The sequence below is a fragment of the Rutidosis leptorrhynchoides genome, chromosome 2 (assembly GCF_046630445.1).
Source record: "Rutidosis leptorrhynchoides isolate AG116_Rl617_1_P2 chromosome 2, CSIRO_AGI_Rlap_v1, whole genome shotgun sequence".
Lineage (NCBI taxonomy): Eukaryota > Viridiplantae > Streptophyta > Magnoliopsida > Asterales > Asteraceae > Rutidosis > Rutidosis leptorrhynchoides.
This window is the reverse complement of record NC_092334.1, coordinates 62,217,302-62,289,390: the sequence shown is the minus strand read 5'-3', so window position 1 is coordinate 62,289,390 and position 72,089 is coordinate 62,217,302. Positions and strand designations below refer to the sequence as shown.

Sequence of the window (72,089 nt, the reverse complement as noted above, 5' to 3'; positions counted from 1 at the left end):
TTCTCTGATTACTGATACTATTTCACTCAGTAGTGTGTCATTATTACGTTTAGTGATCAAAGAGTGTAGCATTAGACCATGGTTTAGTTCACAGGCAGTCTTCATTTCCTAAAAAAAATAAAAATTCAGAATGGGGGGAGAAGACTAGTTCTTTAGGGTCTGCTAGGGAAAGACCATTCGGGTTCCATTTTCAAGAACTACACGAAAACAGACAATCTAACTCTAACAGAAATACATATTATCCTTTAAAGACTTGATTCTCCCCACACTTAGTTAGCTGTGGTGTCGAAATTGTGATTAACTTCGTTGTCGACTTCCATCGGACTATCTATGTAGTGTTTAACTCTGTGACCATTAACTTTAAATTCAATTCCATTTGAATTTATTAATTCTATCGTTCCGTATGGGAAAAATCTTTTGACTATGAATGGTCCAGACCATCTTGATTTCAATTTTCCAGGAAATAGCTTGAATCGTGAATTGAAAAGAAGAACTCTGTCTCCTTCTTTAAATTCTTTTGAACTTCTGATTCTTTTATCATGCCATTTCTTCGTTCTTTCTTTATAGATTAACGAATTTTCGTATGCTTCATGTCTTAATTCTTCTAATTCGTTTAATTGACTTAATCGTAGACGTCCAGCTTCATGTAAATCAAGATTACATGTCTTCAAAGCCCAAAATGCTTTGTGTTCAATTTCTACTGGAAGATGACATGCTTTTCCATAAACAAGTCTAAAAGGTGTGGTTCAAATTGGAGTTTTGTAGGCTGTTCTAAAAGCCCAGAGTGCATCCTCCAATTTAATGGACCATTCCTTCGGATTTGATCCTACGGTTTTCTCTAGAATACGTTTTAAAGCTCGGTTGGTATTTTCAACTTGTCCACTTGTTTGTGGATGATATGCGGTGGAGATTTTATGAGTTACTCCATATCTTTTAAGAACTTTCTCAAGTTGATTATTACAAAAATGAGTACCCCGATCACTTATTAAAGCTTTCGGTGTTCCAAACCTTGCAAAAAGACGTTTTAAAAAGTTGACTACAACTCGTGCATCGTTAGTTGGGAGAGCTTGTGCTTCCGCCCATTTAGATACATAATTAATGGCTACGAGTATATATAGATTATTATGAGATTTTGGAAATGGACCCATAAAGTCAATACCCCAAATGTCAAATACTTCACATACTTGGATGACATTTTGTGGCATTTCATCACGTTGACTTATCTTTTAGGCCCTTTGACAAGCATCACAGGATTTGCAAAGAAGGTGTGCGTCTTTGTAAATTGTAGGCTAATAGAATCCAGCATCATAAACTTTTCTTGATGTTAGTTGAGGCCCATAATGCCCTCCTGTTGGTCCTGTGTGACAATGGTTTAATATTTTACTAGCTTCATCTCCAAATACACATCGGCGTATTATTCCATCGGGACAACTTTTAAACAGATGTGGATCTTCCCAAAAATAGTGTTTTATATCACTGAAGAATTTCTTTCGTCTTTGGTACGATAATCCTTTTTCAAGGAATCCACAAACTAAGTAGTTTGCATAATCTGCAAACCATGGAATTTCTTTATAATCTATCTTCAATAGATATTCATCAGGAAAGTTGTCTTGTATGGCCGATTCATTTAGAACTTCTAATTCGGGATTTTCAAGACGAGAAAGATGATCAGCGGCGAGATTTTCTGCTCCTCTTTTATCTCGGATTTCAATATCAAACTCTTGTAAGAGTAAGATCCAACGGATTAATCTTGGTTTAGCATCTTGTTTTGAAAATAGGTATCTAAGAGCAGAATGGTCGGTATAGACCACCGTTTTTGCTAAAACGAGATATGATCGAAATTTGTCAAAAGCAAAGACAATAGCAAGGAGTTCTTTTTCAGTAGTTGTATAGTTCGTTTGTGCTCCTTGTAACGTCTTACTAGCATAATATATAGGTTGAAATCGTTTTTCAATCCTTTATCCTAAAACGGCTCCCATTGCAAAATCACTTGCATCGCACATTAGTTCAAATGGTAGATTCCAATTTGGTGTTATCATGATCGGCGCATTAGTGAGTTTCTCTTTAAGAATATTAAAAGATTTGATACACTCATCTGAAAAGATGAATGGAGCATCCTTTTCTAGGAGTTTATTCATAGGAGTGGCAATTTTAGAAAAATCTGTTATGAAACGTCGGTAAAAACCGGCATGCCCTAGAAAACTCCTAACTCCTCTAACATTGGTGGGATGTGGAAGTTTAGCAATTACATCTACTTTAGCTCTATCCACTTCAATTCCTTCTTTTAAAATTTTATGACCAAGAACGATGCCTTCTTTAACCATGAAATGGCATTTCTCCCAATTAAGTACTAGATTTGATTGTTCGCATCTAATGAGCATTCGTTCAAGATTAGCTAGACATGTTTCAAATGTATCACCGAAGACTGAAAAGTCATCCGTGAAAACTTCCATGCATTCTTCTATCATGTCATGAAAAATCGCCATCATACACCTTTGAAAGGTTGCAGGGGCGTTGCAAAGTCCAAATGGCATGCGTTTGTAAGCAAAAGTACCATAAGGGCACGTGAATGTGGTTTTCTCTTGATCTTCGGGTGCTATTGGAATTTGAAAATATCCGGAAAATCCATCTAGAAAACAATAGTAACTATTTCCGGCTAATCTTTCCAACATTTGATCTATGAAAGGTAAGGGAAAGTGATCTTTTCTGGTGGCGTCATTTAATTTTCTAAAATCAATACATACACTCCATCCTGTTACAGTCCTAGTAGGAATAAGCTCATTTTTCTCATTTGTAATGACAGTCATGCCACCCTTCTTAGGCACGCATTGAACTGGGCTTACCCATGGACTATCAGAAATTGGATAAATTAGACCTGCGTCTAGCAGTTTAATAATTTCTTTTTTAACTACATCTTGCATATTAGGATTTAGTCTTCGTTGGCGTTGCACATACGTTTTATGACCTTCTTCCATAAGGATTTTATGTGTGCAATACGAAGGACTTATTCCTTTAATATCATGAATCTTCCATGCAATGGCTGGTTTATGAGCTTTCAACACAGAAATGAGTTGTGATTTCTCATTTTTAGTAAGAGAAGACGATATTATTACAGGTAATTCAGATTCACCATGTAAATAAGCGTATTCCAAATGGTTTGGAAGTGGCTTTAACTCTAATTTCGGAGGTTCTTCTATCGATGATTTGTATCGATATCTGTCTTCTTCTTTTAGCATTTGAATTTCTTCTGTTGTTGGTTCATATCCATTAGCTATAAGTGTAGCTAACATTTCAGCTTCATCAATTGGTTCATTACCTTCTCCTAAAGAACATTCTCCTGTTCCTTGTAATTCTGGAAATTCTTCTAATAATTCTGCATGTGCATCTATAGTTTGAATATAACAACATGTATCATCTGCAGATTGTGGTTGTTGCATTGCTCTATCAACTGAAAAGGTAACACTCTCGTCCTCTATACTTAGGGTCAATTTCTTACCGAACACGTCTATCATTGCTTTAGCCGTGTTTAAGAATGGTCTTCCTAATATGAGAGGAACTTGAGAATCTTCTTCCATGTCCAGAACAACAAAATCTACTGGAAATACTAAAGTACCAACTTTAACTAGCATGTTCTCCATTATCCCTCTAGGATATTTTATTGATCTATCGGCTAGTTGTATGCTTATTCTGGTTGGTTTCAATTCTCCAAGGTCTAGTTTAGCGTATAGTAAATACGGCATTAGATTTATACTAGCACCTAAATCTGCTAATGCTTCTATTGAACTAAGACTACCCAGAAAACATGGAATTGTGAAACTTCCTGGATCAGATAGTTTTTCTGGTATCTTATTCAATAGTACTGCGGAACAATTAGCATTCATGGTAACAGCCGAGAGTTCTTCCATTTTCTTTCTATTTGAGATCAGATCTTTCAAGAATTTAGCATATCTAGGCATTCCTGAATTCACATCAATGAAAGGAAGATTTACATTTATCTGTTTAAACATATCCAAGAATTTGGATTGCTCGGCTTCAAGTTTCTCTTTCTTCATTTTACTCGGGTAAGGAAGTGGTGGTTGGTATGGTTTAACATACGGTTTATCCTTAGCTGTGTTATCTTCATTAACCTTTTCAACTACCGGTTCTTTTTCCTTATCTTGATCAGGTTGTGGTTCTTGTGGAGTAGGAATAGCTTCATCAGAAGTTACAGGTATTTCAGGTGGTTTAAGTGTTGTACCACTTCTTGTGGTAATGGCTTTAGCTGTTTCATTCCGGGGGTTAGCATTTGTATCACTAGGTAGACTTCCCGGTTTTCTTTCACCTATTAACCTTGCTAGGTTACTTACTTCTTGTTCCAGATTTTGAATAGAAGCTTGTTGATTTCTAAATGCTTGAGCATTTTGTTCATTGGTTTGTTTTTGAGATGTGAAAAACTGCGTTTGAGTTTCAACTAGCTTCGTCATCATATCTTCTAAATTCGGCTTTTTATCATCGGTTTGTTGTGGTGGTTTGTTTTGAAAATTAGGTCTTTTACTGATTGTAAGTATTATTGGATACTTGTTGATTGCTAGGACCTTGTTGGTTGTTGTATGGAATATTTCTGTTATAATTCTGGTTTTGATTGTAAATCGGTCTTGGCGGTTGATAATTATTCTGATAATTATTTCCAGGCCTTTGGTTTATGTATGAAATATTCTCTCTTTGTTTCATTGTTAATTCAATACTGAGACAATCTTTTGTCAAATGTGGTCCTCCACACTGCTCACAACTAATTCGAATTGAGTGAATATCTTTAGTCATCTTTTCCATTCGTCTCTCGACAGCATCTATCTTTGCGGAAATGGAATCTAAGTCATGGCTAGAATCGGCTCTAGCTGCTTTAGATGATCTAACGATATCTTTTTCTTAGTGCCACTCATGTGAGTGGGAAGCAGTGTTATCAATAATTTTGTAAGCATCAGTTTCGGTTTTCTTCATAATAGAACCACCAGCTGCTATTTCTATGTCTGTCCTTGTAGTGATGTCGCATCCTTGGTAGAATATTTGTACTATTTGACAGGTGTCTAAACCATGTTGCGGACATCCTCTTAACAACTTTCCAAATCTAGTCCACACCTCATATAGAGTTTCATTTGGCTTCTGTGTGAACGTAACAATTTCTGCTTGAAGTCTTACGGCTTTAGATGCCGGAAAGAATTGTTTAAGAAATTTTTCAACTAAAACGTCCCATGTATCAATCGCCCCTTCAGGTAACGATTCCAACCAATCTTTGGCTTCTCCCTTTAAAGTCCAGGGAAATAACATGAGATATATCTGTTCATCCTCCACTTCTCGGATTTTAAATAGTGTGCAGATCCTATTAAAGGTACGTAGATGTTCATTTGGATCTTCCTTCGGCGCACCACTAAATTGGCATTGATTAGTCACCATGTGTAGAATTTGTCCTTTGATTTCATAATCTGGCGCATTAATGTCTGGATGAGTAATTGCGTGACCTTGGCCAGTGCGTTTAGCTCTCATTCGGTCTTCCATACTTAAAGGTTCCAGATTCTCCATAATTGAATTTGTTGAATCGGAATCACTAGAGGATTCTGATTTAATGGTTCGTTCCTCAACAATCTCTGTTTGAATGATTAGTGGTTCCGGAGGAAAGTTTAGTGGTTCAGGATCTATGAATCGTCCCTGAATATTCTCCGGATTCTCAATTGTGAGGTCGGGTTCAAAAAATGGATTATCGGAAATTTGAACTGGAGTACTTGGTCGACTGGATGACGATTCTAAAGAAAAATCAACGGCAGTAATATTTGCTAAATGTCTTGATCTAGTTACAGGTGGTGAACGTACAAAAGGTGGTGAACGTCTTGCTCGGTGCATTCACTGAATATCCTATTAGTTTTTAAAAGGAAAGAAAAATTATAATGAGTTATCCAATCAATAGACTTTTCTGATTTTGCCCACGTTTCGAATAGCCAAAAGATGCAGCAGAGGGGCAGGATTCGTTTGGTCTCAATATAATTGAGGACTGTTTGGCTCCAATAACCCGGTCCACGTACAAATCCAACTATTACTACGAACCAGAAAATTTTGATGTCTATCAATTTAACCACTTAAAATAAATTTTCGTAATTTTAAGAAATTTAGATAAGAAGTAGAATAAAAATCTATGTCCTAAAAACTAGAATAGCGAGAAATAAGAAAGAAAAAGAGTTCGTCAAAAAAGGTCGAAAAAGAAAAATGGTTGAAAAATAAAAGGTGACGAAAAAATAAAAGAAACTTATAAAACTTAAAAACACTTGACTAACCTAACCTTATTACTACAACTAACTTAAAATTATAATCGCAAATTGAGATTACTAATTGGAATGATAATTGATACATTGGTAAAAGTCGTCTAAAAATATTAAAGCTTACAGGAAAAACTAAATCCCAAATGGAAATAACTTAAAAAAAAACTAAAACTTAAAAAGTCGTCGCAAAATTCTAAAGCACTTAAATATTAGTCTAAAGAAAAAGCACTTAAGGGATTTTACGGCAAAGCCTAAAAATCTAGAAGTAAAAATAACTATGGCAAAAACTAACTTTAAAACTAAATATGAGCTAAAAATACAAATATTACGTTAAAACGATTGAAAAGGGACAAAATATAAAAATATACAAAAAGTTGTAAAAAGTACATTTTTTATAAAAATATTATTTTTATATTATTTATTTATTAAAACTATTAATTTTACAATTTAATTAAACTAATTTAACTAAAATATAAATTAAATTAAAAGTCAAACTAATTATAATAATAATAATTGATTAGGGTTAATAATAATAATAATTAATAATTACCCGTAATTAATGCTGAATTAGGGTTCTGTCGGTGTCAGAGTGTCTCCGCGAGTTGCGGTGCCCGAAGCAGAAAACTCCGCGAGTCGCGGGGTTCCAGAATTCAACTCAGGTACAGTTTTTAATTCGACGTTTTTTTATTTTATTTTATTTTCTGTTTTATATTTTTTTGTTTTAAAATCTAAAATATTTATATAATAAAAACTTATATTTAAAAACTAAAATAAAAATAGAACTACTTTATAATTTAATAAATATCTTAAAAATAGATTTATATATATATATATTTTTTTTATATGTTTTAAATAAAAACAAAATACTTAAATAAAACTTATATAAAAATAAAGAAACTTTATAAAACTTAAATATTTAAAAAAATCTTAAAAATACTTATATTTTTGTTTTTCTTTTTATATTTTCAAATATTTAAAACGTATTTTTATAAAAACAAATTTTAATAAAAGTAAACTAAAAATCCTTTTTTTTTTAATTAGCGTTGCGCTTCCGGCGTTTAAGAGTTCCCCGGCAGCGGCGCCAAAAATACTTGGTGTTAAGCGAGGTGTATATAAAATAGCTTTAAATTTTAGCAGAAAATACTATTAAATACGATACAATTTTACACGAGATATTTATTTATTTAGAGAATGGATATACTTAAACCTTGCTACAACACTTATAGGCAGTGTACCTAATCGTACAGTAGTGTAGTTTTTTAGTAAGTCCGGTTCGTTCCACAGGGAAAATCTTTAAACAAAGCTTAACGCTATATTAGTTTACTTTTGTAAAAATACAAATATATATAAGTAATATTATTATTATAAAGGGGGGTTTTTACCGTTTAATGACCGGTTTGTCGATTTTAAAACTTTAGTCGCAGTTAAAACCAAATGTAAAATAATAAATACAAGACTTAATTTAAAGCGTAAAGTAAATAACGATAATGAAATTGCGATTAATAAAAATTCGATAAAATAAACTTGCGATAATTAAAAAGTACGATAATTAAAAGTGCAATTAAATACAATATCAATAAAAATGCGATAATTAGAAGTGCAATTAAATATAAAATAAAGGAAATTAAATATGAAATAAAAGAATTATGCTTATTTAAACTTCCGTAATCATGATGTTTGACGTGTTGATTTTAGTTTTATGCCCATGGGTTAATTGTCCTTTGTCCTGGATTATTTAATATGTCCGTCTTGTTTTTGTCCATAACAGTCCATCAGTCATAAATATAAAGTGCGAGTGTCCTCGTCAAATTATCCTTATACCCGAAGTTAAATATTCCAACTAATTGGGGACTTAAACTGTAACAAGATTTTAATACTTTGTTTAATAATTACACCAGGATGTCGACTGAGTGTAACCCAAGGTTTTAATATTTTGTTATCAATTATACCAAGTGTCCTTGTACATAATTTCACCCCTGTTTTAATTATTCTAGTGGCTATTAATCCATTCCCGTGTCCGGTTAAATGAACGATTATTCGTACATATAAATTCCCCGCCCATCGTGTCCGATCGAGTGTATATGGTAATTTATAGGGACGCCCAATTGTAAATCTTTATATTAACATTAACAAACTATCATTTAGTTAAACAAATATAAAGCCCATTAATAGCCCATAGTCTAATTTCCACAAGTGTCGTTCTTTTGTCCAAACCCCAATTATGGTACAAAGCCCAATTACCCAATTTTAGTAATTAGCCCAACATCACGATTACTTCGGATTAAATAAGCATAATAATAACTTAGCTACGAGACATTAAATTAAAAAGGTTGAACATAACTTACAATGATTAAAAATAGCGTAGCGTTACACGGACAGAATTTCGACTTACACCCTTACAACATTTGCTAACATACCCTTATTATTAGGATTTAAAATTAAAATATAAATTATATATATATATATTTACGTATATATTGAGAGAGAGATAGATTATATATGTTGGTTTTTGCGATCAAAATTCGTTTGCTTTTATAGGGAGTTTCAGAATTTGGGGCTCCGCGACTCGCGGCCCTTTTTACCTTCAAACTCCGCGAGTCGCGGAGTTTGTAAATACAGCTCACCCAAGTTTGGAGCCTTTCTTGCCGACGGTTTATAATATATTATATAATATATAAATAATTATAAGAATTATTTAAATATTATATTATATTTATGTGCATAGTTGATTTGTAATTTTTAGTCCGTTGCGTCGAGCGTTGAGAGTTGACTCTGGTCCCGGTTCCGGATTTTCGAACGTCCTTGCGTACAATTTAATATCTTGTACTTTGTGTTTTGAATCTTGTACTCTTGTAATTTCGAGACGTTTCTTATCAATAATTGGAACCTCTTTGATTGTATTTTGTACTTTTGAGCTTTTTGGTCGTTTGCGTCTTCAATTCATCGAATCTGTCTTTTGTCTTCACCTTTTATTATTTAAACGAATATCACTTTTAAATAGAACAATTGCAACTAAAAGCTTGTCTTTCTTGAGGAATAATGCTATGAAATATATGTTCGTTTTTAGCATTATCAATACTCGAGCACTAGTCAGGGATACACTATTAATATATAAAAGTTAAATTATGAGTACTTACGTATCAATATTTAGATTCAATATTGCAGGAAAGTACGTAGACGCAACGAAGATGATAAACACTAGATTGACCTCGCGAGCATAACCATGAACCATACCTATCACCTCCATAGCTATAACCCATAATTTCCTTACCCTTATCCTACTCATAAAACCATGTTGTAATAGCTCGCGCGTACCCCTTGTCGTAATATTTTATGTATATTACTAATACTAATATTAATGATACTACTTAATAATAATACTAATATTAATATTAAGAGTAATAATAATAAAAAAAATTAGTACTACGTTGTAATATGTGTTTTGAAGTTGATCTCCCCATTTAACTCGGACTATATCTATATATATAAAAAATCGATTACATTTGCGAAGAAACAAAATTTTAAGACCATCTTGTTTTTAGCTCCACTTGAAAGTAAGTGGTGTCATGTTTGTTGGTTTTTAGCCTCACGTGAAATTTGACTAATTGCATCCTTTTTGCAAAATATGATAATATAATGATATAAAATAAATATAATAATATAATAATAATATATTTAAAAAAACGTGTAAGTAATAAGATGCAATTTCCATTTTACGTGAAAGTTAGATGGAATAGTGTGCCGACACCATTTTATTATTATTATATATTTATTATATTTAATTTATATAATTACTTATATATTATATTATATTTACGTTCATGGTAAAAATGTAATTTTTACTCAAATGACATGGACGTTGTCACTTGACTCATGTACTACTTTCGGTTTTTCGAGCGCACTCTCGTATGATTAGAAAACTAGCTTTTTACGTTACGTGACATGTACCCTTATTAATAATTTGACTTACTCGTCAATAAATTACCTTATAAAAAATGTAACTTATAAAATTGAGCGTTGTGGTCATTTGCTTCTATAAATCAGTGACTCGTTGTTTATCAAAATATATTATTTTAAATCAGGACGTTTTATGACAAAGTTAATATATATATATATATATATATATATATATATATATATATATATATATATATATATATATATATATATATATTATTTTGAATTGTAAATTTGTACATAATAAATATATTTGAAATATTTTTCTAATGATAGAATATTTCATTTTTTTTTTCAAAACCAATTACATTTCAAAGTTCGTTTTATATATTTTAACTCGTCTTAAATAATAGTAGTTATTTTACCAAATAATGTTTTTAATATGAAAACTAAATAGTCGGTTTATCGAGGGACACGAGTTAATCAAAGTAAGTACACTTTTGAAATTTAAACGGAAATGATTACTAGCTTTTAACTAACTCTCGTTAATGACACTTTTGTAAATCACTTTTACCAATATTCCAGATGCCGTAAAAAAAGTAAAGGTTTTCTAAATCAAAGTGGACCTCTCAATAGAGACGCGCAAATCCTATCATAATGAATCTTGATAATCCACCCATTTGATGTTATCTTAATATCTCGTCGATACTATATTAAACTTATATCGAAAGAGTATTATTCATTCACTATTTTATTATTGTTTTCAAGTCGTAAATAGATCTCATAACTAAACCATTAAATATTTTATTAATATATCTCAATTTAATAATCATACATGTGTGTATATATATATATATATATATATATATATATATATATATATGCATATATACCCATTTACACATAATTGTTCGTGAATCGTCAAAAGCAGTCGAAGGGTAATTTGATTATATGAACACAGTTCAAAGTTTTTGAGGTTTCAATATTACAGACTTTGCTTATCGTGTCGGAATGATATAAAGATAAAGTTTAAATTTGTTCGGAAATTTCCGGGTCGTCACAGAAGGCTTGGACGGCGTCCAGAAGATCTGGACGGCGTCCAAATGAACTGCCAGATTCTAACTTAGATGTCCAACTTACTCGAGCGGAAAACCCGCTTCCCGACACTTTTAAACGAAACCCTTTTCACAACATGTTAACATAATTAAAACTAAGAATTTTCCACCATAAAACCAAGTTTTACAACATCGGGCCCACATCGGCCATTTTAGGTGTTTCGTACAAACATACAAGTTCGACTATAAGAGTTTAAATTCCAAAAGACACTAGAGCATGGTGTTTGGGGTTAAATTCCAAATCTTGGCTGAACTTCCAAAAGCTAAAATCCCCGAGAGCCACTACTATTCCAAATGAATACCTTTGCCCTTGTCCACGCCGGAGCCTAAAAAGGTAAACAACGAGAGGGTAAGCTAAAGCTTAGTGAATGCAATAATTATACACATACATATATAACATACCAACTTGCATACACTTACACACACCGTAATATCGCTAGTATATAACAATTAGCATACAAACTCTGAGTATAAGCTAATAACCTCCAAATACTACAACTAGCATAATCAATAGCATATTCACCGAAATAATATATTATGCTACACAACAACACATACACAACTATATGGTTAACCATAAACGCGTCATGGTGCTACCGACTCTGTGGTTCACACCATACGCAATGCTATGACGCTACCGGCTCCGTGGTTCACGTCACTACGCATTTGAGTCATACCTTTTTATAGTGCTACCTGCTCTGTGGTTCACACTTCGGTGCTACCGGCTCCGTGGTTCACACCTCATTTTATAGTGCTACCGGCTCCATGGTTCACACTTTGATGCTACCGGCTCCGTGACTCTTTTATAGTGTTACCGGCTCCGTGGTTCACACTTTAACGACTCGTGCTATAGTGCTACCGGCTCCGTGGTTCACACTACAACACACGTACCATGATGCTACCGGCTCTGTAGTTCACATCATAGCACACTCGCACATACTATGGCACTACCGGCTCCGTGGTTCGTACCATAGCACACAAATAAATACACTATATACATACATGCATAATTATTCCACTCACCTTAACGCCTTCGATGAATGTTTTATACCTCCGCAAGCTTCAAGGCAAAGTACCTAATACAATAAGTACCCAATCAACACACAAACTAGTTGGACTTATCACCAACAATTCTCTCATGTGCATTTAATGACTTAAATGCATTAATGCCCCATTTTCACCAAAACCGTTCATTTAAAGTCAAGACCATCTCATATCACTAAAAGCTAGTGACTAAGGTCCAACAACAATAACTAATACACCATTAGGGTATTTCATACCCATCTTTCCCAACTAGGTCAATTATTACCCATTTAACCATTTTAAAGTCACACACCCATTTCGGGTCATCCACTAACCCAATTAACACCCATTTGATTAATAACTAGGTGTGCTAGTAATTAACTAACCAATTATGACTCATAAGTCCCTTTAACATTTCCAAAACCCTAGGTTAGTCATCCTTGGTTCCTCATGACCCAATCTTACCCAAGAACACCCAAAATCACCAAATATGGGTTTTGTGTTCATCACTAACCCAAACCCTATCCCTTAAATAAATTAAAATAAGGAAATCAAGGTTAGAGCATACCACCACAATCACAACGAAGCTAGTGATTAGATGAACAACTTTAACACACACGCTTTGGCCCGAAATCAACTTCTTCTTCCTCGATTTGAGTTTTCTTACACAAGAATCACTCACTCTCTCTCTCTCTCTCTCTAGAATTGAAGTGGAAGGAGGAGGTAGTTGAAAGTTGAGTGAATGAGGCTCCTGGAACTGATCTTGTGGCCTTAGATTCGTCCAACAAGTAAAAAGACCAAACTACCCTCATTTAATATCTAAAAGAACACAGCTGGCCTGCCAGTTCAACTGGACGGCGTCCAGCCCTTTACAATTGGCCGGCGTCCCATAGATTTGGACGGCGTCCCAAACACCTGAGAAAACAGAATCTTACAACTCTCCCCCACTTGAACCGGATTGCGTCCTCGCAATCGAAGCCGCATTACAAGCAGGAAGATAGACCAAAACAAACTTTTCGGGCTCCCAAGTAAACTCGGAACCTATACTATGACGCCATTGAACTTTAAAAGTTCTCACCTCCTTATTTCTCAACGTTTTCACTTTTTCATCGAGTATAGCAACCGGCTCCTCAGCATACTCTAACTTGTTGTTTAGTTCAATTTTGTCTAATGGCATCCATGAAGAATCATCCGCAAGACACTTACGGAGATGGGAAACATGAAATGTATTATGGATCCCCGCAAGCTCTTCGGGTAATTCCAAACGATACGCAACTTCACTAACACGAGTTAAAATTTTAAATGACCCAATAACTCGACGAGCTAACTTTCCCCGTTTTCAAAATCGAATGACACCTTTCCATGGCAAAACTTTAAGCATCACCATGTCACCTTCTTGAAATTCAATCGGTCGCCTTCGTTTGTCAGCATACACCTTTTGCCTATCTTGAGCCTTTTTCAAATGAGCCCGAATCATATCAATCTTACTATTCGTCTCTAGAACCAAATCGGTACTCCCGATTTCTCTTTGACCCACTTCACCCCAACAAATCGGGGTTCGACACCTACGCCCATAAAGCATCTCGTAAGGTAGCATCCCAATACTAGTATGATAACTATTATTATACGAGAATTCCACCAATGGTAAGTGCTCATCCCAACTACCACCGAAATCGATAATACACGCCCGTAACATATCCTCCAATGTTTGATTCGTACGTTCGGTTTGACCATCCGTTTGAGGATGGTACGCCGTGCTCAATTTCAATTGTGTACCCATAACTTCATGAAACTTTTCTCAAAACCGAGATGTGAAACGAGTATCTCGATCCGAAATAATAGATATAGGAACTCCGTGTCTCGATATCACCTCCTTTGTGACGACCCGGAAATTTTCGACCAAATTTAAACTTAATCTTTATATGATTTCAATACGATAAGCAAATTATGTAATGTGGAGTCTAGAAAATTTTGGAATGGTGTTCATATATTCAATTGACCTTCGACTGCTCTCGACGATTCACGAACAATTAATTGTAAATAGATATGTGTGTATGTATATATAAATAATAATTCAAAATATAATTTGAAGTATTATATGTTGTTGTTATTAAAAATTTAATAAAATAAAAATAGGATATTATAATAATTATTATTTAAAATATATCTCTATATATAAATAAAGTATATTAAAAATAAATATTAAATGATTGTAATACTCGTTTAATGTTTAGATTGATATTAAGCAAGGTAAATTCAAACTTATATAATTTTAAAATAAACGGTGATACGAAAATGAGTTCTATAAAATTTAGGCTTATTAAAAATGTATTTAGGAACTATTTGTTAAGTTTTAACACTTTTTATATTTTACCCATAAATGAGAGGGACAGTTGATGTAAATTTTATTTAATGAATTAATGATCGAATTTTATACCATAATGACCAAAATAAATAAATATAGTTAATTTAAAAATATGAGATTTTTCTGAACACTTTTATCCGCCACTGGTTTCGCACGATACACAGTCCGTGAAAACTGTCGGTAGAGTTAGGACAAGAAGGCTGCTAATTACATCGAATACTATTCAATTTACTATTTGAAACAGTTGATAATTATTAGTAATTGTTCATTGTGTTGTTGTTTGTACTCACAAAATATAGTTATATATTCATACACGTTATATGCATGATTTATAAAATCACATACCACTCTTTAGTTATATTCCTTACAAACCAATGTGAAGAGTTCCATCAAAACAAGTTGTATACTTGTACTTGCTGCATTAATGTTGATACTCATGTGCCAAGTTCCTGGTTCAAATGCCACAAATTGTAACTACATGTAGCTTGTGGTATGTGCCCTGCAATCATCTCATCTCAACAACCAACGAAAGATTATGGTGCTAAAATTTAGAAACAACAACCTTGTTTTTGTAAGTACTTACTTAAACCATCATCAACGGTTCAAACTAACACCTTCACCATAACCATCACTACTAGAATATCATCGAGTCACCACATTCATTTAACTCTCACACCACCACCATGTCATTTCCGTTTCTTGTTAACACAGCCTAAACCGTCATTTTTCTTTTTTCTTTCCTCTCTCACTCATCTATCACTCTCTCTTCGGTGTTGTTAAGAAACCCATAACCACCACTATCATAAGCCACCCACACCACCTTTAAACACCACCACCGATCACCACTTTAATCTCAACCGCCAAACAATTAAACGTCTATTGTATGTTTCTGTTTCAGTCCGAGAACCAACCCCAAATGGCCACTAATTGAAACCTTGTCACTGCTCGAAACCCACCTGCAACCTTTGTGAATCTACTACCGTTACGCTTTATAATTGTCTTTCAAACACCATGATTGAATAAAGATTGCTGCTATTTCCTCTTCTGTCTTTATGCAGCCCAAACCACCATCACAATCCACCATCGCGAAACACCAAAACAGACGCCACTAATTGCAGCTACTGCTTAGCTTTCTATTTCTTTTTCTGTCTCGTTAAATTAGCTGTAACTGAACGAAATAATAAAGAATGATGATGATGTAACTGCAAAACGAAAATGGTGATGATGATTAATGAGGACGATGATGAAAAGTACCATTGTTGTTGCTGTAGTCCTGCTTTCTGTTACTGCAAATAACAACGATGATAAAATCATAATTTTATGTGCTTCTGTTAGATTATGATGAAGGAGAAGAAAAATGGTGAAGGACGAGGTGATGTCACGATGGTATAGGATTAGGAAGAAGATGATGAATTAGAAAGAAGATAGCGACGTGTTTGATGTTCTGCGAACCCCACTCATAGATATACCACTAACAGATGTAATCGCATGAAATCATATTCTGTTTCTACATTGGGCCGTAATAACAAGGCTAGGATTCTTTTTGTACTTGGGTCGAAGTCAATTATTTGTGGTTGGGCCGAAATCTAGCTAGTTGGGCCGTTACGATTTAATGGGTTTGCCATATGGGATTATCCTGTTGGGCCAGAACAAATTATGGCTTATATGGATTTAGTTTAGGGTATTAAACAGAAAAACAGAAATGGTGCATTGGTTTAAGGAGTTGTCAGGTGAGCGAGAGGTCACGGGTTCGAGCTCGGTCCAGGGCATTTCTTTTTAGGAAAAGCTTTTAAGGGTATACACTCTTAATTTTTATTTATATCATTATTATTAATAATTATTATTATGTTTATTATTATTATTATTATTATTATTATTATTATTAATATTATTATTATCATTATTTTTATTACTAGTATAATCATTATTATGAGTATCATTATTTTCAATATATTATTATTATCATTATTATTATTATTATTACTACTACAAATAAAATAACTAGTATTATTATCAAAAATTAATATAGTCATTATTAAACCTAATTATTATTATTATCAACACTGTTTTAGTATTATTAAAATCATTTTTTCCTTAACAAACCAAAAGTTATTTATATAAAAATATATCAAATACATATATGATAACTATATAAATATTACATTACTATTTTAAATAAGTAATAAATTAATATATACCAACGGGTTTGATTATTATTACATGTTAATTATATGTGTTAATATATATATATATATATATATATATATATATATATATATATATATATATATATATATATATATATATATATATATATATAATGATATAGGTTCGTGAATCCGAGGCCAACCCTGCATTGTTCAGTTCCGTCGTATGAATATATTTTTACTATAAAATATCGTATCGTGAGTTTCATTACTCCCTTTTTAAATGCTTTTGCAATATATATTTTTGGGACTGAGAATACATGCACTTTTATAAATGTTTGACGAAATAGATACAAGTAATTGAAACTACATTCTATGGTTGAATGATCGAAGCCGAATATGTCCCTTTTTGTTTTGTAACCTAAGAATTAGTAAACCAGTCTACTAATTGACGCGAATCCTAAAGATAGATCTATTGGGCCCAACAAACCCCATCCGTTGTAGCGGATGTTTTAGTACTTTGAGTTTTTATATCATGTCCGAAGGATGTCCCGGAATGATGGGGATATTCTTATATGCATCTTGTTAATGCGGTTACCAGATGTTCAATCCATACGAATAATTTTTATGCAGATGCATGATATTTATGAGAAATGAAATGAAAATCTTGTGGTCTATTAAATTAATGGAAATGATTGTTTATGATAAACTAATGGACTCACCAACCTTTTGGTTGACACTTGAAAGCATGTTTATTCTCAGGTTTGAAAGAAATCTTCTGCTGTGCATTTGCTCATTTTAGAGATATTACTTGGAGTCATTCATGACATATTTCAAAAGACGTTGCATTCGAGTTGTTGAGTTCATCAAGATTATTATTAAGTCAATTATAGTTGGATATATTATGAAATGGTAGGCATGCCATCAACTTTCGATGAAATGAAAGTTTGTCTTTTAAAAACGAATGCAATGTTTGTAAAATTTATCATATAGAGGTCAAGTACCCCGCGATGTAACCAAATGTAATGTATTCGTCCAGATGGATTAGGACGGGTCTTCACATCCTTGATAAATAATTTAGCCAAAGTCTCCGACGATATCGCTTCCCGAATGGGAAGAAACAAGGCACTTTTCGTCAGTCGATCAACTATCACCCAAATCGAATTAAATTGGGTTTTCGCTGTCTTTGGTAACTTTGTAATGAAATCCACGGTAATGTGCTCCCATTTCCATTTCGGGATTTCTAACGGTTGTAACATACCATACGGCTTTTGGTGTTCGGCTTTAACTTACAAACACGTGACGCATTGTTCAACATACTTAACAACATCACGTTTCATGCCCGGCCACCAATACTCCTTCCTTAAATCAAGATACATTTTTGTCGCCCCCGGATGAACGGAATACTTTGACTTATGCGCTTCATCAAGTAGCACTCGTCGATTATCCCCCATTTTAGGCACCCACACTCTTCCTTGAAAGGACAACAAACCATGCGGGCCTAGGGTAATAGACTCCGTTTGCCCCACGATTCGTTCCTCATGCTTATTGTTAACAAAAGCTTCAATTTGAATCTCACCAAGCTTTACAAGAAAATCGTTAGTAATAATCATGCGTAACGATCCTACTCGTATTGCCGGATGTTGACTCTTCCGACTTAACGTATCCGCGACCACATTCGCCTTACCCGGATGATAAAGTATTTCACAATCATAGTCTTTCACCACATCCATCCATCTACGTTGACGATAATTCAAATCTCGTTGATCAAAAAGATGTTTTAAGCTCTTGTGATCCGAATAAATCGTACACTTGACACCATACAAGTAACGGCGCCAAATTTTCAACGCATGAACAACCGCCGCCAACTCAAGATCATGAGTCAGATATCTCGTTTTGTGTTCCTTTAATTGTCGAGAGGCGTAAGAGATGACTTTACCTCTTTGCATTAGAACACACCCGAGCCCATTTAAAGATGCATCACAATAAACCGTCATGTCTTCTACCCCTTCCGGCAACACTAATACCGGAGCTTGACATAACTTCTCTTTTAATAATTGAAAAGCAATTTCTTGCTCGTTCTCCCAATTAAATCTCGCGTTCTTCCTCGTCAACTTCGTCAAAGGAGAAGCGATTTTAGAAAAGTCTTCGATAAACCGACGATAATAACCGGCCAATCCGAGGAAACTTCGGATTTTTGTAGGCGTAGTCAGTCGTCCCCAACTCTTTATCATCTCAATCTTCCCCGGATCTACTTGAATACCATCCTTGTTCACAATATGGCCAAGGAATTGAACTTCCCTTAGCCAAAATTCACATTTGGAGAATTTTGCATACAACTTCTCCTTCCGCAACGTCTTCAACACACCACGTAAATGATGTTCATGTTCCTTCATACTCTTCGAATAGACAAGTATGTCGTCAATGAATACAATCACCGACTTGTCTAACATAGGTTGGCACACTCAGTTCATAAGATCCGTGAATACCGCCGGTGCATTCGTAAGACCAAAAGGCATAACTACAAACTCATAATGCCCGTAACGCGTTAAAAGGTCATTTTCAAAATATCTTCCTCACGGACCCGCATTTGGTAATAGCCGGACCGTAAGTCGATTTTAGAAAATTAAGTCGCGCCTTGGAGTTGATCAAACAAATCGTCAATTCGAGGCAATGGATAACGATTCTTGATTGTCACCTTGTTCCACTCACGATAATCAATACACATCGGCATACTACCATCCTTCTTCTTCACGAATAAAACCGGAGCACCCCATGGAGAAGCACTCAGTCGAATAAAACCTTTTTCAAGTAATTCTTGGGTTTGATTTAACAATTCTTGCATTTCCGTTGGCGCTAAACGATAAGGAGTTTTAGCAATGAGAGTAGCACCCGGAACCAACTCAATGCAAAATTCAACTTGTCTTTTCGCCGGAACACCCGGCAATTCATCCGAAAAAACGTCTTCAAATTTACTAACCACCGGAATTTCACGAATGAATGGTGGCTCTTTACGAGTATCAACTACATGGGCAAGAAAAGCCATGCCACCACTAACAAGAAAACGACGTGCCCGTGCATAATGGCACAAGTCTTTTCCATCTCTCGCCATGAATAATTAACTCTCCCCCACTTGGGGTCTTCACATGAATAGATTTTTCATGGCATGCAATATCGGCTCTATGACGATCGAGCCAATCCATACCAACGACAATATCGAATTCACCCAAGGTCATCGGGATAAGATCAATTTTAAATGTTTCGGAACCAAACACAATTTCACAATCAATACAAACATCAACCCCTCGCACCGTCTTACCATCCGCTATTTCAACTTCTACCGGATGACTTAACTTAGCTAGTGGTTTATCAAGCTTAGACACAAATCTCGGAGACACAAACAATAAATTAGCACCGCTATCAAATAGGATTCTTGTCGGATTAGAGTTAACCATGAAAGTACCTGAGACAACTTCGTTTGATTGCTTGGCCTCATCATGGGTCATTAAATAATTTCATCCCCGAGCCGTACCCGCCGCCTTCTTTAACTTCTTAACATGATCGGTGTTCAAATCGGGACACTCCGGCCTTCGGTGTCCTTCCTTGCCACAATTATAACAAGTGAGTTTGGTTGAAGAAGATGGCTTAGTGCAATCGCGAGCCATGTGTCCTTGTCGCCCACAATTATAACATTTGGGTCCAAAACCCCCGGACGTACCCTTCTTCACACTACCAACACTCTCACTCGCACCCTTACTTTTCTTGTTCGAATGACAAGTAGCTTCAAACTTCCTCTTGCCAAAAGTAAAGCCACTCTTTCTCAAAGCGAGCGACTCAAAACCTTTGGCCATATCAAACAACTCATCAAAACTTTTCACCATGTTTACACTAATCTTATCTTGATAGTTGTCGTTCAAGATTCGATAGAAATCTTCCTTCAACATTTTATCATTCCCGACGTACTCCGGGCAAAATTAGGTCTTTGACAAGAAAACAAATTTGAGAGTGTTCAAATCCATCGACCCTTGCCTCAAGGCACGCAACTCGTCCTTAAGTCTAGTAAGTTTGGCCGAAGTTCAGTACTCGTTGAAAACCTCCACCTTGAACTCTTCCCAAGTGAAATCCATACATTGTTCTTCACCATAAAGTTGGATCTTCGCGTCCCACCATAATTTAGCATCGCCCCGCAACATACTACACCCGTACCTTGTCTTCTTATCGAGGGGGAATTCACAAGTACGGAAAGCTCCCTCCATATCGGAGATCTAACGGGCACTCTTAAGAGGGTCTCGTTCACCATCAAAGGTGGGAGGTTGAGAATCCTTGAAATTCTTGTAGAAAAAGTCCCGTCTTCCCACATTATCTTATTATAGAACAAGCTTAACTTGTTCCTTAACCACATTGACTAGTTGCTCGTCAATCGTATCAAGAAATATCTTCTTAACGTCTTCGAGAAACTCCACTTTTTGACGTTTAAAGATGGCCTCAACTTTCGCCGTGAACTCAACATCCTCTGATGTGTGCAGCGGAGGTGTACGAAATACTATTATTGTTTACTATAAAATACGACGAAATATTACACAAGTTTTATTAATTTACGGATGGAATATACCTAAACCTTGCTACAACACTATAGGCAGTGTACCTAATCGTAGAGTAGTGTCGTTTTTAGTAAGTCCGGTTCGTTCCACAGGGAGCTGGTTGATTACGTACTATATTTTTAACAACTATATTTATACAAACTATATATAATTATATATAAGTAGTAATATTATAAAAGGGGGGTTTTACCGTTTAACGACCGGTTTGTCGATTTTTAATTTTAAGCGTAAAGATAAATGATGATAATTAAAATGCGTAAAATAAAATTGCGATAAATTAAATGACAATAATTAAAAGTACGATGAGAAATACAATAAAAGAATTATGCTTATTTAAATTTCCGTAATCATGATATTTGACGTTTTGATTTTAATTTATTTCTCTGGGTTAATTGTCCTTTGTCCTGGTTTATTTGATACCTATCTGGGTTTTGCCCATAATAGTCCATCGGTCATAATTATAAAATGCTCGTTAAATTAACCTTATTCCCGAAGTCAAATATTTCAACTAATTAGGGATTCGAACTGTAACAAGGTTTTAATACTTTGTTAATAATTACACCAGGTTATCGACTGCATGTAATCCAAGGTTTTAATACTTTGTTAACAATTACACCAATTATCCTTGTATGTAATCCACCCCTGTTTTAATTAGTGCATGATACATTAATTTATTCACTTGGCCATAACGAATAATCAATTACCCAATCTAATTGATTAATTAAATGATTGTAAACGATGTCGTATAAACGTCACTAAATAGGACATTCGTAATCAATTTAATAATTATTAGATTAACTAATTTGAAGATAGGTTCGGCAGGTTCCAATGAGTTGTCATTCAATTAGACAATACCCCCCACCTTTTTAATCGTCAATAGTCCAATGTTCACAAGTGTCGATCTTTTGTCCAAACCCTAATTATGGTACAAAATCCAATAACCCCGTCTTTAATATTTAGTCTAACATCACGATTACTTCGGCTTAAATAAGCATAATAATAACTTAGTTACGAGACATTAATTTAAAAAGGAAGAACATAGCTTACAGTGATTATTTATCGCGTAGCGTTACACGGACAGAGTTCCGACTTTAAAACCCGTAAAAAATTTCTTACAATAACCCAACTAAACCATAACTTTATTATTAAAATTAACTAAAATTAAAATTATAATATAAATATATATTACATAAGAGAGAAAGAAATATATGAAAGTATGAAGATGTAATTCATTCGGATGAATTCTGTTCCTCCTGACCATGCGATCGCATGGCCAGCCTGTCCAGCAGCCATCAGTTTTGTACACTAGCTTGCCGACGTTTTATTTTAATATATAATATAATATATATAATTTTATATAATTATATATATATTATATTATATTCTTGTGCATAGTTGACTTGTAATTTTAGCTCCATCTAACTCGCGCGTTGATGCTCGGTTTATGTCTCGGTTCCGGATTTTCGAACGTCTTCTCGTACGCTTTAATATCTTGGACTTTAACTCACTTTTAGTGGCACTTTTGAGTGCACTATGGCTTTAGTGGCACTTTTCAAGCTTTAGTGCCACTTTTTCTTCAATTCTTTAATCTTCGTGCTTCGTCTTCACATTTATTTATTTAAATGATTACAACTTAAAAATAGAATAATTACAACTAAAAACTTTGCATATTGGGATGATATTGCGACTAAATATATGTTCATTTGGAGCACTATCAAATATCCCCACACTTGAACGTTGCTTGTCCTCAACCAATACAGAACTTGAAATTAAATCACACTTCACTCGAATCACTTTTTTTATTCTCACACTTTATACATCAGTGATTTTGATACAGCAGTATAAACAATGATAGTAACATTGTGGTTTACAGTCCCACATGACTATGAAAATTTAGATCCTTTAGTAAATTGGATCTTTATGAAAACATTTGATCTTTTGAAAATTTAAGCTAGATTTTACCCTAGACAATTTTTCCGGAATAACCCTTCACCGGTGTTTGCAAAATATTTTTGTGGGTTTTGTGGGTTTCATATTTTAAAATTTTAGCTCAAAAATTTCAGTTTTGTGTCACCCACTTTCTAACCTTGTATTAGGAAAGCAACATATCCTGTTTACTTGCTCCGTGTGTTACCTTTCGGTAAACTACCATCCGGTTGTAAAGGAAAGCAATGAACAAGCAACTGTTAAGGCAATGTCTAATGACATGTATATGTTCATGGTCCCAACGTGTCGGATGCAATTACTATCCTTTGTAGGAGAAATAGTAAAGATCACCCTATAATTTTTTGGTCTGGCACAAGGTCTTGTCTTTGACCATGCTATGCAATCACCGTTCATACGGTTGACACCCGATTTGGTTCAGGTGACCTAATGAATTCCGGTGAATTCTTAGGATTTTACGTTCAATGGTAATGAACGCATTAAAAATAGGTTTTCAGAAAACAAATCGGTTTTAATTTGATCAAAATATTTGCTCGTTCAAGCTCGAGTTTAGATATCATCGAATTTCATGAGTTTGTAATTCTCAATCTTTAAGGTCAATCTCAAGGATTGAGTAATATCAGGCTTAAAAGCTGATTTTTGATCTTTAAGGAGATTATCCTTTCTGGGGGTCTGATTCATTAGTCTTATCAAGCTAATTTGCATGGCGCCCTCCCCATTTTTTACGAGACAAATCCTCTCATAGTTAGGATAAGTCTGACCACATGGCGACCCTGTTTGATGCTTAGGTCCGTGGATTTCCGGCTGATTTTAGAGATGACTTTTCTAGGTTTTTCGTTAACCTACAGCTGGTCTGGACGACAACCTCCTGACCTAAATCAAGAAGCGTGTGTCTTTTTTGGAAGACTTTACTTCCTTTTAATGATGAAATTGATTCATCGTGTAGATCCATCTTTCTTTCAAATATATTACAATAAATCGGGTAAAACTGATTAGTTTAGTCCAAAGCAAAAGTACCTGCAATAATCTTGTACAAAATATGTGATATATGTTTTAAAGAACTTGATAATTTCTTCCCACACTTAGCTTTTATTTATTCTTTTCTTTGCCTTTTTATTCTCAATTATTCTATTTTAAATGAATTCAAACGTTTTGGGTTGTTTCTCAATTTATGTTCTTTCCGAGGTAACAATAATTTTGGTATTATCACCTAGTTTTATCGTTCATAAATATGTATAAACATGATTTTGAATTCATTTATTTAAAAAAATTTAAATTTTTTACTAGAAGTGGATAGTCAGTATATAAGACTAGAGCTGTTCTTTATTATTAGAGAGCACTAGATTCTAATACAACTACTGCTTTACTAGTAAAATTTAACGGTGGCTATTAAACCAAGTGTATAAGTCAAATGTTTAAAACCTGAAAGAATATAATCCCTTCCCACACTTAAGATCTTGCAATGCCCTCATTTGCAAGAAATCATTGAAAATTTAAATTCATGAGGGCGATTAGCGTAGAAAAATGATTAAAAATACCGAGTTTGCAATCATATTGTTTGTTCGAATGATAAATGGTGCACATCATTTGCTCATTCCTGCAGTTGTTATATCACATTTGATAGTTTGCGTCTTGTCGTCAAAATTAATAGCTTTTGCTGAACTTAATGCCAGTCTTTGAAAGTGCGTTGTTTTACCCTGTTTTGTACATAACATAAAATAAAAATATATATATACATATTTTTGAAGTTTGGTATATAACCCCACGTTCATATAATATTTTTGGCATACTTTAGATCAATAATATTAAAATAATGTTAACAAAAAATTTCGCCCCATCCTTGGGTAAAGCAATTTCGGTTCCATGACCTAGTCTTTAACTTATGATGAATTTTAGAAATCATTTTTTTAAACTTAATGAAATAACGTAATTTTTTTTTTAAATTCATATAAAACTTAAATTTAAAAAACGTATTAATTTCATACAAAACCTACAAAACAAAAAAATCAGAATGGGGGGAGAAAACTAGTTCTTTAGTGTCTGCTAGTGGAAAAGACCAATCAGATTCCATTCTCGGAACTACACGAGAACAGAACAACTAACTCTAGACAATATTTTCTTTTTAGAACATTTGAATCTCCCCACACTTAGGTAGCTGTGGTGTCAAAATTGTGATTAACTTCATCATCAATTTCTTTTGGACCATAATCAACTTGCATATCTGTGACTTTTGCTTTAAGCCATTGGTCGGATTCCTGTGTAATATCCACAAATTCAACTAGTTTCGCCTTTTCTTTAGGCGATAGATTGGATACTAACCGGTTACATAACTTAAAGTTCCCCTTGGTTCTAGCATCGCGAATCCGTTTAAAAAGTTTCTTCATTGAACTATTAATAACGGGGTCATTTAATTTCGTATCAACAACGGGGTTCTTTGTTATCAGGTCATCATTAGGTGTTGCTTCATCTTCCCCACACTTAGGCATTTTATTATTTCTAAGCACTACCGTTGGAGTTGGTAAAACAATATGGTTCTTATCGATCGTTTTTATTGGTTTAACGGTTTTGGTTGGTGGAGATTTAGACTTTCGAATCATAAAGGTGATCGATTTGTCACCATCACTAAGTGTCATTCTACCTTCTCTTACATCAAATAACGCCCCGGTGGACGCTAAGAATGGTCGACCTAAAATTAGAGGAATGTTTGAGTCCTCTTCTATGTCAATGACAACAAATTCGACTAGAAATGTTAAATTACCCACTTGAACGGGTAGGTTGTCAGCAATTCCAACTGGGTGCTTAATGGTTTGATCAAGGAGTTGAACATTCATTTCCGTTGGACTTAACTCATCTACTCCTAATCTCTTATATAATGAAAGAGGCATAACACTCACATTTGCACCTAAATCTGCTAGTGCATCATACATGACACAATTACTAAGTAGACAAGGAACAATAAATTCACCCGGATCACCCAACCTGGGTGAAAGTTTCGGTGGAACTGCCTTTATCGGGTTTATTTTTACGGTTTTTGTTTCTTGCACTTTCTTATTCTTCTTCTTCTTTTCAAAGGTATCACAAACTTTATTACCTATCACTTGCTCATACTCAACTCCTTTTCTTGGAAACGGGATGGGTGGTCTGCATGGTGTCACCACTGGCTTTACATACTCGGGTGGTGGTGGTGTTGTAACTTCTTCATTGTTACTCACATCTAAAACCTTCCCATCTTCTGATGCTGGTTTTTCAGAATTTGTTGACACCGTATTAACATTTTCATTCCGAGGATTTACTTCAGTATTACTCAGTAGCTTTCCTTGTTTCCTCTCACTCATCATGCTAGCAAGAGTACCTACGTGTTTTTCTAGATTTAGAATGGAAGCTTGTTGAGTTCTAAATGACTGATCAAACCTCTCATTTGTTTGGGTTTGAGATGTAATAAATTGTGTTTGAGATTCCATTAGCTTTGCTATCATTTCTTCCAGATTTGGCTTTTTCTCTTCGGTTTGTTGTGGTGGTTTATATAAGCCAGGTCTTTGTTAATTGAAAGTGTTGTTTTGAGTTGGTTGGTTATTCGGACCTTGTTGGTTGTACGAGTTATTGTTGGGTCCATTTAGATTGTAAAGAATGTTTTGATTTCGATTGAAGTTTGGCCTTGGCGGTTGATAATTATTTTGATAATTATTTCCCGGCCTTTGGTTCATGTAGGAAACATTCTCACGTTGTTCCATCATTTGCTCAATGTGGCAATCTTTCGTTAAGTGTGGTCCACCGCATTGCTCACAACTGATTCGTATTGCGTGAATATCTTTAGTCATCTTTTCCATACGTCTCTCGAAAGCATCTATTTTTGCGGAAATAGAATCAAAGTTATGGCTAGAATCGGCTCTAGCCACTTTAGATGAACGAAAAATATATTTTTCCTGGTGCCACTCATGCGAGTGAGAGGCTGTGTTATCAATGATTTTGTCAGCTTCGGTTGCGGTTTTCTTCATAATGGAACCACCAGCTACTGTGTCGATGTCTTTTCGTGTAGCATCATTGACACCTTGGTAGAATATTTGTACTATTTGATAAGTGTCTAAACCGTGTTGAGGACATCCTCTCAACAATTTTCCGAATCTTGTCCACGCCTCATATAGAGTTTCATTTGGCTTTTGCGCGAACGTATCAATTTCTCCTTGAAGTCTCATGGCTTTAGATGCCGGAAAGAATCTTTTAAGAAATTTCTCAACTAAAACATCCCATGTGTCAATCGCTCCTTCAGGTAACAATTCTAACCAATCTTTGGCTTCTCCCTTTAAAGTCCAGGGAAACAACATGAGATAGATTTGTTCATCCTCAACTTCTCTGATTTTTAATAGAGTACAGATCCTATTAAATGTTCGAAGATGTTCGTTTGGATCTTCTTTTGGCGTACCACTATATTGTCATTGATTAGTTACCATGTGTAGGATTTGTCCTTTGATTTCATAATCTGGCGCATTAACATCTGGCCGAATAATGGCGTGACCTTAGCCAGTGCGTGTGGCTCTCATTCGGTCATCCATACTTTGAGGTTCCGTTACTTCCATAATTGAATTTGTTGAATACGAATCACTAGAGGATTCTAATTTAACGGTTGGTGGTTCAGGAGGAATGATTAGTGGTTCAGGATCTTAGAATTGTCCTTGTATATCCTCTGGGTTCTCAATTGTGAAGTCGGTTTCAAAAAATGGATTATCGGAAATTTGAATTGAAGTACTTGTTCGACTAGATGATGATTCTAAAGAAAAATCAACGTCGACAATATTGGCTAGATGTCTTGATCTGGTTACAGGTGGTGAACGTATGAAAGATGGTGAACATTTCGCTCGGTGCATTTACTGAATATCCTATTAGTTATAAAAATAAATATTATATAAGTTATCAAATTAATAGACTTTTCTGATTTTGTCCACGTTTCGAATAGCCAATAGATGCAGCAGGTAGCCAGGACCCTTTAAATCGGAAATCCACAACTCACCACTAACAAATCTAACTATTACTACGAACCAGAAAATTTGGATGTCTATCAATTTAACCGCTTAAAATAATTTTCCGTCGAAATTTTGAAATAAAAATCTATGTCCTAAAACCTAGAGCGTAGAAATGAAAAAGAAAAAGAAATGCGTTGAAAAACGTCGAAAAATAAAAATAAGAAAGAAAAAGGTCGAAACTTAAAAGTCTAAAAACTAAATCCAAAAAGTTGCGCCTAAAGGTATTAAGGCTTAAAAGGAATACTATATTCAAAATGGCAATAACTTAATTAGGCACTAAAATCTAAAAACTGCGTCGCAAAATTCTAAAGCGCCTAAATCTTAATCTAAAGAAAATGCACTTAAGGGATTTTATGGCAAAGTCTTAAAAGCTAAAAATCTACGGCAAATCTATAACTACGAAATTAATATTACGAACGACAAATATTAAAGACTACGAATAAACGATAAAAAGATACAAAATATAAAATAAAATGATAAAAATACAAATTTTATAAAAATATTGTTTTTATATTATATAAAAGTATTAATCTATATATTTAATAATAATATTTAAACTTAAAATAACAAATTATATATTAAAACTAAATATTAAACTAATAAACCCTAATTAAATTAATTAATTATAATTATTATATAAACCCTAAACTGTCAGACGAATGATTCAGACCTGTCAAGTCACTCCATGTGATCGCACGGAGTTCAAGGCTTCTGTCCATGCGAACGCATGGCCTCGAATACCAGGCCGAATGTTTGGGCTGCTATAGTACTTGGCCCGTTTTCTATTTTATTTATTTTTAAGATTTTAATTTTCTAATTTATTACAAAATATTTATATAAATTTAAAATAAACTTATATTTTAAAATCTAAAAATAAAAGTACTTGTTAATATTATATATAAAATCTTAAATATATATATATATATATATATATATATATATATATATTTTCTTTTTATAATTTTTTTATAATAACTTTTGATTAATACAAAATATTTTTACAAAATAATAAATAATATATTTTTACAAAAATATAGTTATAATAAAGCGTTTTTCACCGAGTCTCCGGCAGCGGCTCCAAAAACTTGATGTGTGCAGTGGAGGTGTACGAAATACTATTATTGTTTACTACGAAAAATGACGAAATATTACACAAGTTTTATTAATTTACGGATGGAATATACCTAAACCTTGCTACAACATTATAGGCAGTGTACCTAATCGTAGAGTAGTGTAGTTTTTAGTAAGTCCGGTTCGTTCCACAGGGAGCTGGTTGATTACGTACTATATTTTTAACAATTATATTTATACAAAATATATATAATTATATATAAGTAGAAATATTATAAACGGGGGGTTTTACCGTTTAACGACCAGATTATAGATTTTTAATTTTAACCGTAAAGATAAATGACGATAATTAAAATGCGTAAAATAAAATTGCGATAAATTAAATGATAATAATTAAAAGTACGATGAGAAATACAATAAAAGAATTATGCTTATTTAAACTTCCGTAATCATGATGTTTGACGTTTTGATTTTAATTTATTTCTCTGAGTTAATTGTCCTTTGTCCTGGTTTATTTGATACCTATCTGGGTTTTGCCCATAATAGTCCATCGGTCATAATTATAAAATGGTCGTCAAATTAACCTTATTCCCGAAGTCAAATATTTCAACTAATTAGGGATTCGAACTGTAACAAGGTTTTAATACTTTGTTAATAATTACACCAGGTTATCGACTGCGTGTAATCCAAAGTTTTAATACCTTGTTAACAATTACACCAATTATCCTTGTATGTAATCCACCCCTGATTTAATTAGTCCATGATACATTAATTTAATCACCTGGCCATGATGAATAATCAATTACCCAATCTAATTGATTAATTAAATGATTGTAAACGATGTCGTATAAACGTCACTAAATAGGACATTCGTAATCAATTTAATAATTATTAGATTAACTAATTTGAAGATAGGTTTGACAGGTTCCAATGAGTTATCATTCAATTAGACAATACCCCCCACCTTTTTAATAGTCAATAGTCCAATGTTCACAAGTGTCGGTCTTTTCTCCAAACCCTAATTATGGTACAAAATCCAATAACCCCGTCTTTAATATTTAGTCTAACATCACGATTACTTCGGCTTAAATAAGCATAATAATAACTTAGTTACGAGACATTAATTTAAAAAGGAAGAACATAGCTTACAGTGATTATTTATCGCGTAGCGTTACACGGACAGAGTTCTGACATTAAAACCCGTAAAACATTTCATACAATAACCCAACTAAACCATAACTTTATTATTAAAATTAACTAAAATTAAAATTATAATATAAATATATATTACATAAGAGAGAAAGAAATATATGAAGGTATGAAGATGTAATTCATTCGGACGAATTCGTTGCCTTTTATAGGACTTGGTCAAGTTTATGGGGTCATGCGATCGCATGATATTTGTTCCTCCTGGCCATGCGATCGCATGGCCAGCCTGTCCAGCATCTAGGGCTGTAAACAAGCCGAGCCGAGCTTTCATAACCCGTCCTAATCCATCCAGACAAAGTCCATATCGATTATAAAGATTCACAACAGTTGATTACATCGCGAGGTACTTGACCTCTATATGATACATTTTACAAACATTGCATTCGTTTTTGAAAAGACAATCTTTCATTACATCGAAAGTTGACGGCATGCATACCATTTCATAATATATCTAACTATAATTGACTTAATGATAATCTTGATGAACTCGACGACTCGAATGCAACGTCTTTTGAAATATGTCAAGAATGACTCCAAGTAATATCTCTAATATGAGCAAATGCACAGCGGAAGATTTCTTTCATACCTGAGAATAAACATGCTTTAAAGTGTCAACCAAAAGGTTGGTGAGTTCATTAGTTTAACATAAATAATCATTTCCATAATTTTAATAGACCACAAGATTTTCATTTTCATTTCTCATAAATATACGTCCCATGCATAGAGACAAAAAATAATCATTCATATGGATTGAACACCTGGTAACCGACATTAACAAGATGCATATAGAATATCCCCATCATTCCGGGACACCCATCGGACATGATAATTTCGAAGTACTAAAGCATTCCAAATTCCAGAATGGGGCTTGTTGGGCCCGATAGATATATCTTTAGGATTCGCGTCAATTAGTAGACTGGTTTACTAATTCTTAGGTTACCAAGTAAAAAGGGGCATATTCGGCTTCGATCGTTCAACCATATAATGTAGTTTCGATTACTTGTGTCTATTTCATAAAACATTTATAAAAGCGCATGTATTCTCAGTCCCAAAAATATATATTGCAAAAGCATTTAAAAAGAGAGCAAATGAAACTCACAGTATTGTATTTTGTAGTAAAAATACATATGACGACATTAAACAATTGTAGGGTTGATCTCGGATTCACGAACCTATACCATTTGTGGATATATTAATACACGTAATCGTAATTGATCAATTATATATATATATATATATATATATATATATATATATATATATATATATATATATATATATATATATATATATATATTTGTTAGTAATAGTATACTTGTTATACTATATGTTATTTAGATAATTTTAATATATTTAGTTTATATGTTTTATATAATTATTACTTGTGATTAATAATAAAAACTATATATTAAGGTTTATATATTAATTTATATAGCTTAGCTAATATCTTTTTAGTAATAAAAGTATAACGTAATGTATTTTTATATAAAAGTATCTTTTTATGATAATATTGATAGTTTTAGTGATAACAAAATATAAATTTTATAAGAATGATAATAATAATAATAAGTTTAATAATAATAGTACTAATGATTATGTTAATAATAATAATGATAATATTTATACTACTTATGTTACTAATAATAATAATGATGATAACTAATACTTGCATGACAAAATTTATAATAATAAATACATTAGTAATGTTAATAATAATAAAAATGGTTTTAAGACTTATAATTATGATAATAATACCAATAAACGTTATAATACTAATAATAAAAATAATATCAATAACAATAATAATAATCATGGTAATAACATTAATAATAATTATTAATAATAATAATAATAATAATAATAATAATAATAATTATTATTATTATAAAAATAATAATAATAGAAATAGAAATAGAAATAGAAATAGAAATAAAAGCTTAATACCAAAAGCTGCTGTAAAAAGAATTTCTCCATACCGTGTTCGAACCCGTAACCTCTCGCACAGCCGACAACACCTTAACCATTAGACATTTGTTCCTTTATGAATTACAACCTCACAGTTATTTATTTTAACCGATTTTGTTTTCTGTTTCATCTTCTTCTCTTCCACAGACCCAAACGACCAAAGGGTCAAACCCACATTCGATTAATCAACTAAACGGCTTTTTAGGATTTTTAGACAGTTTATAACCAACTTATATCTATCTTGAATTAATTTTGAAAGCGAAAATAAATAAATAAAAAATTAGAAGATGAAGAACCCAGGCTTGCTGCTGCCGTCGCTAGTTTTAAAAAAAAAAATTATGATTTTGATTACGAGAACATTTTAGCTAGTACTCAAAACATGAAAACAATTGTAAATCTTTCTTAAAAACTATCTCAAACATCAATTTCTTCATAAACTCAGGAATGTATTCGAATTAAATGAAGAACAGATTGTTGACTTTTTGATTTAGAAATTTGACTTCCAAAATTCGTAATCAAGAGATTAAATTGAGATAAGAAAACTTACAGACATTATAATTAGATAATCCTTAACAATCTTGCATTTATAATTTTCTTATTCTGTTATGAAATCAGATTGTTGGTACTTTCACTCAAGAACAGAGAACGGGTTGGTTTCTTGTTCTTACCTTTTGATTTCTGTTTAGTATTGGTTAATATCACTAGATAATCGACAATGATGAATCATTGAAATAGTCTAAACTCTTGTTATTTAGTAAACATAGTCGACAAAGAATCTGTACTCAGAAGTAGAAGGACACGAAAATCAGATAAAAAAAATAAAAGGACAGTTGGATGTCGATTGATAACCAGAACTTTTGGGTGTATCTGTTTGTTTCCGAATTTTTTTACAAGATCATAGACAGGAGAAGATTCGTGGATTGAGGTGTTAAATAGATTACATATTTATCTTTATATTTATATGTATAAATAAGTATTTGTGTATTTATATATATAATATATATATTATGTATATATATTTACATCTGTATACTTGTATTTATATAATTATATATTGATTATATATATATATATATATATATATATATATATATATATATATATATATATATATATATATTAATCATATAAAGAACCTACTACCATTAATTAAATATCTATTACTATTTAATATTAATAATAATGAAACTAATAATAATAATAATAATAATAATAATAATAATAATAATAATAATAATAATAATAATAATAATAATAATAATAATAATAATAATAATAATAATAATAATAATAATAATAATAATAATAATAATAATAATAATAATAATAGAATTAATCATGATAATAATAATATTATGACAATACTTGTATAAATCACAATTTATATAATAATATTAATAATACAAATAATAGTAATAATAATAATATTGATATAATAGTTTATACATATCAAATCTCATATATATATATATATATATATATATATATATATATATATATATATATATATATATATACATATATATATATACTATATATTAAATTAATCTATTAATAATACTAATATCATTATTAATAATGAAAGTAATATTATATTCTATCTTGTAATTACATATATTAATTATGTAATATTTCATATACATTATATATATTAATTATTTATACATTTATATATATATATATATATATATATATATATATATATATATATATATATATATATATATATATATATTAATCATATAAAGAACCTACTACCATTAATTAAATATCTATTACTATTTAATATTAATAATAATGAAAGTAATAATAATAATAATAATAATAATAATAATAATAATAATAATAATAATAATAATAATAATAATAATAATAGAATTAGTCATGATAATAATAATATTATGACAATACTTGTATAAATCACAATTCATATAATAATATTAATAATACAAATAATAGTAATAATAATAATATTGATATAATAGTTTATACATATCAAATCTCATATATATATATATATATATATATATATATTATTATTAGTTTCATTATTATTAATATTAAATAGTAATAGATATATATATATATATACACTATATATTAAATTAATCTATTAATAATACTAATATCATTATTAATAATGAAAGTAATATTATATTCTATCTTGTAATTACATATATTAATTATGTAATATTTCATATACATTATATATATTTATTATTTATACAATTTAACAATGTACATATAATACTAATTATGTATAGAAATTATATACATATTCAAACTGCTGTATATATAATTATGTTTTAAATATCAAGTAGTTTAAATATATTAATCATGTATTGATACAATTATCTCATAGTATATCGATTAATACTTTGTAATTGTTTTTGTAATTTGTTATACGTATATATATATATATATATATGCTTATCTAATCGTAAACTAATGTTCGTGAATCGTCGGAATTAGTTAAAGGTCAAATGTATACATGAACATAGTTCAAAGTTTTAGAGATTTCAATATTACAGACTTTGCTTATCGTGTCGAAATTCAATAAAAATTAAGTTTAAATTTGGTCAAAAATTTTTGGGTCATCACAGTACCTACCCGTTAAAGAAATTTCATCCCAAAATTTGAGTGAGGTGGTCATGGCTAACACTAAATATGTTTTCATGACAAATATGAGTTCATAGATAGAGATTTATCACTGTTGGATAATATGAATAAGACAATTCGATTACTCGAAGCGTACGAGGGAAGTTATCACAAAATAGTGAAATGAGTAAATGCAGGTTTGTTTAAACCAGTGACATAGTCATGGTTGATTTTCGGAGTTCATGGGATATAAAGAAAATCTTCAAAATCTAAAAGATTTGATTCTTCTGGATTTATGAAAATTAAGATCTCTTTAATTAAATGCGATCTTCTGTCTCGATTGCTTTGGCTGGTATTTCCACTATAAATGAACTTCTTCCGTTCCATTATTTTCACCATTCCTATACTTTCTTCCTTAATCCATACTTCTAAATGTTGTAAAAATGTTTAATCCGGTACTGATCCTTGTCCTTCTTCTGACAATCACTTCTGTCTTCCTCCTTTTTCATCTACCACCAGAGGAATCTGCTTTCTTCTATTTCGCCCTTGGGGTTATATTGTTTTTAATTCTCCCTTGTCTTTATGTTGCGATAAACATTGATATACACGGTTTGTAATTTATGTGTTGTTATCGGGCTTTATATTCTCCCTTATATTTCGAAGCTCTATGCTTTTGTTTTCTCTTCCCGACTTCAAGTCAAGCGAATAATGGTTCAGAATTTATAGATATAGAATTTCGAATGATTATAATGTTCTATGCAGGAAGGAACGTGATAGCACGATTTGATTTTCAAATTTATCAATATCACGGAAGATATAGCCATCAAGAATACATTTTCTTGATATGTTCAGGAGTTAACTAGAATGAAAGAGTTATGTAACATGGCACATGATGAAGTTATGATCTGTGAGTCATCATGCTCTAATAGAACTTCCAGCATGACTTACTGTAATATAATCACGTTGGCCAAGCATCATTATATTATACTAACTCATGCTCTAATTCTTAACACTTCTTCAGAATTCATTCATAATTTATGCTTAGGTTTTACAGAAGTTTCCAATATAATGGAATACAGATAGCACGAAGAGGTATATAATTTCGGACGAGAATATTTATGAAAATATCTTCAGAAATATCGAAGATATTTATGATGATATTTTGGAATTTCTAAGTTCGAAAGTTGATGAAAAAAGATTTTTCGCAAGATTTTAACATGACTTCGGAGCATGATATTCTCTAAAGATTTCATCGGATCCAGAATTACCTGGATTCTTTAAATATAGGGTTTGGTCCTTGTATTTGTCCTTAGTCTCCTTCATGGTTAGCTCAATCCGTTTTTCAGTACCAAATTTTCTATCGAGTGTTCCCAACACTCCATTCTTTATCATCAAACTCTTGGCCATTTAGGCCATCTACAATTTTACTGTTTCGTCTGCATTTAATGCAGACATATCTGAATCGTCGGTTATCAATCCGAGGTGTTTTTAGGAGAATTGTGTTTTTAGATGATTAAACGTAGATGGTAGTATGGTGGAATATAAAAGGTTCTCTGGTAACAATAAATGAGTACGCATATATATCAAGGTGGTAATAAGGTTTTTTTGAACGAAAAGTCGAAGTTGACTTGCTGGATTTGTGACAAAATTTGCTACTTTAAAAAAGAACTGCAAAGTTATTTTGGGTAATAATAACACTAAAGGAATTAGCACAGCTACGTGTTAAACGTTTACTCAGTTTCCGAGAGTTTTTCAGGTGCATAACTATATGTATCAACCTTTTCTTTCGTAGATGAAGTGCGGTTGGTTCATCCTATCGATTGAGGTGTATTCAAGAATCATGAAAGGTTTGAACGCAGATTGTAATCGTTGAGATACAAATGAGGTTTAAGATGAAATCAGGTGGCAAACTTGAAGAAATGTTTAGTTTCATATATTATAATCAATATTTTAATTCATTTTAATTGTCCAATGTCATTAGTCCACAGTCGATAGTCCACAGTTAACAGTCCAATAATTCATATATAATTTAATATATAATATTAGAATTAATTAATACGTACCGTGACCCGTGTACATTTCTCAGACTCGATCACAACTCAAACTATATATATTATTGTAGAATCAACCTCAACCCTGTATAGCTAACTCCAGCATTACTGCATATAGAGTGTCTATGGTTATTCCAAATAATATATATAGATGCGTCGATATGATATGTCAAAACCTTGTATACGTGTCCCGATATTTAAAGTGTGTAAAATAAATAACAGAAATTAAATGACGATAAATAAAATTGCGAGAATTAAAATTGCGATAAATAAAATGCGATAAATAAATTACGATAATAAAATGTAATAAGAAATTAACAGTTAGCTAGGAACAGTTAGCTAGGATTTTGTTAGTGTGGATTCTTAACAAAATTTTCTCATGGTTAATTTGTTTATTTCTAACAAATTTTATTTTTGTCCAATGTTTTCTTCATTATACCACTTGTTGGATTCTGATACGTCAAAATCCAAATATGAAATTGAATGAAAATGGTTATTCTGCGGTGAACAGATACGTATATCGGTGGATGTAAGTAGGATAGTAAATGACCGTTGAATCAGATTTCGAAGAATGTACAGTGTAACTTATTAATGTGAAATTTAAATATTCCTTGGGTATTACCTACCCGTTAAAATATTTTCACCATTAACAGTTTCTACGAAAGAATTTTTAATTACAATCTTTATAAAAATATACTTACATATATATTTTCTTCAGATGTAATCATAGATTTAATGAATTAATATAGTATTAATCTCATTTGATTTACCGTTAGAACTAGAATACATAATCTCTAAAACATTAAAGATTACATAATCGCCATAAAGAACGAAGATAATTGATGTAGAACGATACGTAGAACGATGATTATACTCAAGGTACAGAATGAAATGTTGAGGCATGGATTGTTGATGGTACTGGTGCTGTTATTGATGGTACTGTTGGTGCCGGTGATGTTGCTGAAGCTGGTAAATTTTGCACCATATTCTCTAAATTGATTACTCGAGCGCGAAGTTCGTTGACTTCTTCTATTATTCCGGGATGATTGTCGGTCAGAACGAGCGAATGAATAAGATTTAGAATTGTGGATAAAATATAATCGTGTCGCGCTACTCTGGAAATGAGGCTGAAAATGGTGTTTTTGGATAGGTTCGCCGGTAAGTGTTTCAGATTCTTCACCAAGAGGTGAATTCGGTTAGTGGAAATGATCGTCTTCTTCTCGTCTCCATTGATTAAGTCGACTACGAACCCATCCCCAATTTCTCCAGATTTGGTGATGACTGATTAGTTGATCCATTCCGGTCACACTGCTTTCGGAGTTCGAGTGAAAATCTATATCGAAATAGATGTCGAAATCCGAGGAATTCGAACTGGTTGAGGGATACATCTCGTACGATCAGATGAAAGATTTTCGATATGAAAAAGATTATAGGATGTAAATTAGTACCCTGCAATACATGATTTACATATGCATATATAATACTAAAATCCCATAAGTTACGGAGGAATCTACGGAAGCTGTCAGGCAAAGGTAACAATAACAGATACGCTAAGATAAGAATTTATCTATACACTGTCTATGTAATAGAGGCAGTAAGACATGTCTAGACTTTAAGGATGATAAGCAAATAATTCCCTAAAAATGATAAACAGGTAATTCTCAACACGAAATGATAAGCAAAACTTTTGACATGCAGACACGGTCGAAGTCCAGACTCACTAATGCATCTAAACAACTATCAGTTAGACACACTAATGCAAGACCTGGTTCGCTAAGACCACCGCTCTGATACCAACTTTCATAACCCGTCCTAATCCATCTGGACAAAGTCCATATCGATTATAAATGATTCACAACAGTTGATTACATTGCGAGGTACTTGACCTCTATATGATACATTTTACAAACATTGCATTCGTTTTTGAAAAGACAATCTTTCATTACATCGAAAGTTGACGGCATGCATACCATTTCATAATATATCTAACTATAATTGACTTAATGATAATCTTGATGAACTCGATGACTCGAATGCAACGTCTTTTGAAATATGTCAAGAATGACTCCAAGTAATATTTCTAATATGAGCAAATGCACAGCGGAAGATTTCTTTCATACCTGAGAATAAACATGCTTTAAAGTGTCAACCAAAAGGTTGGTGAGTTCATTAGTTTAACATAAATAATCATTTCCATCATTTTAATAGACCACAATATTTTCATTTTCATTTCTCATAAATATACGTCCCATGCATAGAGACAAAAAATAATCATTCATATGGATTGAACACATGGCAACCGACATTAACAAGATGCATATAGAATATCCCCATCATTCCGGGACACTCATCGGACATGATAATTTTGAAGTACTAAAGCATTTCAAATTCCAGAATGGGGCTTGTTGGGCCCGATAGATCTATCTTTAGAATTCGCGTCAATTAGTAGACTGATTTACTAATTCTTAGGTTACCAAGTAAAAAGGGGCATATTCGGCTTCGATCATTCAATCATATAATGTAGTTTCGATTACTTGTGTCTATTTCGTAAAACATTTATAAAAGCGCATGTATTCTCAGTCCCAAAAATATATATTGCAAAAGCATTTAAAAAGGGAGTAAATGAAACTCACAGTATTGTATTTTGTAGTAAAAATACATATGACGACATTGAACAATTGTAGGGTTGACCTCGGATTCACGAACCTATACCATTTGTGGATATATTAATACACGTAATCGTAATTGATCAATTATATATATATATATATATATATATATATATATATATATATATATATATATATATATATATATATATATATATATATATATATATATATATATATATATATATATATATATTTTGGTAGTAATAGTATACTTGTTATACTATATGTTATTTAGATAATTTTAATATATTTAGTTTATATGTTTTATATAATTATTACTTGTGATTAATAATAAAAACTATATATTAAGGTTTTATATATTAATTTATATAGCTTAGCTAATATCTTTTTAGTAATAAAAGTATAACGTAATGTATTTTTATATAAAAGTATCTTTTTATGATAATATTGATAGTTTTAGTGATAACAAAATATAAATTTTATAAGAATGATAATAATGATAATAAGTTTAATAATAATAGTACTAATGATTATGTTAATAATAATAATGATAATATTTATACTACTTATGTTACTAATAATAATAATAATGATAACTAATACTTGCATGACAAAATTTATAATAATAAATATATTAGTAATGTTAATAATAATAAAAATGGTTTTAAGACTTATAATTATGATAATAATACCAATAAACGTTATAATACTAATAATAAAAATAATATCAATAACAATAATAATAATCATGGTAATAACATTAATAATAATAATAATAATAATAATAATAATAATAATAATAATAATAATAGAAATAGAAATAAAAGCTTAATACTAAAAGCTGCTGTAAAAAGAATTTCTCCATACCGGGTTCGAACCCGTGACCTCTCGCACAGCTGACAACACCTTAACCATTAGACCATTTGTTTCTTTCTGAATTGCAACCTCACAGTTATTTATTTTAACCGATTTTGTTTTCTGTTTCATCTTCTTCTCTTCCACAGACCCAAACGACCAAAGGGTCAAACCCACATTCGATTAATCAACTAAACGGCTTTTTAGGATTTTTAGATAGTTTATAACCAACTTATATCTATCTTGAATTAATTTTGAAAGCGAAAATAAAAAAAAAATTAGAAGATGAAGGACCCATGCTTGCTGCTGCCGTCGCTAGTTTAAAAAAAAATTATGATTTTGATTACGAGAACATTTTAGCTAGTACTCCCAACATGAAAACAATTGTAAATCTTTCTTAAAAACTATCTCAAACATCAATTTCTTCATAAACTCAGGAACGTATTCGAATTAAATGAAGAACAGATTGTTGACATTTTGATTTAGAAATTTGACTTCCAAAATTCGTAATCAAGAGATTAAATTGAGATAAGAAAACTTACAGACATTATAATTAGATAATCCTTAACAATCTTGCATTTAAAATTTTCTTATTCTGTTACGAAATCAGATTGTTGGTACTTTCACTCAAGAACAGAGAACGGGTTGGTTTCTTGTTCTTATCTTTTGATTTCTGTTTAGTATTGGTTAATATCACTAGATAATCGACAATGATGAATCATTAAAATAGTATAAACTCTTGTTATTTAGCAAACATAGTCGACAAAGAATCTGTACTCAGAAGTAGAAGGACACGAAAAGCAGATAAAAAAAATAAAAGGACAGTTGGATGTCGATTGATAACCAGAACTTTTGGGTATATCTGTTTGTTTCCGAATTTTTTACAAGATCATAGACAGGAGAAGATTCGTGGATTGAGGTGTTAAACCGATTACATATTTATCTTTATATTTATATGTATAAATAAGTATTTGTGTATTTATATATATAATATATATATTATGTATATGTATTTACATCTGTATACTTGTATTTGTATAATTATATATTGATTATATATATATATATATATATATATATATATATATATATATTATATTAATCATATAAAGAACCTACTACCATTAATTAAATATCTATTACTATTTAATATTAATAATAATGAAACTAATAATAATAATAATAATAATAATAATAATAATAATAATAATAATAATAATAATAATAATAATAATAATAATAATAATAATAATAATAATAATAATAGAATTAGTCATGATAATAATAATATTATGACAATACTTGTATAAATCACAATTCAAATAATAATATTAATAATACAAATAATAGTAATAATAATAATATTGATATAATAGTTTATACATATCAAATCTCATATATATATATATATATATATATATATATATATATATATATATATATATATATATATATATATATATATATATATAATTAATCTATTAATAATACTAATATCATTATTAATAATGAAAGTAATATTATATTCTATCTTGTAATTACATATATTAATTATGTAATATTTCATATACATTATATATATTTATTATTTATACAATTTAACAATGTACATATAGTACTAATTATGTATAGAAATTATATACATATTCAAACTGCTGTATATATAATTATATTTTAAATATCGAGTAGTTTAAATATATTATTCATGTATTGATACAATTATCTCATAGTATATCGATTAATACTTTGTAATTGTTTTTGTAATTTGTTATACGTATATATATGCTTATCTAATCGTAAACTAATGTTCGTGAATCATCGGGATTAGTCAAAGGTCAAATGTATACATGAACATAGTTCAAAGTTTTAGAGATTTCAATATTACAGACTTTGCTTATCGTGTCGAAATCAAATAAAAATTAAGTTTAAATTTGGTCAGAAATTTCCGGGTCGTCACACGAGCCTGAGATTGATAGTGTTCGAGCTCGGCTCATTTGGTTTTCAGAAAGCTCGAGCTCGAGCTCAGCTCGGTTCGAGCCTTGAATTTTCAGCTCGAACTCGGCTCACTATTTATGTTTAAAGCTCGAGCTCGGCTCGTTATTAGCTCGATACATAATCACAATTGGGCTTTTGCTTGTATTTGTATGAACTTGAGAATAGGAATAGATGGTTACGTTAATCTCTTTTTCGTTGGGAAGATATCAGAGTTCAGTCGGAAAAAGACAAGTTAATGAATCGACAAAATCTTAAAAAGTAACTAGTAAAATTTAATGTAAATGTGGGAAATGTAAAAGCGTGTGTGAGGTGATCTGTGGGAAACTGTAACACCCTAGGCAAATTCCACATCGCCCACGAACATGAGTGATCATGGGATTATAAGGTAATACTCACGCTTAAATGACACAACGCGTTTTGGGGCCACAGGCGCAGCAGATCTCATGAGAACTCTGCAGTTAAGCGTGCTCGGGCGAGAGCACTACCAGGATGGGTGACCTCCTGGGAAAGTGCTCGTCGTGTGTGGTTGCCAAGAAAAAGCCGTGCGCCTGCGGGCAAAGCGGACAATATTGTGGTCATGTTAAGCTGGGGTGTTACAGAATGGTATCAGAGCCACTCATGTGCCGTTGGGGGTGGTGGGACAAACCTCATCGAGGACGATGAGTCCCTATGGGGGGGTGAATGTAACACCCTAGGCAAATCCCACATCGCCCACGAACATGAGTGATCATGGGATTATAAGGTAATACTCACGCTTAAATGACACAACGCGTTTTGGGATCACAGGCTGAGTAGAAGTGCGAGTACGTTGTGGTTAAGCGTACTCGGACGAGAGCACTACCAGGATGGGTGACCTCCTGGGAAAGTGCTTCTCGTGTGTGGTCGCCAAGAAAAAGCCGTGCGCCTGCGGGCAAAGCGGACAATATTGTGGTCATGTTAAGCTGGGGTGTTACAGAAACTACAAAAGAGCAGACTAAAATCTAATTTGATTTCCTCCCAATTTAATTTGATTTACTCCGTAAATGATATATATATATATATATATATATATATATATATATATATATATATATATATATATATATATATATATATATATAAGCTCGAGCTCGTTTATTAAACGAGCTCATTCTTATGCTCGAGCTCGGGCTCGAGCTCGTTTAGGCTCGACTCGAATCGAGTTTTTAACGAGCCGAGCTCGAGTAGCTCACGAGTAGCTCGGCTCATTTGCAGCCCTACAAGCAGCCATCAGTTTTGTACACTAGCTTGCCGACGTTTTATTTTAATATATAATATAATATATATAATTTTATATAATTATATATATATATATTATATTATATTCTTGTGCATAGTTGACTTGTAATTTTAGCTCCGTTGACTCGCGCGTTGATGCTCGGTTTATGTCTCGGTTCCGAATTTTCGAACGTTTTCTTGTACGCTTTAATATCTTGGACTTTATGTTTCGCAACTTGTAATTTGCAAAAAAAAATTATTTTCCTTAACTCCCAAAATTCGCGCAAGTCTTTAACTCACTTTTAGTGGCATTTTTGAGTGCACTATGGCTTTAGTGGCACTTTTCAAGCTTTAGTGGCACTTTTTATTCAATTCCTTAATCTTCGTGCTTCGTCTTCACATTTATTTATTTAAACGATTACAACTTAAAAATAGAATAATTACAACTAAAAACTTTACATATTGGGATGATATTGTGACTAAATATATGTTCATTTGGAGCACCATCATCCTCACTCGTACCTCCTTCATTGTTATCGGGTCCGTTTCTCGTCTTCATACTATAAAACAGAAATAGATTAAACAAGGAAACGAGAGGACAAGACACAATTATATACATACACACCTAACCGCCCCATCTTGCTCAACAATCGTCGTACATCGCTCGTTTGACATGATTTGAACCCGTAACAATGGTAGCTAATCATTGTTACGCGAGCACGTCGCATTTACTTGCTAGTACAACGTTTATCTCACTTGATGATTGCAAAACACAACACAAAACAATTAGCGCATAGTTAGTTCACCTAAGCCTAGGCACTAACCAATTCCCGGTCCGACCCGTCTCCTACAAGTCCCGCATAAAGCGCATTCACAACAAAGTCTAAGTCTAGGCACCTATCTCAAGTCGCCTAAATCCCTTAGACCATGCTCTGATACCACTTGTAACAACCCGAGTTCGCTATCTCAAAAACACGCCTAAAAAAAACTTTTCTGAAACAACACATCTGGACGGCGTCCAGGAAAGAAGGCCTGGACGGCGTCCAGAAGATCTGGACGTCGTCCAAATGAACTGTCAGATTCTGACTTGGATGTCCAACTTATTCGAGCGGAAAACCCGCTTCCCGACACTTTTAAACGAAACCCTTTTCACAATATGTTAACATAATTAAAACTAAGAAGTTTCCACCATAAAACCAAGTTTTACAACACCGAGCCCACATCGACCGTTTTACGAGTTTCGTACAAAAATACAAGTTCGACCATAAAAGTTTAAATTCCAAACGACACTAGAGCATGGTGTTTGGGGTTAAACTACCCAAATCTTGGCCGAACTTCCAAAAGCTAAAACCCCCGAAAGCCACTACTATTGCAAACGAATACCTTTGCCCTTGTCCACGCCGGAGCCTAAAAAGGTAAATAACGAGAGGGTAAGCTAAAGATTAGTGAATGCAATAATTATACACATACATATATAATATACCTACTTACATACACTTACACACACCGTAATATCGCTAGTATATAACAATTAGCATACAAACTCCGAGTATAAGCTAATAACCTCCAAATACCGCAACTAGCATAATCAATAGCATATTCACCGAAATAATATATTTTGCTACACAACAACACATACACAACTATATGGTTAACCATAAACGCGTCATGGTGCTACCAGCTCCGTGGTTCACACCATACGCAATGTTATGATGCTACCGGCTCCGTAGTTCACGTCACTACGCATTTGAGTCATACCCTTTTATAGTGCTACCTGCTCCTTGGTTCACACTTCGGTGCTACCGGCTCCGTGGTTCACACCTCATTTTATAGTGCTACCGGCTCCATGGTTCACACTTTGATGCTACCGGCTCCGTGGTTCACATCACAACTCGAGTCATACTCTTTTATAGTGCTACCGGCTTCGTGGTTCACACTTTAACGACTCGTGCTATAGTGCTACCGGCTCCGTGGTTCACACTACAACACACGTACCATGATGCTACCAGCTCCGAGGTTCACATCATAGCACACTCGCACATATTATGGCACTACCAACTCTGTGGTTCGTACCATAGCACATAAATAAATACACTATATACATACATGCATAATTATTCCACTCACCTTAACGCCTTATGTGAATGTTTTATACTTCCGCAAGCTTCAAGACAAAGTACCTAATACAATAAGTACTCAATCAACACACAAACTAGTTGGACTTATCACCAACAATTCTCTCGTGTGCATTTAATGACTTAAATGCATTAATGTCCAATTTTCACCAAAACAGTCCATTTAAAGTCAAGACCATCTCGTATCACTAAAAGCTAGTGACTAAGGTCCAACAACACTAACTAATACACCATTAGGGTATTTCATACCCATCTTTTCCAACTAGGTCAATTATTACCCATTTAAGCATTTTAAAGTCACACACCCATTTCGGGTCATCCACTAACCCAATTAACACCCATTTGCTTAATAACTAAGTGTGCTAGTAATTAACTAACCAATTATGACTCATAAGTCCCTTTAACATTTCCAAAACCCTAGGTTAGTCATCCTTGGGTCCTCATGGCCCAATCTTACCCAAGAACACCCAAAATCACCAAATATGGGTTTTGTGTTCATCATTAACCCAAACCCTATCCCTTAAACAAATTAAAAATAAGGAAATCAAGGTTAGAGCATACCACTACAATCACAACGAAGCTAGTGATTAGATGAACAACTTTAACACACGCGCTTTGGCCCGAAATCAAGTTCTTCTTCCTCGATTTGAGTTTTCTTACACAAGAATCACTCTCTCTAGAATTGAAGTGAATGAGGCTCCTAGAACTGATCTTGTGGCCTTAGATTCGTCCAACAAGTGAAAAGACCAAACTACCCCCATTTAATATCTAAAAGAACACAACTGGCCAGCCAGTTCAACTGGACGGCGTCCAGCCCTTTACAATTAGATGGCGTCCCATATATTTGGACGGCGTCCCAAACACCTGAGAAAACAGAATCTTACACCGTATCTTCCTGGTCGTCGCGAGTTAAATTCCACCGACCACACCGTTAAACTTGAATTTTTTTTATGAACAAAACAAAACTAACTATGTTATAAACGGACATTTTGAAAAAAATGCTAAACACAACGACAGCCCGTATCTTCCTGCTCGCCGCGAGTTAAATTTTTTCGACAGCACCGTCAGACTCGAAATAATTTTATGAACAAAACGAAACTAACCACTTTCGAAATGGACACTTTTTAAAAAATGCTAAACACAACAACAGCCCGTATCTTCCTGCTCGCCGCGAGTTAAATTTTTTTGACAGCACCGTCAGACTCGAAATAATTTTATGAACGAAACAAAACTAACTACGTTCGAAACAGACACCTTTTTAAAAAAATGCTAAAGACAACGACATCTATAACGGCGCTTAACACATGAGCCATTTTTCCTTCTGTAAATACAGACTGCTACGTTAAATATGAATACGCAGGCCGAAAGCCCCCGCCGCATCGCACGGGCCGGATGCGGACTAGTTTATAAAAAATGCAATTGGAATATCACTTCCCCTTTTTAATACCTAAGTTGAGTGTCTTTAGTATATTTGTAGTAATTACTTTCTTGGTTTACATTTATGGAGAAATTGATATAAAGTTTACATTTATAGAGAAATTGATATAAAGTATAAGTTGATATCTATTTTTGATTATTCTAAAATATTTAAGATCGTTAAGCTGACATCTGTGTATAACTATGATGCTCATTTTGCAATTTACCACATTAAAAACAATTTTGAATGTTCATTTTCGACCACCTTAATTGAAACTTCAAGTTCTGCTCCTGCTTGCATGTTTCCATTTAATTTGTACCTCACATTGTTGTCGTAGGTTATGTAGGCAAGTGTTATTCAGTATTAGTAGTCTCATGTTTCAGTAGAAGTTATTTGGTTTAGAGTAGTATATAAATATATAAGTTTTGTTTGAATTAATCAGCGAAAAATTTGGCTTTAAAGCTTATATGTTTCTTTCGTCTACATTTTCACGATCAACTTGAAGAGACTGTATCATTGGTGCTTTCATTGCACTCTCATCATGCCTCCTTGCCAATCCCCTCATTTGAGGAATCCCCCGTTGCCTTAATCGAGACAATGCAACAACTCATTAACGCCTTCATGACCACTAACACCCAAGTTGCTGCCACTACGAAACTTGATGCTTTAGCCGACCTCCTTTTGACTCACGCCAACACAACTACATCTCAGCAAAACTCAATATCCAAACTCCTCACCTCTCACGCTTCCTCATCCACAACCAAACCCAATGAACCACTGCTCGCCACTATAAAATACAAACCCACTGATCCAACACTTATCATTAGTGCCACCCCTTGAGTTGTCAAAAATCCTTCTCCCATCCTTTGAAGGTTCCACCTCGCTTAATTGGTGACTGTAAGCTGATTAATACTTCAATGTTTATCGTATTCCCCTTGAATAAAGGGTCTCGCATGTTTTTTTCCGTTTCAATAGTGAATCCCAAAGTTGGTGCAAGTATTTGCACAATAACCGTTACTCGGTCACTGGCTGCAATGCACGAGAGCCTCGAAGTTACGTTTTAACCTCTCATGTAATAACCACATTTTTTCGTTAAGCTGTCCGTTAGTTCTTTAACGATCGTTAGTGACTTGTTATACGTTTAGAAGATAACATTTTTGTGTTATAATTTGCTATAAAATTATTTGTAATATTTATTTGATGAGTAAGTTGATAATATGAACTCTCGATGAAAATGTAGATATGTAAAAGCATTGTTGATGAACAATAATTCTGATGTTTGAGATGAATTCGTAAGATGATCATAAATATTTTTGTGTTTTTGTTTTTGAAGTGTTTATGACATTGAAAATTAGACAAAGATAGGAAATGAAATGAAGATGAGTGTTGATCGATGTAGACTAAGAATAAGATGATGAAATGTTGTTGTTGAGAGAGAGGATCTGAATCTGAGATGGATATGTGTACAATAGCAGGCAGTGAAATAGATTTGTTAAATGGGAAAATTGAATCATTTGGACTTTATTACTCTCACATGTGTGACATATGTGAAGGGTTAACTGATGTAAGCTAACGGACGTTAGCTATGGTACCAACAACGTAAATTAAGTCAAGTCTAGGTACCAATTATGCAAAAAAAAAAAAAAAATTATAGATTTTTTAATGCAAATGAACAGCATAATTTTTTCATTATTTATTCTCGTTCAAAATCTAATTGCATAAAAAACGCAACTTAAGCAATAAACGTACTGTCGCTACTACCTTAAACCACCTGCAACCGCCGTTCGCCACCGGAAACTACTAAACGTCTATCGGAATTAAATTGAAATCGGTAAGATATATACTAGCGTCTTTTTGAACTCTTAATAGATCTATAACTGATTGTTGCTCACTCTTGTAAATTACTTAATTACCTCATATCAAGCTGTACGTAATCAAATATTGTAATCCAACGGTTTTGATTGCGGTTATATAGTACTTTTTCTGTCATTAATTGATGAAAATTGGCTAATTGCAGATCAGAACAATATCTTAGCTGAATTTGCTATTTTAGTTATTAGGATCTGTAGATTGGGGAAACTATAAATTGCTTATTGTGTAAATTGCTTTGTGCCACTTTTGGATTTTATATTTAAACGAGTGAAAATATGCTGGCTAGTGATATAAAATATATCTATATATATATATATATATATTGGATCACTTTTAAGTTTTAAGTAAAGTAATGATAAAAATAGTAGTTATTGTTACAAATAAAATGTTCATTTATAAAAAGAGTTTTAGTTTTACTAAGCTATTTAGATGAATGAGGCTAATCAGCATGGCCGTCTCATTAATTTATAAGTACTTGTTCGAAATATAAAAATGGCACTTATAAACGTTGAATTTTCAATACAGATAAAAAGATAATACTACTGAAATTGTATGACTTCTGACTTGGAATAATTTGTGTCGGAAAATGAAATTTAGAATCTGCTACAGTGGAATGTTACGTGTGTAATTGGCTGCTTCCGTTTGAAACAAGAGATCTGAGACGTAAATGGATTTAGAATCTGCTAAGACAACGTCACCCTCTGTTAAAGAATCGGACCTGCAAGCTACTGCAGTGGAACCTGGACATGATTCTGCACAAGGTTCACCGTCAAAGCTTTCTGCTTCTGGCATAACCACTTGGGCTAAAAATCTGAAACTTTCGCAACCTTTGGGTGGTACACAAGATGATTCTTCATCTGAAAATGGTGGGAGGTCACCCTTTGCTCGTTTGACTAGCGGACTTGGGTTACGGTTGTCTCCAAAGTCACATCAACAAGACGATAGTACTGATGGAGCTCCAACAACGCCACAAGGTGGTATTATTGGGACACTCACTAAAGGTTTTGTAGACACATCTAAAAATGCAGTGAAGGCTGTACAGGTCAAGGCTCGTCATGTTGTGTCGCAAAATAAACGAAGATATCAGGTATGTCATGATTCTTCTTGCTATATTAAGGTTTAATAGCTAATACTGATTATACTTAAGGGTAAAACATTTGTGCCCTAAGAACCCGTGGAGTAACACATGCGATTTTTTTTCTGAATTATAAAAGGGTGTTGAATAAAAAAAAAAAAACTTACTTTTGTTATAAGCATGACTTGTTGTTACTTTATCCCGGTTCCAGGAAGGAGGATTTGATTTGGATATGACATATATTACGGAGAATATAATTGCTATGGGATTCCCTGCTGGTGATATGAGCTCTGGTTTTTTCGGATATGTTGAGGTAATCAACTAATCATAGTGTTTGCGTCATTAAATTGATGAATATAAATTGGTTGATGAAGCGGTTCAGTTAATATTTCGAAAATGTGTTGTAGGGATTTTATCGTAACCATATGGAGGAAGTTATCAGATTCTTTGAAACATATCACAAGGTGAGAATGTTTTCTTGTATATTATTTTATAATCAATGTATAATCTTTTTAGCTTGTATACATTTCATTATGACATATTTGTATGATAGACAAGCAATTTTATATCGGTGTGTTGGTTTTGGAAATTTTGTATTTAAGGTAACCGTATAATATGGTTGTGATTGCTGGCTGCTCAAAAATTCCATCAACGACTTATCTCGAGTGATTGATTCAGATGTTCAATTGTTAATTTTTGTATTTGTCATTATCAGGATAAGTACAAGGTGTACAATCTATGTTCTGAAAGGCTATACGATGCATCACTGTTTGAGGGGAAGGTTCGTTAACAACTCAACTGCTTTACTTTATGCTTTTTCTACCGAAATTCTTCTATTTCATTATTTGCATTTTTTCAAGCAGAATAGAATGTTATCGTCTGTACATAGAATTGTAGATTGTTAACTAACCTTTGACATAATTGTTAACTAACCTTTGACATAGAGTTGTTAGGGTAAACCTGTAAGGATCGCATATGATAGAGGGACTTCCCCTTAGACTTATATACATACATTTGTTTTATCCCATGACCGATGTGGGACTTTGGTTTGCACCCTTACAAACCTCCCCTCAAACCTAAGTCCATCTAGGCTTCTCCTCCAACGATAGTCTGGATCCAACCTTTACCGCCGCCAACTCGGAACTCTCAACCTGGTGGGAGGGGCAGGGAGATTTCGATACAAGGCTTCCAGGATCAACTCATCGTGCCAGGGTCCCCCTCGAACGAGAGCTGGGTTCACTCATCGCTGCTCAAGACCGAGGGGTGCGCCACGTCGCTGCGTGCGCTCAGGGGTGCGCCCTACTGCGCCGTCCACCACATCGGGGCTATAACCTAGCTCTGATACCACTTGTAAGGATCGCATAGCCCAAACACAATGTCCTGCAATATAAGTCCAAGAGTCCATCCTTTTCTAAAACCAATTGGTGATAGAGGGACTTCCCCTTAGACTTATATACATACATTTGTTTTATTCCATTACCGATGTGGGACTTTGGTTTGCACCCTTACAAAACCCTTGACATAGCATTGTATGGGTATCTGTTGTTATTTACCTATGGTTGCAGGTAGTTCAATTTTAATATTTAAGGAAAGGCCTAAAGGATATCAGGCTTTTTATGATTTTTATTTTTCTCAAATTGGTTTTATCATTTCAAATGAATATTCATTTGAATCCTTAATTTTGCTTGAGATCTTACAATCTCATGTGATTGGATGTTACAATCACATGTGATTGTCATGACAAGTACATGTGACTGTCCCACGTTTTTAATCCTAGCCATTGATTATATTGATCCAATGGCTGAGATTTATCCCCTGGTTTTCAAGCAAATTAAGGATGCAAATGAATATTTCCATTCAAATGGTAAATATGTAAAGAAATAATTCCCAGGACAGTTTACTTGAATCTTCACATGAAGCGAGTAACATTAATTTTGGACTTTGAGCACGTAACTTATTTCGTGAGGTGACAAGTTTGTTGATTTCTGTTATGGGCTTATGGTCTATATATAAATGCTAAGAATAAAGAAATAGCTTCCAACGCAACTTGCCAAATGGTTTGAAAGTGTCACACTAAGTGTAAATTTAATACATTAAACAAAATGTCAGTCCATTGTAGTATTTTTTTGTAATCACATTTCACACACCTGTTATATCTTTAAAAACACCAAAAGATGTGGAAAAATTGTCTTGGGGGTCTATCGAAGCCAACCCAGTGTGATTTTAGCCTGAACCCATTTTGACTGGTTGGTGCCCCCCCATAATTTGCTACTTGCTTTTATTTAGTAATCAGGGTGGAGCTTTCGTGGCTAAATAGTTTTATTTTTTTAAAAATATTCTGATTCATATTATTGTTTACTCTTGCAGGTTGCTAGTTTCCCCTTTGATGACCATAATTGTCCTCCCATTCAACTCATAATATCATTTTGCCAGAGTGCGTACTCATGGTTGAAACAGGACATTGAGAATGTTGTGGTTGTGCATTGTAAGGCCGGAATGGCAAGAACAGGCTTAATGATTTCAAGTCTTCTTTTATATCTGAAGGTAATAATGTCATGTCCCTGGGTCTGAAACGTAAAATACGTACACAAAGTATACGTCGATGTAATATGTCTGCTCATTACTTCTTTACGTTTGTTAGCTGTAGCCATAACATTTAGTGTAACTTGTCTATGCAGTTTTTCCCTACAGCCGAGGAGTCTATATCGTATTATAATCAAAAAAGATGTGTTGATGGAAAAGGGCTCATTCTCCCAAGTCAAATAGTAAGCTTAGCTTTATTTTAGGGTTCTGTTTTTTATAAGTGATAGATGTGGCAATTTTGACCCATTTTATTTATGAACTTGTTGATTTATGTTTTTTATATACCAATGGGTTGATTAAAGATTTCTAGCCACGAAAGAAAAGAGTCGAATGTGTTGAAACTTGAAACTCACCAAAGTGCATTTTTTGATGTACACAACGATTTAAATTGTCATAAAAGGAGTTTAGATTCTTATTGTAACCGTAATATAGTTTTTCACATCATAGTCAATGCCTTAAAATTAACCTTTTTATTTAATAAATTGACTGTTGGAGCTCAATCCATCCTTTCAACCTGCTCATTTTGCCACCTCTAATGGGGTAATGTCTCATTTCAAGTTGTTAACTTATACCTAATATGCTTCTTTTTCTACTCGGATGTCTTTTTATCAGAGGTACGTCAAGTATTTTGAACGTATTCTGACGTACTTCAATGGAGAAGATCAGCCTGGGCGCAGGTACTTATACTAGATCATATGGTTTTAATTCCATCATCTCCATCTCATATGCTTACTTCTAAAGCTTCTGGTTAAATTGCTAATTAGTAATTACATTAGTTTTGTCCCATCTACTTGTTGGCGTTGATTGTTTGAGCTTTATATTGCAGGTGTATGCTTAGAGGAATTCGCCTTCATAGGTGCCCGTATTGGATCCGGCCCTCTATTACCATCTCAGATCATAATGGTAACTTTTTCTGAAAGTTCTTAACTTTTTCTTGATGCACATGCCTTCTTCTACATGTTACATGATTACGTTCTTTTCAAGCAGAGGCTCTATTTTATCTATTTATATATAGATAGATTTATATGGATATATAGATATAGAATATAGGTATAGATATTATTTTACTTGACATTCTCTCTCTACCCTGCAGGTGTTCTCTTTTCAACTAAGACACATCCTAGAACCAAAGATTTATCAGTATGTTTTTTTTTCTTCAAAAAATTAATGACATCAGCTAGTCAAATATCAAAGACTGATACAGGAATTTTTTTGAGTAGTAATGTGTTCCTGCACAATCAAGAAAATAGTTTAAAAGTATCACATTGTATAATGGTCCGTTTGATCAGCATTGCATAACATAAGATTTAAAATGTATGATTTTGACTAATATACCCTCATTAAAGATCGTTAGAATCAAGTGTCATAACTTTGACAAAATGTTCACTGATGATTGGAATATTTTAAAATTATTGTTAAAAATTGTGCAGCCTGAAGATTTTTGGTTTTCTGCACCAAGAAAGGGTGTAATGGTCTTTGCTCTCCCTGGAGAACCCGGTGTGACCGAGTTATCTGGAGATTTCAAAATTCATTTTCATGATCGTCAAGGCGACTTCTACTGGTACACATGAATTCTCAATTTCATTGCGTTGAACTCCATTTTACAAAAAGACACATGTACCCATAGTTGCAAAACTCGATTCTTGAAGAGTACTCGGTTGGGGCTTTGGAGGGAATAATCGGCAAGTCGGGAATTAATCGAGGATTAATCGGATTGGACTTTTATATATTTAAATATTAAATTTCAAAAATTATGTGTAAATATAGAAGAAAACCATAAACATAAACATTAACTTTAACATAATTGTCTAAAAACATAAACATAATCTTTAATTTGTTCAAAAACTCTGAAATTCTAGTTTACATTCATGTTGAAGTGTTGACCAATTTTGACTTTGACCAACAAATCTGATTTTGAACCATTAGCCGACATTGACCTACTAATTAAACGGATTTTAAAAAATCGGATCGGCGTGTTCTTAAAAAGGAGTAATCGGGGTTTTTTACAACATTGCATGTACCCTCCCCTTCTCCCCCGTATATCTTTTCTCTCTTACTTTTGTTTCGTCTTCTTCCTCTGTAATCCTGTAACTTTTTTTCCCGTTTCTATCTTTGAAGCTGGCTGAACACAACAATGATCGAGAACAGGAAGATTTTAACCACCAACGATCTTGATGGGTTTGACAAGGTAACATTTGATCCAAATTAATATATTAACATTATTTTGATACGTGTTACATCCCAAGAAATGTCCCGCAAAAAACAAATGTTTCGTATATTCAGAAAATTTTGAAGTTTTGATGACTTTTTTTTTCCGTTATTAGTAGTTAAAGAGCTGATTTTTATGGTTATTGATCCACGGGATCCGAATAAGTTTTAAGTTTTTAGCTAGTCATGATTTTATTACGTACTCGTAAAAATAATGTGTTGTCAAATTGTCATGCATGTCTGCTTGGCATACATTGTTGTTGGATTTTTCTAATGACAGCCCTTAAGACTGTGTATTGTACAACTTGATAACCGCCAATTTAGAAGTAACATATAACTGCTATGTACAATGATTTAGAAGTAACATATAACTGCCAAATGACAGCCCAAAATCATTTGAATTGTTTGCAGAGGAAATTGCCATCTCCTGGGTTTCAAGTGGAGGTTGTGGTTGTTGACTATGACAATGCTAGTCAACCAAAACCCGATACCGACAGCATTGCCAAGTCAACTGAGGGTTCAAGCGGTAATTCTCCACCGCCAGGCGCCTCTGAAGCCATCTCCACAAACATGCCCAAAGACTCCAAAAGTAACGAAAAAGATGACGAGGTGTTTTCCGACACCGAATCTGAAGCAAAAACCGACACTGCATCTGAAACCAATTCTACTTCAGGGAGAATTGCGAATTTGTCAAACGATACGAAAAATCTTTCACTAGGAAACTCGGGTTCGACCCAAATAAGTTCAACCGATGTGCTCAAAACCGATGGTGCTAACTCGATTGGAGTGGTTAGTGATTTTAAGGCAATGGCAGCTGATACATCTGTATTTACATTTGGAGATGATGAAGACTATGAAAGTGATGAGAATGTGTGACTCCTCAGACAATTGTTACTTGTACATAAAATGGACCTGACAATTTTTAAGTTTTATTAAAAATGTTTATTTCATTTACATAGGCGGGTTTGGTTGTCTCAATGTCACTGGATGTATTTTCTTGTAAAATGCTTGAATAATAGTTGATGCCAGTAGGATTCAGTATTGATGGTTTAAACTTTTTTTTTTTTTTTTTTTTTTTTTTTTTTTTTTTTTTTTTTTTTTGCTGTTAAGTTTGCTACTTCTTGACTTGATATTTCATGTGTATTAATGATAAGGAGAACCAAATTAGGTGATGTTTGCTTTGCCTAATGTCAGGTTATGTGGTTTTATATCATTTGTTTGTCCCACTTCATAACCACCATATAAAACAATATTTGGGTTTCAAAGCTTTGAGATTTTATGAGTTTTTTTGTATATAATTATGGGATTTATGGCTCTATTAATGGAATCGAGTTAACGGCAAACGTCGATTTATTGTCGACTTAACTGTCGTTTAGAGCCTAAATTGAATTTCAGACACGTTTAAAATTCATGGAAATTTGATTCTACCATTTTCGTGGCGTTTCACATTTTTTTGTTTTGTTTTTTTAACCTACTTATTGGTCGGAAGTCCATTCAGAAGCAATCTCTCTATTCATAGAATATTGAGAGTTTTGTCTACTCTTGGGTTGTTTCACTCTTGGTGGAGAAATGATTCTCTTTACTAGTGAAATGACCCGTGGAATCACTGGTTTGTTTAAACGAAACAGTTTAATGATATGTTTTACGTATTAAGTGAACATAAATGCTAAAGTTATTTAGTTTAATGACCCGTGGAATCAAAGAGTCCGACTAAGAAACTCGTCAGCTGTTTTCATGGTTCATGTTTGTGTGCAGGTCGTGGCTTTTTGTACATTCTATACATTTTGTACTTTCGTTTCGTTTAATATAGTTCTTGCCTGCTTTTCAAAAAAAAAAAAAAAAAGAAAAAAAAAAAGAAAAAAAAAAGAAGAAACTCGTCAGCTGAACATTTTATCAAACACCTAAAATTTATGTAGCGACCCGACAAAATCGTCATTGACGGCGCCGTCTACTTAGGTCCCGTTACGTGGTCATAAGTCTTTAAAACAACGTTTGACCAAAAGATATGTCGCATTCATTTCAAATGTAAAGATTGTTCAAAGTTTACAAGAATAGTTCCACCACAAGTTACGTTACAAAGTTATAAGTACAAATGAAACTTATGCGACACAATTTAAAAGTAGCCAAAAGACGCTCCATGTATGCATATATACTCGACATCCAATGCAAGTATCAAAATAATGAGCGGAAGCATGTATCATGTATCGTTCAAGGACCTGAGAAAAACATAGAAATCTGTCAACGAAAACGTTGGTGAAATCATAGGTTTAAGTAAGTAAGTTCAAATGAACCACAAGATTTATAACATTTCAATAATAGTTAACCATTCCAAAAATTTGTTATCACGAGCACCCAATTATCAGTGCTTAACATTCCTTCCATAGAACCCCATCACCTTAGTGCTAGAACATACACTGTTTCTCGAAAATATATTTCATTCGTAAACGGTAGCGAACCGTTTGAATGAGGGTTTGTCAAACCCATATGGCCATATAACATAAGTTCTCGCTTACACCCGGCAAGTGTAACTAATGATAATCGAATTGAGGATTTTTGTTCTAAACTCGTATGTAGAATGTTTGTTTTCCTGTACTTGTGTTCACTTAGTTAAAAAGGAACGTTTATGTTTTCTCATCCCAAATGTAAGTTTCAAAAGAGTAAAAGTGGGACTATGATCTCACCTTGAGTGTACGAGTAGTAAAGTACTTCAACAAGTAAACGTGTGCAAAGAACAATGCTAGTCTTGACCTAAACAATAGGTTGTATCAATAACGGTAAACACGATAGGTCAAAGATGTTCAATTAGTCCTATGGCTCGTTACGACTCGAATACTACAACATGTGAGTCAAATTGTCATGTTTCATGCAAGATACGAGTATAAAAGCATGTTAGAACGATTTGCACAAACATTTGGTTAAGTTTGATTAAAAGTCAACTTGGTCGGGTCAAAGTCAACGAAAAAGTCAACACGTTCGGGTCGGGTCCCGAACTATTTCTCTGAGGTTTTTAATCATATATGAGCACGTTAGAACAAGTTACATGTGAATCGGAGGTGCGTAGCATAGTAAACATTTTTCGAAAAATGGTAAAACGAAACAGAAACTTCAAGTGTAACTGGACGGTGTCCAGATTTTCTGGACGGCGTCCAGTATTAAAGGACTGGACGGCGTCCCAATATCTGGACGACGTCCTCATATCTGGACGGCGTCCAGATTAGTATTCAGGTTCTGTTTGCTGAAAGTCTCAAGTGCACGAACCAAAATCTAAACAAACACAATTTATGATCCGCAAACAATCAAGACAAGTATCTTATACCGTTGGGAAGGTAATTTGACGAGGAAAACAACTAAACACATTTCATCAATCAATCTACCTATTACAACAACCAAAACCGCATCTAATGCTTAACATTAACCGCATACAAGTTCATAAATGCAATTCAATGATTCGGGCAACCAATTTACATGAATGATATGCCGTTTCGAAGGTAATCAAGCATACAATCCAACTAAACACTTACCAATAATAATCCATGGCATTCAATGCATCAAAAGTCCATTTCAAGTTCATCAAACCCTAACCCAAATTCACCAAATCATAAATCAAGTTCATGAACTTTTCTAAAGCAACCTACACATCAAATTGAAGCTAGTGATACTAGGAACACAATTAGAACATGAACTTTTTACATCTAACAACATATGATCATCCAAAACTCAAGAACAACACACCAAAATTCAAGTTCATGCTAGTTACTTCAAAACAACAAGATCGAGCATACAATTCATATATTCATGTTAGACTTGAGCCATAGACACTAATTAACACTTTTATAAGTTAAAAACATCAAGAACACAAAATCTAGTAATTTTAGAAAGTTACCCAAATGTAATGAAATCGGTATGGAATCGAAGAGGAAGATGCAAGGATCACGAATTTGTAATTTGTTTTGTTGCTAACTTCCTAATCCGAATTTAGATGATGAATTCTTGTTGGTGTTTTTGAGAGAAAAAGAAGAAGAAGAAAGATGGAGAAGATGAAATGAATGGATGAGAGGAGTTTGACTCCTTTGACCTAGTCACCATTTTGGAATTTTGGCAAGTTTAGTCCCTCAAGTTTGAATCGGGTGCGTGAATTACCTAATCGAGATAATTTAAAACGCGTATTAACGAAAGATGTTATAAATATATAACGGACTTTAAAATAGTTAAACGGAAAGTAACCGGAAAAAGGCGGGATGTTACATTACCTACTCCTTAAAAGAAATTTCGTCCCGAAATTTAAGTAGGCGTAGTAGTCGTTGTTTCTTCCTCGAGATCTTGCGTTTCCGAATTCACGAATAGATGAGGATACTTCCTTTGCATTTGATCTTGTCTTTCCCAAGTAAACTCGGGTCCCCTTTTGGCATTCCAACGGACCTTGACAATTGGAATTCGGCTTTGTTTTAACGTTTTGACGGAGGTGTCCACAATTTCAACCGGCTCCTCCACAAAATGAAGTTTGTCATCGATAGTAAGCTCCTCGAGAGGGATGACGAGTTCGGGTTCGGCTAAACACTTTTTCAAGTTAGATACATGGAAAGTAGGATGAACGGAACTCAGTTGAGGTGGAAGTTCTAAACGATAAGCAACGGTTCCAACACGCTCCAAGATTTCGAAAGGACCAATATACCACGGATTTAGCTTCCCGCGTTTCCCGAAACGAATTACACCTTTCCAAGGTGCGACTTTTAACATTACGCGATCACCGACTTGGAATTCGAGGTCGTTGCGTCTAGTTTCGGTATAGCTCTTTTGACGACTACGGGCCGTCCTAAGCCTATCTCGGATTTGAACGATCTTCTCAGTTGTTTCATGAATAAGTTCGGGACCGGTGATTTGTTTGTCGCCTACTTCGGCCCAACAAAGAGGAGAACGACATTTTCGGCCATATAATGCTTCGAATGGTGCGGCGTTAATACTCGCGTGATAACTATTGTTGTAGGAGAATTCGGCGAGAGGCAAGTGCTTATCCTAAGCTTTTCCAAAGTCGATAATGCAAGCTCGTAGCATGTCTTCCAAGGTTTGAATTGTGCGTTCGCTTTGTCCGTCGGTTTATGGATGATATGCGGTGCTCATGTCTAAACGCGTTCCCAATGCTTCTTGCAAAGTACGCCAAAATCTAGAAACAAAACGGTCATCTCAGTCGGAGATAATCGATAAGGGTACACCGTGTCGGGCTACGATTTCTTTGATGTAGAGTTGTGCGAGTTTCTCCATGTTGTCGGTTTCCTTCATGGCTAGGAAGTGCGCGGATTTGGTGAGTCGGTCAACAATGACCCAAATAGTATCATAACCGCCAACCGTCTTTGGTAGTTTGGTGATAAAATCCATCGTTATCCTTTCCCATTTCCATTGCGGGATTTCGGGTTGTTGAAGTAGTCCGGACGGTCTTTGATGTTCGGCTTTGACTTTGGAGCAAGTTAGGCACTTTCCAACATAAGTAGCGACGTCCCTTTTAATGTTCGGCCACCAATATTGTTCTTTGAGGTCGTGGTACATCTTATTGGCACCGGGGTGAATCGAATATCTTGACTTATGGGCTTCGTCCAAAATAAGGCTTCGCAAGTCCCCATAACTAGGTACCCAAATTCTTCCGGCGAAATATCGGAGTCCGGTTTCTTTAACTTCGAATCGAGAGGTGAGGACATTCAAGTGTTCGAGAGAGATGTTTTCATCCTTGAGAGCTTCGTCTTGGGCTACACGAATTTGACTATTGAGGTTGGTGTGAATGGTGATGTTTAAAGCTCGGACACGAAGAGGCACCGCTCTTTCTTTTCGACTTAAGGCATCGGCTACTACGTTTGCCTTCCCGGGATGGTAACGAAGCTCACAATCGTAATCGTTCAAAGTTTTAATCCACCGTCGTTGTCTCATGTTTAGTTGCTTTTGATCGAAGATGTGTTGAAGGCTTTTGTGATTGGTGAAGATAGTACTCTTGGTTCCATAAAGATAGTGTCTTCACATTTTAAGTGCAAAGACAACGGCTCCGAGTTCGAGATCATGAGTCGTGTAATTCCGTTCATGAATTTTTAGTTGTCGAGAGGCATAAGCAATGACTTTCTTCTGTTGCATCAATACACACCCAAAACCATGTTTCGAGGCATCGCAATATACAACAAAATCATCATTGCCTTCGGGAAGTGACAAGATAGGAGCGGTGGTTAGCTTTGTCTTCAAGATTTGAAACGCGGATTCTTGCTCGGTCGCCCAAATGAATTTCTTTCCCTTGTGAGTTAATGCGGTTAGAGGACGTGCAACCAAAGAGAAGTTTTCGATGAATCTACGATAGTACCCGGCGAGACCCAAGAATTGACGAATGTGAGTAGGAGTAGTAGGAGTCTCCCATTTACTAATGGCTTCGATTTTCGTGGGATCGACTTTAATACCTTGATCACTTACAACATGACCAAGAAATTGAACTTCCTTCAACCAAAATTCACACTTGGAGAATTTGGCATAAAGTCGTTCTTGTCTCAAGAGTTCAAGCACAAGTCGGAGATGTTGTTCGTGCTCTTCTTCATTTTTAGAATAGATCAATATGTCATCGATGAACACAATAACGAATTTATCGAGATACGGCTTGCACACGCGGTTCATAAGATCCATGAACACCGCCGGTGCGTTAGTGAGACCAAATGGCATGACAAGGAATTCATAACTACCATAACGAGTCCGGAAAGCGGTTTTGGAGACATCTTCCCCCTTAACCCTTAATTGATGATAACCCGAGCGGAGATCGATTTTCGAATATACACAAGACCCTTGTAGTTGATCAAAGAGGTCATCGATGCGAGGAAGAGGATATCGGTTCTTAACCGTCAATTTATTTAGTTCACGATAATCAATGCACATTCGTAGGGATCCGTCTTTCTTTTTAACAAACAAAATCGGAGCGCCCCATGGTGAATGGCTAGGTTGGATAAAACCACGGTCAAGTAGTTCTTGAATTTGACTTTGCAATTCTTGAATTTCGGATGGAGCAAGTCTATACGGTGCACGTGCTACGGGTGCGGCTCCCGGAATAAGATCGATTTGGAATTCTACCGGTCGATGAGGTGGAAGACCCGGCAATTCGTCGGAAAATACATTGGAAAAGTCACTAACAATTGGCACATCATCGATATGCTTCTCATCGGACTCGACTTTCTTAACGTGGGCAAGGATCGCAAAACAACCCTTACGGAGTAGTTTTCTAACTTTAAGGCACGAAATGAGGTTGAGTCTGGTGCAACTCTTATCGCCATAAACAATCAAAGGTTCACCATTCTCGATAGGAATTCGGATTGCGTTAAGATCACAAAGGATGTGAGATTTCGTTTTGACTAACCAATTCATACCGATTATTACATCAAAGCTTCCTAGTTCCATGGGTATCAAGTCAATTTCAAATTCCTTACCCAAAATGTTTAACGTACACCCCCGGTAATATGTGTCGGCACTTAATAGTTTCCCGTTAGCCACTTCAATGGTATAAGTGGTATCTAATGGAAGAGGTGGAGTGCTAAAAGAATGAGTCAAAGTCTTGGATACAAAGCATTTATCGGCACCAGAATCAAATAAGCAAGAGACATAAGAATTGTTGAGAAGAAACATACCCGTGACTAGTTCAGTGTCATCCCGGGCTTCCTCGGTGTTGATGTTGAAAGCTCGGCCGCGCGTGTTGGGGTTATCTTTCTTCTTTGGGCATGCATTTCTATAATGACCCGTTTGTACACATTCGTAACAAGTGCCCGTCTTTGGTGCATTGGGCCACTTTCAAGCGACGGGAGTGGCACTTTTACAATCGTTGGCCTTATGACCAATTCCTTGGCACCGATGGCAAATTAGCTTACTACATTCGCCAAAGTGATGTTTGTTGCATTTGTTGCAAAGAGGTAGATTTCCGGCATAACCCTTCTTGCCGTCGGAGGTGAAAGATTTCTTGGCAAAGTTGTTGTTGCTTGATTGGGGAGCTTCCCATTTTCTTTTGTTGTTACCCGACTTGTCCTCGGCTTTAGGTGCCGGTACTACGATTTCGTCCACCGTCTCTATCAATTTGCGGGCCATGTTCAAAGCTTCTTGATGATTAGGGGGTTTGGATGACATTACTCCGTGTTTAATGCTCTTTGGAAGACCATCCATGTAAAGTTCAACCCTTAAAGACTCGGGGTTCACAAGGTTTGGGCACATCAAGGCTAGTTCAGAAAATCGTTGATTATAGGCCTTGAGATCGTTTCCGACCGCTTTTAGAGTTCTTAGCTCTTGTTCGAGCTTTCGGGTTTCCTCACGCGGAAAGTATTCGGTGATCATCTTTCCTTTCAAATCGGACCAAGAGAGAGCGTGGGCTTCATCGGTACCCACTGATTGTACATAGGTGTTCCACCAAGTGAGAGTGACGCCGGAGAAAGTGTGAGTGGAGTACTTGACCTTGTCTTAGTCCCGACAACCGCTTATGCTAAAAACGGCTTCTGTTTACTCAAACCATCGAGTGAGAGCAACCGGTCCTCTGGTTCCATCGAAAGTGTGAGGTTTGCACCCCATGAAAGCTTTATAGGAGCATCCCTCGTTTGAGTTACCGGCTCCATTGTTGTTGTTGTTGTTGTTGTTGTTGTTGTTGTTGTTGTTGTTGTTGTTGTTGTTGTTGTGGTTGTTATTATTATTGTTGTTGGATGAGTGACCGGCCATGGCCGCATCTACGGCGGTGGCTATCATGCGTTGTAGAGCTTGTTCGGGAGTTTCACGGCGTGGCGCACGGCGAGGAGGCATTGTTCCTTCAAAACAAAAGAATACCGTTGGTTAGTATTCTAAATAATACTAACCGTGATATGGAATAAAGATAGAGAGAAAATTTTCCTTGACTCGCCTTAAATTCTTTATGCCACAATGTCGGAACGTTCATATGAGTCACCGTAATATAATCACGGAAATTATATTACCCTGATTCATATGTGCATTCGACATCATTTCATATAGTCAAGGTGGCGTGTCAATCAAATTAAACAGCGTGAGATTAAGATGAACTAAGAGTAGATATGAGTAGAAGCGTTCGAGTATAAATGCACAAGTAGTCAAGTAATTCCTACTTCAAGTCTATATGCCGGTTGTAGTCTAGACTCACCAATGTACCCTATGACTCGAGGTTGACACCAATGAACTCTAAATCCCTACAACCAACGCTCTGATACCATCTGTAGCGACCCGACAAAATCGTCATTGACGGCGCCGTCTACTTAGGTCCCGTTACGTGGTCATAAGTCTTTAAAACAACGTTTGACCAAAAGATATGTCGCATTCATTTCAAATGTAAAGATTGTTCAAAGTTTACAAGAATAGTTCCACCACAAGTTACGTTACAAAGTTATAAGTACAAATGAAACTTATGCGACACAATTTAAAAGTAGCCAAAAGACGCTCCATGTATGCATATATACTCGACATCCAATGCAAGTATCAAAATAATGAGCGGAAGCATGTATCATGTATCGTTCAAGGACCTGAGAAAAACATAGAAATCTGTCAACGAAAACGTTGGTGAAATCATAGGTTTAAGTAAGTAAGTTCAAATGAACCACAAGATTTATAACATTTCAATAATAGTTAACCATTCCAAAAATTTGTTATCACGAGCACCCAATTATCAGTGCTTAACATTCCTTCCATAGAACCCCATCACCTTAGTGCTAGAACATACACTGTTTCTCGAAAATATATTTCATTCGTAAACGGTAGCGAACCGTTTGAATGAGGGTTTGTCAAACCCATATGGCCATATAACATAAGTTCTCGCTTACACCCGGCAAGTGTAACTAATGATAATCGAATTGAGGATTTTTGTTCTAAACTCGTATGTAGAATGTTTGTTTTCCTGTACTTGTGTTCACTTAGTTAAAAAGGAACGTTTATGTTTTCTCATCCCAAATGTAAGTTTCAAAAGAGTAAAAGTGGGACTATGATCTCACCTTGAGTGTACGAGTAGTAAAGTACTTCAACAAGTAAACGTGTGCAAAGAACAATGCTAGTCTTGACCTAAACAATAGGTTGTATCAATAACGGTAAACACGATAGGTCAAAGATGTTCAATTAGTCCTATGGCTCGTTACGACTCGAATACTACAACATGTGAGTCAAATTGTCATGTTTCATGCAAGATACGAGTATAAAAGCATGTTAGAACGATTTGCACAAACATTTGGTTAAGTTTGATTAAAAGTCAACTTGGTCGGGTCAAAGTCAACGAAAAAGTCAACACGTTCGGGTCGGGTCCCGAACTATTTCTATGAGGTTTTTAATCATATATGAGCACGTTAGAACAAGTTACATGTGAATCGGAGGTGCGTAGCATAGTAAACATTTTTCGAAAAATGGTAAAACGAAACAGAAACTTCAAGTGTAACTGGACGGCGTCCAGATTTTCTGGACGGCGTCCAGTATTAAAGGACTGGACGGCGTCCCAATATCTGGACGACATCCAGTATCGAAGAACTGGACGACGTCCTAATATCTGGACGGCGTCCAGATTAGTATTCAGGTTCTGTTTGCTGAAAGTCTCAAGTGCACGAACCAAAATCTAAACAAACACAATTTATGATCCGCAAACAATCAAGACAAGTATCTTATACCGTTGGGAAGGTAATTTGATGAGGAAAACAACTAAACACATTTCATCAATCAATCTACCTATTACAACAACCAAAACCGCATCTAATTCTTAACATTAACCGCATACAAGTTCATAAATGCAATTCAATGATTCGGGCAACCAATTTACATGAATGATATGCCGTTTCGAAGGTAATCAAGCATACAATCCAACTAAACACTTACCAATAATAATCCATGGCATTCAATGCATCAAAAGTCCATTTCAAGTTCATCAAACCCTAACCCAAATTCACCAAATCATAAATCAAGTTCATGAACTTTTCTAAAGCAACCTACACATGAAATTGAAGCTAGTGATACTAGGAACACAATTAGAACATGAACTTTTAACATCTAACAACATATGATCATCCAAAACTCAAGAACAACACACCAAAATTCAAGTTCATGCTAGTTACTTCAAAACAACAAGATCGAGCATACAATTCATATATTCATGTTAGACTTGAGCCATAGACACTAATTAACACTTTTATAAGTTAAAAACATCAAGAACACAAAATCTAGTGATTTTAGAAAGTTACCCAAATGTAATGAAATCGGTATGGAATCGAAGAGGAAGATGCAAGGATCACGAATTTGTAATTTGTTTTGTTGCTAACTTCCTAATCCGAATTTAGATGATGAATTCTTGTTGGTGTTTTTGAGAGAAAAAGAAGAAGAAGAAAGATGGAGAAGATGAAATGAATGGATGAGAGGAGTTTGACTCCTTTGACCTAGTCACCATTTTGGAATTTTGGCAAGTTTAGTCCCTCAAGTTTGAATCGGGTGCGTGAATTACCTAATCGAGATAATTTAAAACGCGTATTAACGAAAGATGTTATAAATATATAACGGACTTTAATAGTTAAGCGGAAAGTAACCGGAAAAAGGCGAGATGTTACAATTTATATTAAACAATCCACATTCAATCATAAGAGATGATATTGCTTGTTATTTTATTTTAAAAGTGTAAATCAAAATATAAATTTAGAATTAATTTCCTTCTGCATAGCTTTTATACCTTCCCGTACTCAATTCAAAATCATTAATTAAAATAATTTAAAATTATTTAATTTTAATAATTAAAATAATTATTAATAAGATTTAATAATAATAACTAATAAGATTTAATTTTAATTCAAAATTATTTAGATTTATAACATCACCCACCATGCTTAGAATTTTTTATTTTTATTTTTAATTTTTTTAACAAATAAATTAGCCTAATAATGACATCATCATTTTAACATTTTAATATTAACTATAGAAGATTCTAGGATAAGGAAATGATTATCTACATTTTATCTCTCCTATACCCCACTTTTGTGGAATTGAATTTTGTTGTTGTTGCTTTTTGGTATATAATTGCTCGTAACAAATTCTCCCCCATTGACTTGTGTCGGCGTGTTTGAGATGATGATGTTAAATCTTGGTTATTTTCTTGAAGTTAAATTTGAGAATACTTCAAGTGTATGGATGCATTGTTGCCTTGGTTATTTTCTTGAAGTTAAATCTTGTGTATTCACATTCATATGCAAATTAGTGTGTCATCAATAAAATGGTTGATTCTCTTGCATTCTTTTCACTACAAACTTAAATTTGACCCACACTGGTGGAACTTTGTAAAGACACAAAAGATAGGAACTTTGAGATGAATACTATAATTGCATAACGGCCCTTGTACATAAGTAAGTAAGGGTTAAATTCAAATGAGAAAACAAGCCGAGAACTACTAAAACCACTTAAGTGTTACAGCTCATATGTAATGAAATAGAATAATCATAATCATAAGAGATAAATATAGGGACTTTATTAAAGTTGGAAACAACAAACACTTCTTCAATGTTGAAACAAATTTTCATATCAAGGCCTGAACGGTGAAAATGCTACAACGGCGTTATGGCCACCTAAACCAAATGAATCTGAAATGGCTGTATACAAAGAAAGTTAAGAATGAGTGAGGTTAATTTAAAGGTGTACGTACTCGAATCAAGAAACTAATTAAAAGGTTAGAAACTCACCAACATTGATCTCATGTTGTTGCTTTACATTTGGAACGGTGTCAATATCTAATCCAGGTTCAGGGTCCTATGGACGGTTGCACCAACAAAGTGATCGATCGAGAATAAGATAAAGTTAATTAACATTTAATGAAGACAAAATTAAGAGCATAAGTTAACTTAGGCGTCACTTACATATTGATTAAGGGTGGGATGTAGCCATCCTGTTTGAATCGCTTTAACTATAACAATTGCTTCTAGACCTCCAGCGGCCCCCATAGCGTGCCCGATCATTGACTTAAAAACAATAAGAGAAACTTAATCAACATGGATTTTATATTGTGTATACATCATGGACCATAAGTTAATTCAATTCACACCTTGGTTGCATTCATCTTGATTCCTTCAGTGTTCTTGAATACGTTCTTGATAGCAGTATACTCACACATATCCCCTTTTATTGTGGAAGTTGCATGGGCATTTATGTAATTAACCTAATTGAATAGATTAAGTAGTAAATTAAATATATGCTAGGTTTGAGTTTGTCGTTAAGTAGTTTATATCAGCGACATCGCAGTTTATAACCAATAATAATCAATTCATTAGTAAGTAATAATTGTTAATATTTAGTATTAAATAAAATTAATTAATACTCATCTATCATGTATTAATTTTATTAAATAAATATTTAAAGTTAAAGTTAAAAAAATAAAACCAACTCTGAACTATTAATTTGAAACATAGAGAGTAATTATTTAGATAATTTGATGGAGACAAATCCTTGATTAGTAAACAAATAATATTTTTATTTGAATTCTAACCCATAGATTAAACTAGTTTTCGAACCCTCACTTCGTGCGGGGGGTTCAGTTTTCAATGTATTTTATTGCGTTTAGTTTGTAAAATTATTTCGTGGCTAACAATGATGTCGTTGAAGCGCAATTCGAGTCGAACTAAAATGTATAACCCGTGAAAGATTTAAATGTTATTTTAAATTAACAATATATGTGCATCTCCGCGTTTCGCTATGAAATTTTTGACTTTTAAAAATTTAATGCAAAATCAACGTGTATGAAAAGTACCCCAAATATTTAGCGTTTTTAAAAAACGTCTGTTTTGCGTATAGTTAGTAACATTGTGTTCCTAAAATTATTTCGAGTTTAACGATGGTGTCGGAAAAATTTAACTCATTGCGAGTGAGAAGATATGACCCTTTGAATATTTGGGTGGAGTTTATTTAAAATTTTTTATGAAAATAATTATTTGACACTTTACCCCCTGTTTGGGGGATCGATTTGAATTTTTGAAAAAAGTGTGGGAGGCTTTGTTGGTAAAATAAATTTAGTTAAAGTTAAAAAAAAGTGAAAAGTCAAAAATACCCCTATTACTATTCGCAATTTTTTGCTTATTAGATATATGTATAATATAATATAATATAATTCAAGTCAATGGGTGAAATCCAAATCAAAAGTTTAAAAATGTGAAAGAGATAAATATGACATCATCAACTAAATCAATGGTGATATTGTGATTTAAAATAATCATCTAACAGTTGTAACTGCATATGCTTATCTAATTATCACTTTTCTATTATTTATGGTTAAAGTTAAATTAAATTTACCATGTTAAAACAAATAAATGGGAAAAAAGTACCTCCTCCGTAGACACACCAACTTTATCAAGGCAGCTTTGTATACAGTTCGAAAGGCCAAATCCATCTAACCGTGGATTCGTTATATGATACGCATCACACTTTAAAGAACCTCCCAAGAATTCAGCAAATATCGGTGCATCTCTTTTCATTGCATGTTCTAAACTCTCCATCACCTACAAACATATCCATATATGTTATATGTATAGGTAGAAAGTGAAGTAAAAGCTACGTTCAAACGAGTTTAGATGGTATACCAAAACCGCTCCGCCTTCTCCCATGATGAAGCCGTCTCTACCTTTGTTCCATGGTCTAGAAGCACCTTTCGGATCATCGTTTCTTGTAGACAACGCTTTACAAGTACCAAAACTTGCCATTCCTAAAGGTGTAATCAAAGCTTCCGCACCACCAACAACCATCACATCAGCCTCACCTTCACGGATGTGAGTTGCAGCCGCACAAAAGCAAGCATTTGACGATGCACAAGAAGCAGCAACACCGTAATTTGGTCCCATAAATCCAAGATCGATAGAAAGTAAAGCAGAGCCCATGCTTGTTACCACCAATGCTGCGGCATATGGGTTAACTTTTCTACACCCTTCCTTTACTAAAGTCTCCACTGCGTTTTCGAAAATTGTAATACCCCCAATTCCAGATCCGACAAGTACACCAGCTCGGTCCTTATCTATCTGTATGTGAAAGTAATATAACCATTCACATCAGATCATTGCAAACAAGACAACGTGCAATTTGTCATTAATTACATATATAAATAAGCTTCATTAATAGTGATTTTTTTTGGTTAAAAGGGAAATAAAAATTAGTTCCAAAAGTGTGTAAACAAAATGTTAAGTTTCTCTTGATAAACATAGAATTAGGGATGACAATGGTCACCCGATCCGATGGACATTCACTCGATCCACTCGCTCCGTGATATGAATGAACATAAATGGATATGGATAATGGATGGACATAAATGGATACGAATATGGATATAGATGAAAAATTTCATCCATGGATATATCCATTTACACTTGAAATACATATACAAATACATAAATATAGATATATGCTTACATATTTACTATTGCGAATTCATTTACCGTTAAATTTACATTTTACTTTTCAACCTTATAATGAAAAAAACTATAATATATTATAATCATATATCTAACAAAATAAACATACATATTACATATTTATTTCTTTATAATCTATATTTAATAGTAAATTCAGCAAATTGTGTTCTATCTTCGATGCAAATCACTTTTTTGTGGATAAATTTTAGTTTTGTCATGCTATATTTATTTTTGCTATATATACAGCGTTTTTGTTTTCATCTCATATTAAAAAATAATATAACATTATTTGAATATCTAATGGATATCCATTAATCCGCCTAATCTATTAGATATGTATATGAACGGATGACATGAAATTAAATGGATATGAATATGTATATGGATATGGATGAACAAAAACTATATGGATATGGATACGGTATCACCCGATCCATATTCGATCCATTGTCATCCCTAGCTGTTACGTTTGACTTTAAAAGGTCGGTTACTGAATTTTACAAGCTTTGTATGCACACTCTAAAACTGTCATTACAAAAATCCTAAACGTAAATAAATGACAAACCTTGGAGCGTGCATGGACGTCAAGACCAGCATTTTCGACGGCTTTCTTCCCAGCAACAAGGCAATACTTTTGACTATTATCATATTTCTTTTCATATTTAGGATCAACATACCCCTCCGAGCTGAACCCACGGATTTGGCCCGCAAATCGAGTTGTGTATCCTGTAGTATCGAATCGATCTATCAACCCAATTCCACTCTCTCCGGCCAAGAGTTTTTCGTAGAACATATCGACGTCGTTTCCAAATACTGAAGCGACACCCATGCCAGTAACAACGACTCGCTTTTTAGGATCTTTTTCCCTTTTGGGGACGCTGGTGGTTGAGTTGAGGGTGGCAAACACCAGCCGGTTTCTACTGTTGCGTATGTGAGCAGGAGATTTGCGAGTTGCGGCTAGAATATTGTCCCGGAGTGGGTTCAGTGGGGCCGCGGAAAGATGTTTGAACTGAAGAAGAGACTGAGCTTCCATTTTGGTGGATAGAGTAGAGTGTGATGTTTAGTATAATATAATGAGGGTATATATGGAAGCTGCCGATAACCAAGTTTGAATTCCAAGTTTTCGAGGCTTTACTTCATTTGAACAATCACCAATCATCATTTCTATAAATACGCATACCTATTTACCAACGTGCATTTTTTTGTTGCATTAATTCACATAAATTCCAAGTGTGGTGGTCCTGTAAATCATTTTGTCCAAATATTAAAGGAAGATCTTAAACTTAATCAAATATTAATGTTTTGAATAGTGATGGTTCGCGAGAGTTAATTGGTGACGTTAACCCGAGGTCAAGGAAGAAGGAGAACGAGGCTTCCACTTCGGGTGCCCTTAA

The 72,089-nt window shown here is 33.8% G+C and overlaps 2 protein-coding genes across 5 annotated transcripts; one reads left to right on the top strand and one right to left on the bottom strand.

Annotated features, from left to right (window-relative positions):
- Positions 1-15,556: 15,556 nt before the first annotated feature.
- On the top strand, positions 15,557-56,351 carry LOC139890931 (phosphatidylinositol 3,4,5-trisphosphate 3-phosphatase and protein-tyrosine-phosphatase PTEN2A-like). 4 transcript variants are annotated; one of them, XM_071873862.1, is made up of 14 exons: positions 15,557-15,566; positions 49,371-49,393; positions 50,032-50,521; positions 50,721-50,822; positions 50,917-50,973; positions 51,225-51,290; positions 52,877-53,053; positions 53,188-53,274; positions 53,705-53,769; positions 53,919-53,995; positions 54,186-54,232; positions 54,523-54,653; positions 55,211-55,280; positions 55,712-56,351. In XM_071873862.1, the coding sequence occupies exons 3-14, from the start codon at positions 50,102-50,104 to the stop codon at positions 56,174-56,176; spliced, it is 1,764 nt and encodes a 587-aa protein (XP_071729963.1). In that variant the 5' UTR covers positions 15,557-15,566; positions 49,371-49,393; positions 50,032-50,101; the 3' UTR covers positions 56,177-56,351. The 4 variants fall into 4 exon arrangements, with proteins under 4 accessions (XP_071729963.1, XP_071729961.1, XP_071729962.1 ...); XM_071873860.1 differs by lacking the exon at positions 15,557-15,566 and having other exon boundaries at positions 49,269-49,393; XM_071873861.1 differs by lacking the exon at positions 15,557-15,566 and having other exon boundaries at positions 49,294-49,393; positions 49,960-50,521.
- Positions 56,352-67,681: 11,330 nt separating this feature from the next.
- LOC139890930 (3-oxoacyl-[acyl-carrier-protein] synthase I, chloroplastic-like) lies at positions 67,682-71,728 on the bottom strand. The gene is made up of 7 exons (XM_071873859.1): positions 71,261-71,728; positions 69,874-70,305; positions 69,619-69,792; positions 68,346-68,459; positions 68,161-68,262; positions 67,987-68,053; positions 67,682-67,896 (listed from the first exon to the last, which is right to left on the bottom strand). The coding sequence occupies exons 1-7, from the start codon at positions 71,726-71,728 to the stop codon at positions 67,829-67,831; spliced, it is 1,425 nt and encodes a 474-aa protein (XP_071729960.1). The 3' UTR covers positions 67,682-67,828.
- Between the last annotated feature and the right edge of the window lie 361 nt (positions 71,729-72,089).

Coding starts and splice junctions, on each gene's coding strand:
- LOC139890931 (XM_071873862.1), top strand. CDS start 50,102: ATGGATTTAGAATCTGCTAAGACAACGTCACCCTCTGTTAAAGAATCG. Junction 53,996..54,185: donor TACCATCTCAGATCATAATG/GTAACTTTTTCT, acceptor TCTACCCTGCAG/GTGTTCTCTTTTCAACTAAG. Junction 55,281..55,711: donor ATCTTGATGGGTTTGACAAG/GTAACATTTGAT, acceptor AATTGTTTGCAG/AGGAAATTGCCATCTCCTGG.
- LOC139890930 (XM_071873859.1), bottom strand. CDS start 71,728: ATGGAAGCTCAGTCTCTTCTTCAGTTCAAACATCTTTCCGCGGCCCCA. Junction 69,793..69,873: donor GAGAAGGCGGAGCGGTTTTG/GTATACCATCTA, acceptor ATATGTTTGTAG/GTGATGGAGAGTTTAGAACA. Junction 68,263..68,345: donor TCAAGATGAATGCAACCAAG/GTGTGAATTGAA, acceptor ATTGTTTTTAAG/TCAATGATCGGGCACGCTAT.